Source organism: Lepidochelys kempii, chromosome 22 (genome assembly GCF_965140265.1).
Source record: "Lepidochelys kempii isolate rLepKem1 chromosome 22, rLepKem1.hap2, whole genome shotgun sequence".
NCBI classification, from domain to species: Eukaryota; Metazoa; Chordata; order Testudines; family Cheloniidae; genus Lepidochelys; species Lepidochelys kempii.
The window spans coordinates 3,273,884-3,334,831 of NC_133277.1; the positions used below are offsets into that span (position 1 = coordinate 3,273,884).

Genomic DNA, 60,948 nt, shown 5'->3' on the forward strand with positions numbered 1-60,948 from the left:
CAAGTTGCAGTCAAAGGTGCTGCACCTGCCCACACCAGGGCTGCGTTTGGCTCCCTGCATAGAAAGGAGACCTTAATGTACCATTAAATGACACAACCGCAGAACGTTCCCGCGTGACGGTGAAGGCGGGGCGTTAGCTGGCTGTCTCCGTAGTTGAATGGCACCTGTTACAAACCCAGTGGGTGTGACATGGTGGAGCTCAAAGAGGTGGAAAGAAACCTATGTCTCTGGCTGCAAAAAGCCCCATGCAATAATTTTTTAAAAGAACAAACCCTCTGGAAATTCCCCTTGGGCCTGGGGAGGATCTGGCTGGAGGGGCGTTGTTGGAGGCAGTGAAAAGGGCAGGAAATAAGGATCCAGGGCCCATGTGGCTGAGCTGCAGGAGGAATCGCACCTGGGCATGCACCACAGTGGCATTTCCAGCACCCTTTTAGCAGGTGTGGCTGGGAAGCGGGCCCAGCATAGAACCAGGACTCTTCTTTGTAGCTGCCTTGCTGGCCCCTGCATAAGGGATAGGCGCAGGTGGGGGAGGTGTTCCATGGGCTATTTCTTCCTCTCCCTTGTGTGCATGAATTAATGCACCAGAACTAGCGACAGCCAAAAGAAAGAGGCCCTAGGAATATGTATGGGGCAGTGGGTGGGATGCAAACGTGGTAGCAGAGCTATGGGGTCTGGGCCTTCTCTAGGACCTTGGATAAATCCCTTAAACCAAAGTGAATTTTGGGTGCCCAGTTGGAGACTCATTAGGTAGCTCAAGTCAGGCACCCTAAATCACTGGAAAGTGTTGGCCTGAACCCCACAGCGCTTTAGGCTCCCCTCTGTGACATGGGGCTCAGAGACTGACCTGAGCGAGTCCTTTGAGGTACACAAAGGACAATGCTGTATAAGCGCTCCGGGCGATTATCGTTACCCAGGCACCCCCAAAGACTGGAGTGTTTGGAACCCAAACCTGGATCCAGACCTTGCTGCACCTCCAGCCCGTTTCTAACCCTCATTCCTCCCCTGCGGGCGCGAAGCTGCCATTGCACGATGCGCTCAGGAGAGGGGAGCGTGTTATAAAACGAAATCGAATGCTGGAGGCTGTTAGCACTTCCCTGCGAGGGGGGAAAATTCAGCTTGTAAAGAACAACAAGGAATTGAAACGGAAAACAGATGTAATCCTCTGATCCTCAGCCCTGGCCAAATGGTGTTACAGGGGGTAAGCACCCTGCACCCCAAAGAACTCACAAAGGCTGCACGCGGACCTTGAAAACGACTCATGAAAGAGCCAAAGGAAAAAGTGACGACATTCGTTAAAATGCCACCAGACATGGAAAAGAACCCAGGAGGATTATAATTGGAGCCTGCTCCTTTAGTACCAATTAAGATTTTTTATTCACTGTATATTAAAAAACATCTGGGTTGTAACATTGTCCGTATTTCCTAGTCCCCGCATCTACCTTCCACAAACGCCTTCCTGGCTCTGGATTTCCAGCCAGTGCACCTCTGGGGCTCCAGTTTAGGGCCCCTTCCTGCAGCCCTCACTCATGTAAATTCCCCATTGCAATCAGTAGGGGTGACATGTGTATGAGGCTTGGGGCTTGTAGCCTAAATCTTCCAGCCCCATGAAACAGTCTGGGGCTCAATTATTTTGCCTTCCGTTCCCAGCTTGGACACAGACTCCGACAATGACCCCGAGCAAGTCCCTCAATCTGTCTGTAAAATAGGGATAATACCTCTGTGCTGCCCAGAAGTGTTCTGAGGCTAACCTGATTCGTGTTTGTGAGGCATGTACATTCTCAGCAATGGGGCTGGATAAGAACTTTCTTCCCTATCTTCTAAGGCTACTCTTCGGCCCCGTTTGTTCTGGTGCTCAGCACGTCAGGGACGCCTGGCTGACTTTAACCAAGTGACTTCCCATGTGCTCAGAACGTGATGGGGCAACACGTTCTGATGGCTCAGGTGCCTGTGATAATCTTTTGGTCCAGGAACTGGTGGGATCCCATCAAGCGTTTCCCACAAGCATCCATGCTACTCGCCGCAGGGATCCCCTTTGGCTGTGCTCACACAGGCATGTTCACACTGGATGGGGACTCAGGAGAGTGGAATTCAACTCCCAGCTCTGCCCCAGACCCACTGTATGACCCCCCAGGCATGTCACTTGATCTCTCTGGGACACTGCAGAAATGGAGACGACTACGATAACACTTCCTTCCTTTAGCCCGTTTGATGTCTGTTTGGATCGCAAGCTCTCCAAGGCAGGGGCTGTCTCTTGCTGTGTCTGTATAGCACCTTCTAGCACAATGGGAGTGTGATCGCTGCCGTGGGGGACTGGATGCTACTGGGGTACAAGTAATAATCATAAATAGTGGTGTACTTATCCAATGAGAGGACAGAAAGAATACCAGGTGAGGCCTGTGACCAATTGCAACAAACTGTCCCGTCTTGACTCATGACTCTTCCCGGGCACTCTGGGGAGTTACAATAACCCCAGGTAATTTGTCTCAACTCGTCTGAATAAGGAAGGAATGTCCTTGAACCTTAGTGAACCTGAGCTGGGAGCCTGTGGTTTCCAGTCTTGCCCTGAAGCGCCAAGGGCCTGGGTTCAGACAGTAAGGAGCAGGGGTGGGGAGACACACACAGGGGAAGAGAGGAAGGGGGTACAGGTGACAAAATACAACCAGGTAGGTGCTTTGGTTAGTGATACGCTCTAGAGAGTTTCCTGCAGTCACCTCCTGGAAGAAGTGTGTTTTCAGGAGAGGTTTGAGGTGGGGAGATTGGAAGGGGGGTAGGTGAGGCTCATGGGGCATGGAGCATCGGGGAATAGGATAGAGGGAGAGTTGGGGGAGGGGGATAGAGGGGGCAAGATGGGGAGTGAGAGGATCCGGAATGTGGTGTGTATTCCGTGGCCCCATAAGATTAACATCCTGACAAGAAATAAATGAGAAACATGGAGCTGGGGATCACAGTGAATCCAGACGCTGCGTATCCAGCTAAAAATACTCCTATCCCTGGACTCAAACAACCCTGAACTCGGGTGGGGTTGAAAGCAGAGCCGAATGTTACATCTCAGGCCCATCTCTAGTACAAATAGGCCATTAGGGAGACAAGCAAGAAAGGCAGAAGAAATACCTAGGAGAAGGGCGGATGCGTGGAATGTAACACATGGAGAGTTTCAGGGCTGGAGAACATTATTATTTCAATCTCGCCAAGTCAAATACATACAGCGAGATAAGGTCACAGGCAAGGCTCTGAGAAAATATTCCAGGAAATACAGGCTGGAGCGCTCCGGGCCATCCCTGTGTTTCCTCAACCAGTAATCAAGGAAGGCAATCAGAGTGGAGCATGCACATAGATCAGTCTTGCTGTCCAGCGAGATACATGGAACCACGGCTGACTTGTGTCTGAACTGTAAGCAAGGCATCCTTCCCCCTCACTGTAAGGTGCAGTCCTGCCAAGCAATACAAAGCCTCTGCAATAAAACCAGAGAGCAGCCTTGAATCCATCCAGGGCTTCAGCCTTGAATCCATCCAGGGCTCTTGACTCTCAGATTTGCTGGTCTGGGAGTCTGCTAGAACAATAGGCAGGAGAAAAGTAATACAAAGTCTGGTACTAGCCCATGGAGCAGGCTTGGCTGGTCTGACAGACTCATTGACTTTAAGGTCAGAAGGGACCTTCGTGAACATGCAGAGATATGTCCTAGCCACTGCCTGCCATGGCTTAGATCCTGCTCCCCAGCTGCATTTGTGCCCCGAGTCAACGACGCTCTAGAAATGACCCAGAGCTGGACAGAAGTTTTAACCAGGATGTGACAAAGTGGGACTGTTCTTAATGTTTCCTCTGAATAGTGTGGGGGTGCCTCAGTTTCCCCTAGGCAGTTCTTAAGTATCTAGGTGGTGGGGTAAGGGTGTATGATCATTGCAGAGCCCTAGAGGGCAGGTGTGTGCAGGAGTCTGGACACAGAGAATGGCCGACACCCTGTTTCCTGGCCACTGATGGCCTGGGCCCTTCCCCCCTGCAAGGTGAGAGCTGAAGGGTTGGAGAACAAAGGAATCAGGTGACCTCCTGGCCCGGGAAAGGAACAAAGCCCAGAGGAGGAGGGGCTGGAGGGAGTTTCAGTTGGGGGCTGGCTGGGACATGGAGTGAAGGGCAGACGTGGTTGTCTGGCTCACTGTCCCCCAAAATGGACCCAGCTGAGGGGTCCTGTTCTCTGCACCTGCAAGCTCTGTTTTAGACCATGTTCCTGTCGTCTAATAAACCTCTGTTTTACGGGCTGGCTGAGAGTCCCGTCTGACTGCGGAGTTGGGTGCAGGACCCTCTGGCTTCCCCAGGAGCCCCGCCTGGATGGACTCGCTGGGGGAAGTGCACGGAGGGGCAGAGGATGCTGACTGCTCCGAGGTCAGACCCAGGAAGGTGGAAGCTGTATGAGCTGTGTGTCCTGAAGACAGGCTGCTCACAGAAAGGCGACTGCCCCAGAGTCCTGACTGGCTTCATGGGGAGCAGTTCCAGAGCATCGCCCAGGGACTCCATGACACAGGCTGAATCACAATGACGTCAACAGGGGTTTTGTCTGAGGATGGAACTCAGGGTTTGGCTCAGTAACAATGAAACTTGACACTTGTAAATTATGGTCCTTGCATCTCCAAAGCATTCAGTGAGTATCAGTGCAATGAGTATCATTATCCCCATGGGGAAACAGAGTCCCAGAGGAGCTAAGCGACTAGCCCAGGGGCTGCTAGGACTCAGAGTCCATGCTGCTTTCTCGGATTTTCCTCCTAGGAGACTCCGGAACCCCTCTGCAAAACCCGCTAGTGACTCCGAGAGCAAACCCCTGGAAGCACACAAAGAGCATGTGGGGTTAAAGCCCTCTCCTGGCCCCGTGCTGGGCTGAGCTGCTCTGAGAGAGTCCATGGAAACATTACGAGCCAAGGAAAAAACAATCATAGCTTTGAAAGTGCTGCGGACCACAGCACCACTGATACAGGGCCTGAGCGCAGGGGTGCGGAGCACCCACACTTGGAGCCAAAGGGCTCTGGGAGCACACAGCACCTCTGGGAATCAGTCCTGGCTGGCTCAGTTTGGACACAACATCAGCCCCGATCCCGCCACGAGGCTGCATGTGGGCAGCCCCCTGCACTCATGTGAAGCTCTGCTGATGTCACCGGGGCTCTGTGCAGCTGCAGGGATCTGTCCACGCACGCTTACTGCAGGATCTGGGCCCCAGTGGCCACTTCTGAAACATAGGGCCTGGAGAGGAAGGGAAACCAAGCAAGCCACAGGTGCAGTGCGTGGGAAGGACGGTTGGGGAGGGCAGCTCTTTGCGGGATTGCCATTCCCAGGACACCTTTTAACGTACATCAGAAAAGCAAGTGCAACTTGCCAGCCAGCCTGCTGCAGGAGCAGGGAAGCAGAACTGCTGATGCTCAAGACAGGAGCTTGCTCGGAATAAATTACTGCTAGCTCCATGGAATAGAGAGCTGGAAAAGAGACCCACAGATTAGGTCATCTCCTCCCCAAGCTCATCGGGCCAGGGTAGAACATGCTCCAAGGCTTTGTCCAACCCAATTGTAAATGGCTCAAGCAACATGGTTTCCATTGATCCCTTGGGAGACTGTTTTACAGCCGCACAGATCTCAGCGTAGGGATCTTTTCCTGCTCTCCCTGGGATCCCAGGTCAGTCAGCAGGGCTGGGCCCTGATCCAGCAGGTGCTTTCATTTGTGGGAGCTGCGGAGGCAAGGAACTGACCTGGGGCTTCTTGCTCCCAGATATGGGGTGTCCAATCTAGCTGTATCACAGCTACTGTGCACTGGTGTAAATGGTGACACAGGGCAGGACAGGGGAGACGCTGGCCCATAGGGCCTGATCCTGTGAGCCTGCTACCTGCTGGAGCTCCCACCTGGTGGCCTGCATCCTGGGCCTGCCTCTGATGTTTGTACAGGGCTCTGAGCACAAAGAGTGCTCGGCATCCGCCCCGATGAGTGGAATGGGGTGGCAAGTTGGATGGAAGGTTTTCCCATTGCAAAATGCTGATTCAACAGAATAGGTACATTTTGCAGGAACATATCGATTTTTTGGCATTTTCAATGAAAAATTATCAAAGCATTCCTGTTGTTTTGTTTCACTAACGTCCAGGTGCTTTGCTTCTACTTTATCAGTTACTGTTTCGCTGTGCACTCCCCCCCCCCCCCCCAGAGCATCCCCTGCTGGCAGGATGCGATGCTGCAGAGCTTCTGTTGCTGTCGCACCCCCTTTTGCATCCTGGTTCCACAATGGTCTGCTGCCTCCAAGACCTCACCCACCAGCTCTCCGCCCAGTCCCCTCTGACTGGGTCCAGAACCAGGCCCTTCTAGGGTGAACAGAAAACAAATTGAATCTTAACTCAGAATAGCTACCTGGGTATTAAAGTCCATGATATAAAGACTGGTCCTTCACAGAAGCCAGTGTTGTCAAGGTTAGACCCTGACTGGGTCAGGTTACTCTGATTACAGCAAGGACAACCTGCCTCCCTGTCCTGTCTCCACCCAGAACTGGAAGTGGCCCCTAGTAAGCAGCCAGCCCTTTTTATGTGTCCTGCTGGGCTCTGATTGGCCTCTGCCTGCTCCCAGCCCTTCTAGGTGCTGGAGGACTAGCTCTTGCTGGTTCTGCCTGAAACTGTTAAGGGGATGCCTCTCTGGGCAACTCCTGGAGGTCTGAATTTGCTGGTCTTACCTTCCAGCAGGGTGGGAGAGCCAAGGCAGTGGGTCTCCGGTAGGGGCAGTGTAAGCATGGTCTGAATGAGTTCTTCCCTAGCTGGGAGTGGGAGAGACTTCAGGAGCAAACCGTATTTACAGGAACACACCTACTCTGCCTAGATATTCAGCAGATAGAGCGGTGTTGCTCAACATGATCAACTTTGGCTGGTGTTGGGTTACAAATCACTTTAGTACTGAATGCAGGGGTAATGATATGTTGTTATCAGTGTTGTTGTCTTTATTGTATGAGTAAAGGGGATCAGAACTGTGCTTAGCCTGTCCCAAATGAGGGGGTCACCTTCAGCTGAAAGGACCTCTTTAAGCCAGGGGCTCAAATGCCAGAGCTCTGTGAAAGTAAGAGGGGAGGGGATAGGGTGTCCTAGTTAGGAGGTGTGGACTCTCCCTAAGGATCTGGTTTAACCTGTTCCTTCCTACTGTTCAAAGATAGAGCTCCATGAGGTGTCTTTTTTATGTTAAGTGCTCACTAGAGCTGAAAACACTTGTGGTGGGACAGCATTTCTGCCCAGCCTGCATCACTAAGAGACCTGGGAAGGGACTGAGTCACCGCAGACTTCACTGGCAGATGACCCCAGAGGACCCATGGACTGCTGTACTGGGAGACCAGGTAGGAAGTAGCCCAGGGGAAATAGATACTAGTCCAGTTGTAGGACCAAGAGACTCATCAGCGTGTTTTGGTAGGATCCCTGTTGACCCAGTGGTGGGAACACTCCCACCGACACTGTTAGGGCCCTGGGCTGGGACCTAGTGGAGTGGGTGGGCCTGGGTCCCCCTACCACCTGCTGCCAACCCCACACTCAGGGTAGCAGCTACTCCCCCACCTTAGGCCTAGAGGCTTGCAGTTGTCTACCGTTCGCCTGAGTCAGAATGCTAGACTATTGAGACTCTGTGTTTGCAGCTCTGGCCTATCTGAGGGTCTTAGCAACCCAGAGTGTTGATTTGATGCTCGACCCTACTTGAAGTCCTGGGACGCTGGGTGGTAGCCCAGTCTACTCTGACTACTAGTTACACTGCCCTGAGAGTAAGGGTAGGCCAAAGGACTCTGACTGCTAGATCACACTCTCCCGTTTTGTGGGTTAGGCTGTCAGGGAGGCTCTAGCAATCGGGGCATAAGCTTCCCACTGACTGTATGGGACGGACACCCCTTGATGGGGTGTATCCACCCCACGACACACAGTCTAAGGTGAATGAAAGGCAAAAAGTAAGTGAATAGTTTACACAAGAAATGACACTGGGGGGGGGGGTGTAGGGTTCATTATCAAAGGTGTTATTGGAAACACATGTGATGAAACATTTCGAGCACAGTCGGGGTTGTAAGTCGATGGGAGCTCACTGGGAATGTTTGTATAGAAGCACTGCATTCCTCGGCTATAACTGTCAGACCTTCAGAAGGGTTTGGACATTGGCCAGTAATCATGGCCATTCATCTAGCCCATGAAGTTCTGCTCGAATGAGAACTGGTGCCAGAATCATGAATTTCCCATTCTCCTGTTTACAAAGTGTCACTCCTCCAGTCAGAGAACAGAAACAGAGCCATGCGGTGACCAGCCATGCCCCACAAATGGTTATTGATTTGCTGATGGAGCACCCACAATGTGCTGAGCACTAACTTGCTAATGGAAAGCTGCTCTTCAGTCCTAGGCCCTCAGAATCCCTCCAGAGCGGCAGAAACTTGGTGTCCTTCAGTGGGATCCACCCTTCTACAAAGCCCTAAGGCCTCAGGGCTGTTCTTGCTGGTCTTTGGGTCTCAGCAGCTGGAGCGTGGGGTGAGATGATGTCGCCCCACACTTGTGCTCTCTGTCCTGGTGAGCATGTCAGGTACACACAATGACGAAGCTCTGAGGTGGCAGCAGGCAGAGTGGAGCTGCTCGTTGGCCAAGCACCAGCTACTGCTTTCCACCTCCAAACATCCCATTTGTGTGGTTCTCCTTACCGCCTGTCCCACACTCCAGCTTCCCAGCTCTGCACAGCCGCCACAACTAACCTCTTATAGTGTCATAGAGTTTAAGGCCAGACGGGATCTGTGGCCTCTGGCCTCCTCCTGCACATCACAGGCCATCACCTTCCCTCCAAACACCTCTACACCAAGCCCAACACCTTCAGTTAAACCAAAGGATTTCCGTCCTTCGGACACTACACAGTTGTGTGCCCCAGGCCGAGAACAATGCCCTGAGCATGTGAACAAGACACGAGCCAGGCATCTGACAGGATTTTCTGTACCAGCTCAGAGCACTGGTCCATCCAAACAGTGTCCTTCTGTCTCTAGCTGGGGCAGAACTTTGATGTTCAAGGCAAACCCAGATTACAACTGGGCATGGGCGGAAAATGTCCTTCCTGACCTTGCAGGTGACTGACTGAAGCTCTGAAGCATGACAGTAGATTATAATCAGTATCAAACACAGAGTCCAAGGATCACCAAGACCATCTAGCCTAACCTCTGGACACACCGACGGCAGAGCTTGTCCACAAACTGGATTAAAGCTTGAACATGCCCAGCTAGGCCGTGGGCTGTCAGAATGCCTTGCACACCCTCCGTGAGGACTTAGGGCAATTAGAGACACTAGGTATCTAATCCACTCCTTAAATGCAGTCTCCCCTTCCCGAAATCCTGCTGGGTTTTCCCAAGTGTTTCCCCACTCTGTACATTAAAATAACTCCTACGGTCTTTCCACAGCCCCTGTCAAACCAACTGGTTAGCAATTTCCTCCCACATCCCCAGACATCGTTTTATACAGTAAAGGAGTTGAGTTCACTACTCCTCCATCCTCAGGGATTTCTCCATAATGAAGCCAGACCTTGGCAAACCTCTCCAGTTTCCACCCTATTCTTCTTGTGTGCAATCGAATATATGTTCCTGGCCCTGGTGCCATGTCAGTTTTAAGAGCCTCTGACCTTTGAATCACTGTTTCCTGTGTTATCTGCACATTTCCTAATTCCTCATCTGCTGTCTCCAGAAACCTGATCCCTGATTTGGACAAATGGCTGCCGGAAAGGCACATGCAAAAGTCATTCTCTGCACTCATCTGCAATCAAACACTCCCTCTACGAGCATTGTCCGCGGCCCACTTGCTGGCTGCTCAGTTCCCATCCAGAGGTGACCTGCCAAGGAAAAATAAAGGGGGTGGCTCCTTTTTTCGCCTCTATCTGACAGACAAAGAAGATCGGAAAAGACTGTTTATTTCAACTTTTCTCCTGAGGAATTCGGCTTTCACTTCCCTTCTATTTCCTGGGAGAGTCAGGGCAACTGGAGAACGAATGGTGCTAGAACGTCACTGGAGGGAAGGAAATGACCTGAGCTTTTGGTCCCTTGTTCAGACTCTCTACCCCAGATGCTTGGGCGTGGCAAGACCATTCCATGCTGTCGAACAGCTGCTCAGTCAGTGTAGGGCTCTCGTTGGCTAGAGCTGGGTTTGCTTCTCATTCCTTCTCTCGTTTCAGCCGCAAATGGCCATCACGAGCCATGCAGCCTGACACCCCCTCAGCTCCCTGCAGACTGGGGCAGCATGGGCAGCAGGGCAAGGCTTCCCCAGCCAACACACATTAGTCTTGACCTGGAGGACCCCACCTCTGGGGTGAGATTCTGCACGACCCCTTCCAATTTGGTGGGACCACTGCAAGGTGCCAGTTCATTGTGACCTGTGCTGGGTTCACACAGTCACTGCAGCAACATCAGACAGAGATGAGATGGGCCAGACTCCAGCCAGTGACTGGAAGTGTCCCGTTACGAACTCCCCTCTCTGTCTTGACCCCTACTCCATTTTCCTGGGAGCTCAGTTCTTCCTAGGCACAGCTCCCTTTTACTTAAAGGGGAATAGCATCCTGTAGGGCCTGATCCTGGAACAGCTGAGCACCCACAACTTCCTAGCCTGTGTCTCTTCTTCCATTTCCTTTGGAAAAGCCCTCTCCCACATCTGCTCCCCACCATGGCAGAGAAATGAGCTAGGGAGACACAGGACGGAACTCTGCTCTCACTCACACCTTGGCCAGGTCTTTGACTGTAAAGTTGCTGGGGGTCAGTATTGGGGTGGGTGGAAGGGTCCACTGAAAACTGTTTTTTAAGTTGTAGGCTGTCACTTAAAATTTCGGGAAGCAGGGGCATTTCCTAGCCCTGCTTGCTGGTTAGGGGGCTCTGTAAGGAAGTGTGCAGGAGTAAGCTGGCCTAGAGTAAGATGGGGTGACTTGTGCCTCGCTGCCTTAGGGAGCAGCCTGCTTTGTCTCTCTCTGTTTTTCGGTTCCTGGGTGTGATCATTCCGATTCTGACAAATAAAGCAGTTTTATGCTGCCACCTTCCAGCAAGAGTATTTGTGTCTTTATCTAACTTCTCTGTGTGAATGCTGAGAATGTAACATTGGACCTACGGTTTTTTACTTTCTGTAACTGTTCCTGCCCCTCACTGCTCCTTGTGGACTACAGAAACCTCCTGCTACATTTCTGCCCCCTAAATCAGCTGCTTTGTCTGTTGTTTCAATCCCTTTCTTCTGAGTCATTCCATTTGACGTAGCTTCTCTGGGGCGTTTAAGAGCGGGGAGATTACGTTGACCAGACCCAAGATGTTTGCCTCTTTTAAGACCACCTTCTTAAGATTGCAACATGTCCAATGAGGCCTCTGCCCTCACTAATTGCTTAGAAACCAGTGCAAGGGGCCCTGTCCTGTTCCCATGCTTCCCTGTCCCAGCTGCTAGTGATTCAGCAAAGCAAATTCTAAAGTAACATGAGACATGACAGAGAGAAACAGGCACCCAGCCTGTACATATTCATACTGATGGTGATGGCATTTGAGATAAACCCTGCAACCGATCTCACAAAATTGTACGTTGCCTGCATGGAGTCATATTGCAGGGCCAGCACATCGGTCAGGATGCAGTTTGTTGGGCTTTGAAGTATTGCTTTTATAACAAAGGAGCCACAGCCCAAAATCTTGATTTACTCCCTCCCCCTGCAGAACAATTTGCAAAGACCAGGTAACACTAAGGTGTGTGATTTCTCTCCCCCTCTCCCCCAGCCCTTCATTTCAATATATTAAGTGAATTAGGGGCTGGTGGCAGACACCAGATGGAAATGCTCTTGACCTCGCATAGGTGAGACCATGTGCAGTCAGTCCTCAGCTAGCTAGCTGGTATATTTCAGTCATTAGCAGCTGGGGCTGGATTTGAACCAGGAACCTAAGGTCAAGGGGAGAGGCTCTGGAGCATAGCACCAATCAGCAGAGCTAGTCTGTAATCAGTACCAGCAGCTCAGTGCTTGCAAGCAGGGCCGTAGAAAACCAGGGGCCCGGACGTTGCTCATGACCAACATAAATGTAATGGACACTGAAGAGCGGCCACCCTGGCGCACTCAGTGGGGCCGTAAGCCACTCCCAGGCCCACTTAGGGGGTTCCAGCAGCAATCGAGACGACCCAGAACATGAGGGACAAGAGCGCCCCTGAAGGTGGGAACCAGCTCTTCTGCTGGCTCCTCCTGTGGGACTTGGAGCATCCCTCGTAGCTGTGAGGGTCCTTTTCCTCTCTTAGCCCGGGAAGGCAGGCCAGGCCAATAGGACTTTTCCCCGGGGTCTTTCTCAAAGCCCTGACCGGGGGGGCTGTGGTGGAGGCAGCTGGTTTCGCTTTGTGCCCTGCCCGCAGAGGGAGCTGCTGGGCTGTGGGGCAGCATCGGCGCCACGTGTTGCAGACCCGACGCGTACGTCCCGTGCTCTCTCCCGGAGACTTCCCTTTTGCTCATTCTGGTTTTCCCCGGAAAGCGGCTGTGGACGGTTTGCTCCTTGCAGGGAGGGTTAGTAGCAAGCTCCAGGGCTGCCGTGGGTGTGGGGTGCTGGCACCGTGCCTAACAGCCTGGACTTGGGGTCCCACCCGCCCAGCGCGGGGCCGCTAGCCGGTCTCTCAGGAGGTGTCCTGGGTCGTCTTTCTGGGGGTGCTGGAAGAACTGGCTTTGGGTGAGCTGAAGGTGAGACTAAGGGACTTCTTACTAGCCTCTGCCACTGAAGGGCTCCTTTGGCTCCAGGCTTTGGTGGTTTTGGTGCTGACAGTCCAGGCTCCTAGTCCCAGGTCCCGCAGAGGACATGCTGGATATGCAGGGGCCTGCTTTCCTCCTGCGTCCCAGGGTGACTTATGGACACTGAGAGCTGTCTTCCTGGCCGTCACGAAGCCCTGATGTGGAGCAGTCGTGCAAGTAAAATATGACCCATCACACCCGTGTATTGAGGGGCAGCAGAGTGCCCGGGCATCTGGGGCAGCCATGCCAAGCAAGAGAAGCTGCATGCCAGAAGCAGACAGGGAAATTCTCAGCTCCAGCCGCTGGCTGCTCCCATTTCACTGTTCATTGTGCGCCCTGTTTATTCTGTCGGAGCGAGCCGCTTCCCCCCGCCCCCCACAGGGTGAGCTCTGTGCCCAACCCCCCACATGTCAGTGATACCCGGTGGCAACACTGAGGCTCATCCGGCCCCTCTAACTTTACAGCTGCCCTGGCTCCTGCGCAATAGCACTGCGGTTACCTTACCAACACCCGTGTATATTTAATGGCCCTGGGCTAAGGGGAGACTAAGGGATGAAATATCAAACCCAGCAGTGCACAAAGGCCCTCCTTGAATGCAAGCCAGCAGCCAGCAAGGTGGAGAATGAAAGAGCTGCAGCTTTCCGCACCCAGAGCTGCTGTGTGACCCCCCCCCCCGCCCCCCGGCCGGCAGTGGGAGCTGATGCTTTCAGCTGGGGGTTTCAAAGGAGCCCAAGGGAGTTGGGTGTCTGCATCCCACTGAAATCCCTGTCCAGGCCCAGACTTTGCCACTCACAAACTGATCAGTGTCATGTATTTTACATGGTGCCTCTCACCTGTTCTCAGCTTGGCTGTGTGGCTGCCAACTCCCCAAAGGCCTCTGGGGACTCAGCCAGGGGAGAGCAGCTCTTGGGCTCTGGGTGATGGCGCTCCAAGGGCCACCAAAACTCATGCTTCAGGGTGTAAGGGGACAGGAAGGAATTACAGCGCTAATCCCACCTGCCAAATACACTGTAGCGCAATGAGTGGCGTTCGGCATTGCAGGGAGCGCTTCCCAGCCGAGGGATTTAAAAGCACTTCATAGAATCATAGAATATCAGGGTTGGAAGAGACCTCGGGAGGTCATCTAGTCCAACCCCCTGCTCAACCCCAACTAAATCATCCCAGCCAGGGCTTTGTCAAGCCTGAACTTAAAAACTTCTAAGGAAGGAGATTCCACACCTCCCTAGGTAACCCATTCCAGTGCTTCACCACCCTCCTAGTGAAAAAGTTTTTCTTAATATCCAACCTAAACCTCCCCCCTTGCAACTTGAGACCATTGCTTCTTGTTCTGTCCTTGTTTCCTCTCCTCTAAGTGCTTCAGAACTGATTCCTTGAGGACCTGCTCCATGATTTTTCCAGGGACTGAAGTGAGGCTGACTGGCCTGTAGTCCCCCGGATTCTCCTCCTTCCCTTTTTTAAAGATGGGCATTACATTAGCCTTTTTCCAGTCGTCCGAGACCTCCCCCAATCACCATGAGTTTTCAAAGATAATGGCCAATGGCTCTGCAATCACATCCGCCAACTCCTTTAGCACTCTCGGATGCAACACATCCGGCCCCATGGACTTGTGCTCGTCCAGCTTTCCTAAATAGTCCCGAACCACTTCTTTCTCCACAGAGGGCTGGCCACCTCCTCCCCATGCTGTGCGGCCCAGGGCAGTAGTCTGGGAGCTGACCTTGTTTGTGAAGACAGAGGCAAAAAAAGCACTGAGTACATTAGCTTTTTCCACATCCTCTGTCACTAGGTTGCCTCCCGCATTCAGTAAAGGGCCCACACTTTCCTTGATTTTCCCGGACTGCACAGTCCAGTGTCACCCCCGCTGTCCTGCCATCACCTCCTTTGCTTCAACGGTGCTGTGACCTCACTTCCTTCCAGCAGGCCCTCCCGCGAACGACAGCTCCTCGCTCCTCCCGTGGAGGGCCACACGCATTCCCCAGATGCCCGAACTGTATCCCTCTGGCAGGTTCCCAACAGCCAACCTCACCAGCTCTGTGCCCCTCGTGCCCGGGGGCTGTGCACACAGCCCTTCACGGTCCAGTTTCCTCTCCAAATCCCCTTTTCACCCCAGTGCCGTCTCTTTTCATCTCCTTCTTCTCTGACCACCTTTGGGAGACCCCGGGCCCCCCGCCCCAGCTGGAGCTGCCCTCTCCTTGTCTGTCTCTCCCCCCAGGGGCAGCAGTCTGCTGCAGCAGGTACCAGTGCCGGGCCAGGGTCAATACACGTGCAGTTCCTCCCCGTTTAACAGCCTCTGCCACAGTCACGAACGTGCCCTCTCCTGACGCTGGTGATGAGCCCTGGCTGCGACGCCAAGCTCTGCTGAGCTGCCTCAGACACGTGCCTGGCTCTGCCCACGCCTAGACACCGATGTCCTCTGCTCGCAATCCCGGGTTTCAGCCTAGGCGCCATCCCAGCCATGGCATTACCTGTGCGCCAGAGTTTGGAGTGGAGCGCTTGTTTCTTAACATTGCCAAGTAAGTTGTGTCTGACCAGCAGGGGCGGGAGGCTGGACGGCCGCACAGAGAGAGCACTAACAGTTGCTGAGCTCAGGCCAGTGGGAGGTATGGCCCAAGGGGAAGAAAGACTAGAAGGGGCAGCCCAGGAACTAGGCTGGAGGAGCTGCCTAGGGCTGGATACCCTAGTCACCCCTCTGCTGGTCTGTCCCTGAGGGGCTGTGTTGGGACCTGCTGGGCTGAGGGAATTTGCCCCTTTGCATCCTGCCAGCCACAGTACAGGATCCTTTCATTTGTGCATTCACGGGGTGCTTGGGGCCGGTGTCCAAAGGTCCTGCAGCCCTGGCTTCTGCACTCGTATGTGAGACAGTCTGGAGTCCCACAGTGACCCCAGCAGGCGGGGATAACAACACCAGCTACTAACTAGGTCCCCTGGTGGCATGGGGACCTGCCACACCAGAGACCACGCCACCAGCAAAGCATCTGAGATCGTCACCGGGTGGCCAGGGCAGAGCTGCAGTGGGACAGGCGCTGACCTGCCCTGTAGGGCAGATGTGTAGGGCACGTTTATCGCCTGGAGTCCAGGAACTGAATTCACCACCGGGTGAGTGCAGTGACGTCACTCCTTGTTCTCCTGCCTCGTGTCGGCAGCCCCATTGACGTCTATCTACAAGGTGAGCAGGATGTGGCCCTTTACAATGAACTCCTTCTTGTCGCCAGCATAGGAGCTAACACTGGCTGGGTGAATCGTGGGTTTTTTTGCTTTGCTGGCCAGTCCGAAAAATTGGAACAAAAGTTGTTCCGGGTGGAATGAAATATTCCGTGTCGATGCCGAGCGGGGTTTTCATGTGGTTAATTCTTTCAAAATAAATCTGAAAAAAAGTGAAACAAAACGTCATTTTGATTCGAAAACTCAAACCAGTTTTGCTTTTTCTGGATTGTTTTTTTAACGAGAACAATTCAGCCAACCTGACGCCAGTGCCGGCAACGTTTTGGTGTCCCCAAATCTGCATTTTCTGCAGAAACAAATTTGGTTCAAAAATTTCATCCAGCTCCACTGGCAAGAACCTTCCACCCCTCCCAGCCCCGAGAAGAGGGAATCCTTACACAAACCGTTTGGATTGGATCAAATTCCAGTGACTTTCCCCTGCCTCAGATTTTGATCCTCGGGCTTGTCAGGTGAGGCTGAGTTTTGGCACTAGGGAAGGGGCTCTTGGGAAGGAGGGGGAGGCCGCTGGATGGTTCGGCGTCCAGGAGGCAGATTAGTTACAGTTGCAGAAGCCCCAAGCTCGAGAGAACCACATTGCTAGTGACTAGAATTTTACTACACGTGGTAATTCCCATTGTGCATCTTTGACCTCTCCAAACGCTGCTGTTTGCTCATCCAGTAACCGTGAAGCACAAAGGCAGAGAACGCTGCTTTCATCTCTGTGGATGAGCTGTAAAACCAAGGCCCTAATATTAATTATCCCACAGCAATTTTCATACAAGGAGCGTTCACCACAGCATCCTGGCTGGGAATTACATTTTGCCCTTAAATCCCTCTGCTTTTTCAACTGGCTGTAACATAACTCTTCCCCTTTTAACCGGTGGTGTAGGGTTGCTGTGAGCTGTTGAAGAGCTGCTGTGCTCCACCCTAGAAGTGGCTGCATGTCAGCAGGGGGCAGATATGGTCCTTGTGTACTGCCTATCAGCTAGAAGCACTGCTATATTTGGATGCCTGCATCTGCTATGATATTTACAAGCCTTTTATGGGTGGGAGGGAGGTAATTTCCCAGAGCTGATGACTCTGAGTGGATTTTTCGAACTAGAAAAACAAGGTGCCTTCCTCGGGTCAGCAGTGCCATTCTCATCAGACAGGTACCCCAGGGAAGAGAACAGACGTCTCAGTCACTGCTCTAGTTAATACAGCCTCGGCCCCCCTCTGACAGCTGGGGAAGTCATTGATGAAGCCTGGGTTCATTCCTTAGGTTGCCAGTTCCCATCCCTCGTGGCTGCACTTTGCCCTCGCTCCGCTCCCAGCAGGCTGCAAAGAGAGCGTTAATCTCACAGCACAGCCCCGCTGATCAAAGGAAGGATCTTCCCATCGGAATTAAATATCTTTCCTTATAAGCTGCGAACCGATTCAGAGCTGGCACGACTTGGCTTGGCCTTGCTCTCTTTTTGCAACTAGCTGTAGGGTAACAGAGCGTCTCCGAGTATGAAGAAAACCCAGGAGGCCCCATTGTATATCATTAGAGCCATGTCAGAGCTAGAGCAGGCTGGTATTCCCATTACACAGGGGGAGTTAAAGTCTCAGCTGCAGCCACATGTTGTCCTTACAAGCCAGCGGATAGGCTGGGCTTCGCACTTTCCCCCAGCTGTCCAAGGAACCACATCAAAGTGGGGAGGGGAGATGGGGCGGACACATCGAGGGGTGCTGGCTCCAGCCCCACTCTATCTCTATCACTTTCGGGGAAAGAGACGTCAAAGGCACTGGATGTCGGTTTCGAATGCAACCAGGCTGGTGGGATTAGAGGGGGCAGGCTAAAAAGGGTGACCACGTGGGCTGCACCTGACCAAACTTCCCCAAGGCATCAGGATCTGAGGTAGGGAGGGTTTCGGTAGGAATCTGGGATCACACATCCCCATTGCCAGAGCCCAAGTGTTTTCCCCCAGGCGGAAAACAAACCCCTTGCCTTTCCAAAGAGTTTGAAACTGAAAGCATCACTTCCCACCGGCGAGAAACCATTTTCTCACAGGGTGTCGATGCTTCAAACTGAATCTAGGCCCACATCGTTCAGGTGAATTTCATGGGAACAATCTGGATGTTTACAGGAGTCTGACTCTTTGCCTCGGGAGAGAATATCACCGTAACTGGGTTTGGTGGCAGAGTTATTCTGCTGACTCACCCGGACAAACAGAGTACGTGGGTCTCATTAGCTCCAACTCAGGAGCATGAAAGACTAAGGGCCAGGTATTCAGAAGAGCTCAGCTTCCTGGGTGTACTGCTGTGCTGAGCTGTTCTGAATATCTGGCCACGCAAGTCCCTAGGGCAAGACAGAGCTTTAGGGAAGGTCAAAAGGTCTTGCAAGGAGAAACCTCAGGAACAGCCAGCTGAGGCCACGTGTTACGTCTGTAAGGCAAGGGGGAAAGCTTAGACCTAACCCATTGTGTGGCTGTGTGTCCTGCATTCGGTGTGAATCATGTCAATTTGTACTGACGTATGAATGCATCAATTCTCACTTGTGTCCAATAGCTAGTTAAGCAGCAAGGCGCTGTCTGTACTAACATTTGTCTTAACATTTCCTACTGGGGCAGCCCCACATTGGGTAGCGCTCACAAAGAGGAGTCTTTGAACCAGGGTGCTGGCTATGCACCTCGAGAGCACGATGGGTAAAACTCCAGCAGTCTGCAGGGAACCAGGGAATGGGTTATACTGGCATGACCACCTGGGCAGTGGTAGGACAGGCGAAGAAACTTGCTAGTGTAGACAAGGTTGAGGACAGCATGTGGCAGAGCTGGAAGCCTACACTAATGCTGGCGAGTTTGGAGAATTAACAGGTTCTCTGATAAAAGGCAGGGATGTTTAAAATATTGTTAGCCCTACACTGGAGACCTGATTGGAGTGATACCGACACTTATCCCTAGCTAAAGCACTATGTGTCTGCTGCAGTTACTCCTTCGCAAACAAAACCTGCTAATAAATCAGGATGGCAAATGTCAAAAGCAGCCAGTGTGAGTCATTTCATAATAATCCAGCTCCTACAAAGAGGGTGGTCCGTGAGTGGGAGAGTGGTAAAGAGGGGCTGGGCCAACATGGTAGCAGAAAGCCACAATCCAAGTACAGCCTTAACGCTTGCTAAACCAACCTCCAGAAAGGCTCCAGTCTTGGGCTTGTCTTCATGTACAGGGCTGGATCGGCACAGCTGTGCTGCTGGAGTGTTTTAGTGAAGACGCTACCTCACTGACAGAAGAGCGTCTGAGAGTTAATCCGTCTCCCTGAGAGGCGGGAGCTGAGCTGGCGGGAGAAGCTCCGGGGGCTAGGTCAGTATAACTCATCGCTCAGGGGGTTGGATTTTTCACACGCCCGAGCGATGTAGTTATGCCAGTGCGGGTGTGTAGTGTAGACCGGGCCTTGATCTGAAGACATCAAGAGACAGAGAATGGATCCCTTCCCTGGGAGTTTGTTCCGGTGGTTAATCACGCACACTGTTAAAAACCTGGGCCTTATTTCTCACTGGAACTTGTCTGGCTGCAGCTTCCAGCCGCTGGTTCTTGTTCTCTGTGCCTCAGAGCTGGTGCTCTGTAGGAGAGCAGAGAAGAACCGAGAGCTGAGCCCGGGGGGGTGGAAGATCCGTTTGTTAACATTGCACATGGGACTTTTGTCTAAGTTTGGGCGGCTCTGATGGAGACTTGCCTGGGAGAGCTCCCAGAAGGACGGATAGTGCCACGGCAGGCCCCAATGGGGCTCTACTAAGCTCACCTTGCCACAACATGGTGGGGAAGGCAGGCGCACTGGGGACGCAGCTCTGTCCCGGCTGGGCGTAGGGATGTATTTCCTGCTGCATGCTGAGTCCTCTCAAAGACCAACGATTCTGCTCCCCGCCGGTGGGGCACCAGATGGTTTTCCCAGAAGAGCGCGGCCTTAAACTGCGCCTCGCTCGGCCCCCACTGAGGGAGCCGATCCTTGAGCTGATCCATGAGCTCACGCGCCATGTGGGCCCCGGCTGTCTGAGGTGGGAAGGGTGGACGTGCAGCTGCCAAGTGTGTGGAGAGCATGCAGGAAACGCTCTGCGTCTCTCCAAACGCACAGGGCTGGGCCAGAGCCTGCTGATGAGCCATCACACACGCAGCGCCTGTATAGTCCTCCCGGCTCTTGGCTGCTTTGGAACAAGCTGTTCCTTCCAGAAAGAATAAAACAGTGAAACATTTTCCCAGGTTGACATTTACATAATTACAGGGGGATTTTATTCCCACTAAAAATAGCGTATTTTAAACCAGGAAAAGGCTGCAGTGTTTTTCCCCCAACCAATAAATGGCAGCGTGAAATGAAGCGTGTGAAGACACCGTGCGGACAGCAATGCCTCTGAATGGGGGCAGGACAGCGAATCCTCTGGCAACACCACCGGCTTCCTGCTAAGCTTCAGCAGCGAGTTCATGTCCTTGGCGGGTTTTAAAGCAACAAACGGCTTTGCTCTGACCTGAGTAACAGACAACAGGCCAAAATCAGCGGCAGGAGGCTAAGGGCTGATCTACACCCTGCTTTGGAACGGCTTTAGCTATGTACGTTTGAGCCCCTTAAATCGGTTGTCACTGGGCTACCTAAATTCACTCTACTGGCACAAGGCTCGTTTGTGCGGGCAAAACAGCGTCCTCACTAGGGGTTGTTGAATTATTGTGGGGCAAACAAATCACCCCCATATCCCAAATAATGAAACTGGTACAAAGCTGTCCCTCGACCAGGCCCGAGTAGGTCCTAAGGGCGTCTAAGCTGAGGTCATTTAAACCTGCTTCCCCTGACCCCACCCACATGTAAATGTTAGGCCTTGTCTCCACTAGAAAGCTGCAGCTCTGTAACTGTGCCTGGGTGGTGACAGCACCCTGGGGTGGACACACTCCGGCTGGTACAATGGTGCTTTATGTGGGTCTCGCTGAACCGCCTGGGAAGGGGATAAGCTAGAGCGGTGTGAGGGCTTGGCTACTGGGGCAATATTTACCAGCTGTGCTCACCTATAGTCTTGCCAGTCCTTCCCTTCCCCTCACTTCCCGAGCCTGCTTCTCCCTCGGCTCCCGGAGCCTGAAGGGGGGTCAGTGAGCCTCGCCCTCTGCCCGAGCCTCTGGGAGGGGTGGGGCCCGGGGCCGCCCTCCACAGGGCACCCAGGGTCGCTGGGACTCGGAGGGGCGGGGGGGGTCCCTGCGCCAGGCAGCCGTACAGCAGGGCTCTGGCTCCAGGCGTCCCCCATTTGTTTGTAAGGGTCAGTTCCAAGCCCGCGAGGCGACGTCTCGTTAGAAACCAGCCCGTCTATTTACTCAGGGTTGGAAAAACGAAGAGTAACATCCAGTCAGCTGATGCCCTCCCTGCCCCAGCGTGCACACACGCACCCCCCCCGCACAGCCAGTACACAACCCCCCCACAGCCAGCCACGCACCCCACTGCGCACAACCAACACACAACCCCCCCAACACACACAGCCAACACACAACCCCCCCTCACAGCCAACACACAACCCCCCCACAGCCAGCCCCCAACCCCCCACACAGCCAGCCACGCACCCCACTGCGCACAACCAACACACAACCCCCCCAACACACACAGCCAACACACAACCCCCCCACAGCCAGCCCCCAACCCCCCACACAGCCAGCCACGCACCCCACTGCGCACAACCAACACACAACCCCCCCAACACACACAGCCAACACACAACCCCCCCACAGCCAGCCCCCAACCCCCCACACAGCCAGCCACGCACCCCACTGTGCACAACCAACACACAACCCCCCCAACACACACAGCCAACACACAACCCCCCCACAGCCAGCCACGCACCCCACTGTGCACAGCCAACACACAACCCCCCCAACACACACAGCCAACACACAACCCCCCCCCACAGCCAGCCCCCAACCCCCCACACAGCCAGCCACGCACCCCACTGCGCACAACCAACACACAACCCCCCCAACACACACAACCCCCCCAACACACACAGCCAACACACAACCCCCCCAACACACACAACCCCCCTTCCACTCACAGCCAGCCCACAGCCAGCCCCCCGGCACAGCCAGCCACGCACCCCACTGTGCCCAGCCACTGGAGGCCTTTGCCTCCGTTTCTAACAGGGCACAGGAGGGGATCTGCAGGCTCCACTCTCAGGGTAGCAGCTCCTCTGCTTGGCTGGGCCCCTGGCTGCTTTGAGCGTAGGAACACCACCCAGCCAGGCTGGCAACAGCACTGCAGTGAAGTCAGATGGAAATACAATCAGTCCACAGAGCCAGATTAATCAGGGGTCTCCGCTTTCGCCTGTCTATGCTGCCAAGCCGGCCCTCCGTGGACGCCCCCCAGCCCCGTGGACGGTCCTGTCTGCTGCTCGGAGACAGTGACAGGTAGTTCCACAGGACAGGGCAATCCCGGGGGAACATTTGAATGACCCACAGCCAGGGGGACACGCCGATGAGATTCCCGGATTGGGAGCTTTGGCTGGAGCTGGGGACGCAGGCAGTTTTAGCACGGCACTGGTCGCTTTCATTTCAATAAAGCAAACAAAGCCGTTTCAAATACTCCTGCTAGGCCCCAGCGCAGCCCTCCTTCCCCCGCGCCCCATCGCGCGCCCCGATCTGGGGATCCCGGGGGCGGAGGGAGGCTCTGCAGCAAGCTGCATGTGTAACTGGAGAAAGCCTGATGGTTCCACGTGTGTTATGCCGAAGGCGCTGTGTGTGGTCCGGACCCTGCGTGGTAACAGGATCAGTCCCTCAGGGACTGACGCGCAGCAGGCTGGATGGAACTGAGGCCTGGCCGAGTGGCTGGGATTTGATTGCTGCTGCTGGGACACAGGAATATGCACGTTGCCTGGAGGGGTGTTTTTGCCCTTCATTTTCTGTATGGTACATTTTCTTCCTCCCATTTGAGATGCGGGGGTGGTTTGGGGGGTTTCTATTTTTCGCTAAGTTCCACCCCGCTCAGAAAACCCGCACTTTGCAAACACGTCTATTTGCTGCATGAAGGGGCTGATTGGGAGGAAGCAACCCTGAGAGTAAATTGAGGTGTTTGCTAGGCTGCAAACCGCGGGGCAGAAATAGCCTGGAACACAGTGAGCTCTTCACTGCCGGAGGCTGAAGAACCTGCAGAGAGTAGTTACCTAGCTGGGCTGCAGAGTTCAGACCTGGGTCCAAACTTTCCCCAAGTCCAGAGGGGGCCAGGTTCCGGGGCTTTGTTCCAGGCTCATCGTGGACATCAGCGAGTTTGACAACACCGGGTGGAACTTCTCAGCCAGGAATGGCTAGATTTTCAGAGCCCGGCGCAGGAATACAGAACAAATACTGCAGGGTTTTTCCTCCAGGTATGGGACCCTGTTCCTACAAGGAAGCAAACGAAAGCCATAAGCAGTCCATAAAGAGGCAGGCCCCATCGCCGGGGGTTTAGCTCCATCAGCCCCACTTTCCAAGGCCTTCCTCTGCACTGGGCTATACGTTCACCCTTGCCCTGCGGCCCTTTATGCCAGCGAGGCTGCTGCAAAGGGGCTGCTGAGCAGGCATAAGGGCCCTCGGGAACACCCCCGGCACAGGCTCCTCCGGTCCTGCACCACTTCCACAAGAACCCGGGAGTCGGGAATGGTCTTGGACAGGCATGGGGCAGAGAGGGGGCATGGCCACACCAGTAGAGACAGGACATACCTGGGTGGACCTTCACCCTCTGTGTCCATGCAAAGCCCCCAGGGGCTATTGAAATGGGGGCACAGCTGGTATGTGCCGGGGTCTGAATCAGTGCCAACAGCCACTTAATAGGGGAAGTGCAAATTGTCTCTCCTCCATCCCAATAACCTGGCATTTTGCTCTCCCATACAGGCACTCCTCTGTCCTCTGTGCCAGGGCAGGGGATTTAAGTCTTGTTCGACAGAGCAGAGAGTGTCCCTTCCCCAGCAGGCAGCTGGCATGTGCAAAATCTGCAGCCAAAACCTGAGCCATGCCTGTGTGCACCCGAGCACCCTGGTACTTTAGAACCCAGCCCAGCCCATCCGTGGCATTGAGAAACAATATTTGCACCCCAGCTGTGGTTGGAAATGCACTCGCCCTCTCAAACAGCTCCTGTCCCCAGCTCCCTGCACTCACCTTCTCTTCTCACCTGGGCTCTTGCTCAAGGGCTAGTGATTGAAAATGCAGGCTTGTCAATCCCAGGATTTTAGAGAGACAAGGTGGGGGAGGTAACATCTCTTATTGGACCCGCTTCTGTTGGTGAGAGAAATAAGTTTTTGAGGGGACACAGATCTCTTCTTCAGGTCAAGCTTGGTGTAGCTCGAAAACTTGTCTCTCTCACCAACAGCAGTGGGTCCAATAAAAGATCTCACCTCCCCCCTTGCCTCTCAGCGCCTGACAGTGAAACGCACCTGGTCCTCGGCAGGGCAACTAGCTGGAAGCGCAGAGCCCAAGGCAGCCGTCTCCTTTGTAACACACTACAGCAACTCTGCCGAGAAAATGGCAAATGAACTCTGCAGAGTTCTTAGAAATGTCAAGGCGTAGAGAACAGAGAATAGTGGCTACATACACCACAGTCTCCATCTTGACCCTGATTGGCCCAAACAAACTTCCCTGAAACACTGGGACTACATCCAAAACTGGACTTTGCGGCATTGGCCCTTCCCTGCTGGATGACGCTTAGGTCCCTTGGCGGGGCAGGAGGCTGGCTGGGGCAGCCCAGCAAAGCGAGTCTGGGAAGGGAAGCGGATGAAAGCCTGGCATTTTTCGCCGGAGAGGGTGCCAGGTCGGATGGCTGGCTGGTGTTTGTGTTGTGGGAGCGGCTCGGGGCTGCCTGCTGCCCACAGATGTTGTCAGTTGGATGAACTCAGCGTCTGGGTGGGTATCTCAACGTGCGGGTGGCGCTGGGGTGACACAGATCACGCAGGGAAGAGCCTTTGCAGCCCCCTTGTGTAACGTGCTTCCAGGGGTTTTCAGCAACTTTCTGCAAACCCTGGGTTGCATTTCAGGGGCTGGGAGAAGCTGCTTAGTGGGGCAGCTAAGATTCCAATCTCATGCTCGCCCGCACGTCTCCCTGCTGCAGGGGAATAGCCCCCTAGCAGGGGCAACTCAGGGACAGGCCATCCCTGAGTCAGACCAGCATCTGTCATCAAACACGAGGGCATGAGCACACGCCTCTCCAGGGACCCAATCGGCACAGAAAATGCTGGCGGACCTGATGGCTCAGAGGGTTGCTCGTGGGAGACAGGGGCTTTCACCAGGCCCAGATCAGCTCAGGGCAGCCGTGACTGAAACACCTCTCACTTGGGGTCACCGCTGGCTGCTTGGGGTCCAAGGGAAATGAGTTCGGTGGCTCTCATGCTGGTTCCTAGCTGGGGACAAGAGACCCCGCTGTTTGCGGTCACTGCCGAAAGCTGAGAAATGATGGCGCTCCCCTCGCAGCTAGGGAGACGGGATCTCCAGGCGGAGGCTGGCTGGGGGGATCTTGCACTGCGGCTGCCCCTGCAGGGCCTGTCCGACAGAGCGCGAGCTCAGGCTCCAGGCTGGGCCCTTCCAACGAGCACACACCGCAGGGCACAGCACACAAGATGTAGCCAGCCCTGCGCTACGGGCGAGGTCAGGGCGCTACGTGGGGCCTCCAGACGACTGCCCCCCCCTTTGACGGCTGGTGCAAGGAGGGGCCTGCTCCAGGCACTCCCAGGCCAGGAGGAAGAACGCCAATCCCCTCCTGATCAATGGGGAGCCAAGAAGCCTACCCCAGGTCTGCAACCATGCCAGGCCCTACAGCATAGGTGCTGGAACTAGGGGTGTGGGGGGTTCTGCAGCACCCCCTGGCTTGAAGTGGTTTCCATTATGTCCAGGGTTTACAGTTTGGTTCAATGGCTCTCAGCCCCCCTGCTATACAAATTGTTCCAGCCCCCCGGCCCTCCCGAGAGACAACGCACAGGGCAGTCCAGCGGCAGCGGGCACGAACGGAGCCAGGTGCCCACCTGCCACTGGCCCCCCACCCCCTCGCCCCACCAGACCAGCCATCCCCACGTGCTGGCTACGGGTGGCAGGTGTGTCCCAGAGGAAGCCTGTGGGCGGGGATGACTCACGCTGCCTCTGGCATTTCTTTAGAGTCGGACTGTGTCTGCAGGCCCAGCCCGGAGCCTGGAGCGCCTGTGGGCTGCCTGCCCTGAGACACCCCTTGAGCCACAGTTCCTCTGCTTCTGCCGGCCGGTGCCCCCAGCCACTGCTGCCCCGGGCCAGCTCAGCGGCTGCTCCTGCACGTAGGGGCTGTCCATCCCCACCCCCGCAGGGAGCAACCAGGCACATCGACCCCCCTTCCCCGACACACCCCGCCCCATGGCTCCCCCCCAAGTCTGAATCACAGTCTAGCCCTTATGCTGCAAGCACGGTAATGGGCCCCTCCAGGACTCTGCAGCAGCCAAGCCGGGGTTTTGAGGATCTCAGTGATGCCTAACCAGTGGCATCAGATGCCTAAGTCCCTTTGTGGCTTTCCCTGGGCCTCGCTCCCCAGCTGTACAATGAGGAGAAGGGCACCCCACTGCCACCCAAGGGCTGGTGAGGGTGGACACAGTGAAGACTGCGAGGCGCTCGGTAACAGGGTAACAGGGGCTATGTAAAAAAAGGAGTATTTGTGGCACCTTAGAGACTAACCAATTTATTTGAGCATAAGCTTTCGTGAGCTACAGCTCACTTCATCAGATGCATTCAGTGGAAAATACAGTGGGGAGATTTATATACATAGAGAACATGAAACAATGGGTGTTACCATACACACTGTAAGGAGAGTGATCAGGTAAGGTGACCTATTACCAGCAGGAGAGTGTGTGTGTGTATGTGGGGGGGGGGAACCTTTTGTAGGGATAATCAAGGTGGGCCATTTCCAGCAGTTGACTAGAACGTGTGAGGAAGGGGGACTAAACATGGGGAAATAGTTTTACTTTGTGTAATGACCCATCCACTCCCAGTCTTTATTCAAGCCTAAGTTAATTGTATCCAGTTTGCAAATTAATTCCAATTGAGCAGTCTCTCGTCGGAGTCTGTTTTTGTTAGGTGCCATAAGTCCTCCTGTTCTTTTTGCGGATACAGACTAACATGGCTGCTCCTCTGAAACCTGACAGGGGCTATGTAAGCACCTAAGATAGCTAGAAACCCGCCTGAAGCAACCTGAGAAGTCAAGTCACCCAGAAGAAGCTGCCCAGCCTAGCTCAGCGGGGGGCCCAAAGGTGAGCCTGTGCCACCATGCCCAGCAGCACCCAGGAGCACTCCCTCGCTGGCGTTTATAGCCCTGCACGTGTGATGTGAGTAAACTGCAGTAATGAAAAGCAGCTCAGCATGGAGCGTGTGTGGGCTGGAGGGAAAACTGGCTCCCATGTGTGTACGGGGTCCCTGTAATGAGGCCCAGTCGGGGTATGAGCTCCAGGCGCACACTGCATCACCCCTGGGGTCGCTCCCTGGGGTGGCCCTTCTTCTGGCTAACGGCTCCCTCCAGTTACGCAGGGCAGAGAGTTGCACAAAAGCAGGGCGGGTGAGAGGACGTTTGGCTCTCTCTGACTGCAGAACGCGGCTGGAGTTGGCTGGAGAGTTCAGCCCCGCAGCCTTGCTATGCGTCACTGTCCACTTGGGTCACATCACGGGGGCGCCAGGTTGCTGGCTCGGGTGGGGCAGTTACTCGGACGGTCGGCCTGTTAGCGCAGGGTTGGCCTGTTTGTACAGGGCCCTGATCCTGACTGGAGCTCGGGGGAGCTACCAGAGTAATAAGAACTACTTTGTATGGCTGGCGATTGTCCCCAGGAGCTCGGTCTAGTGGGGACAGAAACCAGCAGGGTTGTACTTGCCCGGGGCAGTTCAGGAGCTTTCCTGTGGAGCTAAAGAGAAAGCTCCATTTTGATGCTTCACCCTCCTGTCTTTGCCCATGACCTCCTCGCCCCGGAGTGGCAGAGCACTGGCCTGCTCAGTTCACCTCAGGGCTTCGCACATGTCATGAAATGGTTTTGGTAGTGAGTTTAGTGCTGGTGAAAGGTGCTAGGCAGACCGCACAGGAACCGGTGCTGCGAGCTTCTCCATGCCAGCGTGCCAAGGACCGGGGTGGGGGGATGAGTCCATGACTCACTCCTGCCCCTCGCAGGGCACAGGCAGTAATGCGTCGCATCTCTATGGGTCATCCCCGGATCTCGAAACACTTTCCAAGCGTATCGGTCCCGCAACGTCATACATGGGTGAGCTGAGGCAGGGGGAGGTTAAATGACTTTACCATGGTTGGACAGGTGCAGATCCAGGCTTAGAACCCAGGTCTCCTGGCTCCTTGCCCCATCCGCGGCCTCCCTAATGAACAGTAACACTTTGCAGGTGTGGCTGAGCATCCTGAAACATCTAATGGTTTAAGGCTCTCGTCACCCCCGAGCTGTAGGGCCTGGGTCGCAGGGGAGCAGCCAGGGCTCTTTCTGTGCAGGGTTCTAGCCTAGAACCCAGGAGACTGTGCTTCGGGTCTCGGCCCCAGGCAAGTCACTTAGCCTCTGGGGGCTCTAGCTCCCTGGTTGCCCTCCCTCGTGGGGTAAATATGTTACAAAGCGCCAGGAGCTCAGCTCCTACACCAATGGGGGGGCACAAGCAGGGTTCAGTTTATACTGCACATGCCTCCAGGCCGCGTGCCTTCTCTTTTAGATTAAAGGAAAACAGCCGCAGAAGAAAGACCAAAAGGCCAATCCCCTGGGAGCAGTGCAGTGTGTGCATCTCCCCTGCCACACGCTGCTGCTGACCCACGGACAAGACGGCGGCTGCTTCTGTCCGACAGCAGAGCCTAGGGACGTCATGGTGCAGCGCGGAGACCCAGGCCCCAGGTGGTACACACACCACGTCCAGCTTGGTGACTCGCCTGGAGGGGGTTTCCCCAGCAGCACCGTGCCTTTGTCACCAGGCTGGGGCCCTTGTGCAAGGCTGATGCAGAGAGCGGATGGGCGCACAGCTCTCCGGGGGGGTCTCCCGCCCAAGCACAGGCCGTCCCCGGCATGCCTTTACCAGAAGCGCTATCAGAAGTCTGGCGTAAGGTGATAGGCCTGCTGGCACTTCATCTGAACGTGGGCTCTCCTTGGGCCTGGCTTCAAACCCTGCTGAGGACCAGGTGGGGGTGAAAAAAGCACGTTTGTAAAAGCTGACATAAAGAGCCTGGAGAGAATTGCTGGAAGGACTTTTGCCAATGGACATGGCAGATTCTCCATCACTGCAGTCTTTACATCAAGACTGGATGTTTTCCTAGAAATATAGCCAAGCTCGCCCACAGGATACAGGTGAGGAGGTTGGACTAGATGATCATAATGGTCCCTTCTGGCTTTACAATCTATGAAGCGATGAGGGGGGCTGAGATATCTGTCCTGCCATGGCAGCATCCCAGACCTCACCCACCCTCACGTGAAATGAGTTATATGCAGAGCTGGGACTGAACTCTACATTTGGTATAGTTCTGGAGTCTGGCCCATTCTAGAGAGAGGAGCCAGGCATACATTTCAGATTCAGATCTAAGTTCAGCTGGCTGCTTGGAACTGAGATTTTGGTTTGGTTTCATCTTTATTTATTTGTATCGTCGTTGTACCTCTGAACCCTCGTCATGGACCGAGACCCCTCTGTTCTAGGGGCTGTCCAAACACAGAACGAAAAGATGGTACCTGCCCCAAGGGAATGGATTTCTGTTGCTAGGGTCTCATCTGGTTGACTGTCCGCTATTTGGCAGCTGCTGTGTAGAAGACTATTTTCATAGTTGTGGGAATTGTAAGTGCATTGTTAGTTAAGGACGGAGGGTTCCTTTAAGCCCTGGAATTCTGCATCAGCCCCTGGAACTCATTGCCAGGGGATGTTGTGAAGGCCAAAAGTATAACTGGGTTCAAATAAGACTTAGATACGTTCATGGAGGATAGGTCCATCAATGGCTTTTAGCTCCGTATGTCCCTAAACCTCCAACTGCTAGAAGCTGGGATTGGATCACTTGAAATTGCCCTGTTCTGTCCATTCCCTCTGGCACTGGCCACTGTCAGAGACAGGATACTAGGCTAGATGGACCATAGGCCGTTCTTATAAAAGACAAGAATCACATGTAGCAGCTGACTCTTGATTGGGAGATTCAGGGAGGAGAGATCTCTGGGAAGAGGATCCTTGAGTCTCCCTGGCTGCAGCTAGAGCTCATATTGCTCTGAATAATTGTCTGGGAATGACACTCGGAGGCCTCTTGTCCTGCCATGGGCTTTAGTTTATTTTACTGTGTTTGCAAGGGTGGGAACTCGTGAAACGTTTCAATGATGTGTTCCCTGGACTTCCCCACCCCAGTAATGAACAGATGGGTCTTTGCCACCAGGGATCTGGCCTGCTGCCCTCCAGCTAAAGGATCACACCTTCACCAGCCCTGTAGAAAGCAAAGCAGACAGCATCTGCTTTTGACTCGATGTTTTTGCTGCTTGCCCCAGAACGGAAAAGTGAAAAACTGCCACTTTGCAGTGCAATCAGTGCCCTGCCCTGGTGAAAATGAGCACTTGCTCACAGGCTGCGGGCGCTTTGCTCTTCCACAGATCAAAATGGGGCAGTAACAACTTCCGCTCACCCTGCCCTGAATTCTCACAAGGGCATCTAGCTGAGAGCTATCAGAGCTGGTACTGCTCGCCTGCGATGTGTGATCGAAGGAGAGAGCGAGAGCAAGAACCCAGCGTCCCCTTTTGCAGGCAAGGAATGGAAACAAATACATGAAGGGAAGTGCAGCGGGACAGCGGAACGTAGGAGAAAAGGGCCAGTTTATGAAACACCAGGCGAATCCAAACAGGTGAAGTCACCCCAGCCTCAAGCCAGACGAGTGTAAATTAGCTCGGCGTGGCTGTGATTTCCAGGACGTCTCCAAGATAAACAGCCCTCACCCTCGCCCAGAAAAGCTCTTATGGAAACTTCTCGTCCAACACTCCTGCCTCTGTCTGCAGCAGCGAGTGGGCTGTGGCGATTGGCCTCTCCTTAGAGCTACAGCCTAAATCATCAGTTACAATGAGTTTTTCTACCAAACGGGCAATTGGGCAGCTCAAATGCTGGGGACGCTGGGGAGCTGATCTCCTGGGCGAGGCGCTGCCGGTCACTTCCCACGCACAGGACTATGGGGAGGTGCTGTCTGCCCCCTGTTGCACTGCTCAGCCATTCCACAGCAGAGTGGGTAGCTCAGAGGAATGGGCAATGGGATCCAGGGGCCTGATTCAGCGAGGATCAAAGCCCTGTACGCTATTAACTACACAGTGTAAAAGACAGTTCCCCACGCCCCTGCAAGGGAGCACAACTTACAGGCTTGATCCCATGCTTGTTGAAGTCAATGGCAAAGCACCTCAGCTTGCCACACACTAACTCCCTGTCTAGACAAGCCCTGACTCTCTTGCCTAGGTCCTACTGGCAGGAACTGACCCCAGATGTCCCCAGTGCCTTAATCACATGACCATCCTTCCTGGCTGATACTTAGCACTAAGCCTCACCTTGCCTGAGACCGAGAGTTACATGGGCCTCTTGCCCTCTCCCCATCTCTGACCCTAGACACAGGTTACCCAGATCCAGGGCGAGGGACAGACAGGTGTGGACAGGCAGATTTCACTCTCCAGAGATCTCAAGCTAGCACCGGTCAGGAGCACTAGGTTTGCTGTCCTGTGCACCAAACTCCATTGCAGTGTCCTTCGATACATCCCAGAATGGACAAGTCCAAGCCTCAGCAATCGTCCCCCTCTGGAGAATTATCACAGTCAATGAGCAGACTGTCCATCTGCAGCATTTTCTGGCCTAAGCAAAGTCTTGGTGAAAGCCAAAGGCAGTGAGCAGGGGTGGCCAGATTATTCATGCTGCAAGACTTCTCCTGCCAGTCAGGCGGTAGCAGAGCATCACTAAGGAAAATGTTTGGAGATTCCACTTATGTCCGGGGCTGCACATTCCTCAACCGAGTCCATCATCACCCAGTCCTGGTCCAAACTAGCCGACCCAGGGGGTGCATACAGCACACCTGGGATCCGGCTGCCATGTGCCAAAAGCTGTGGCAAGCCACAGAGAGTGATGACGTGGGCTACAGAAGAGTAGGCCTGCAAGGCTGAGTGGGGGGTGGCTGAGACCAGCTGAGGCTGACGGGACAGGGCTGAGTGGAGCGAAGGGATCATGTTTCCAAGCTGTGATGGTAATGAATCTGTCCCAGTGGGGTTTACACGGTGGGTAGGCCTGGAAAGCAGATGTTCCCCTAACTGCCAGTGTCTGAGGACCACACAGTCCTGTTGAGACCTGGCCCCCTGGGCAGTCCCAGTGGCTCCCTGAGCTTGATGGGTGCTGCTCAGCTGATGGGTTTGTTTTTAAAGCCTGGATGAAAGTTAAACCCACCGGCCACCCCAGTCATGAATAAATGACACGGCGGATACCTAACCTGGCTCCTCTGGGAGGCGGGCTGCAAATACTAAGCAGCAGCACCTGCTGAGACTCGGGGTGTCTGGAAACCGTCGTAACTGAGAGCGGTCTCCCCACCCAGACTCAGCTCTGAAAGCTCCCCCCAGCCCGTGGGAAGGTGCCAGGGAAATGGTTGGAAGAGGCCACAGGGTAGCTGGCTTTGTGAAGGGGCTGGGTAGGACCATTGCTAGTTTTACGCTCTGGGATAAGGGTGATTGGGTCTTGTGCTTTCACGTTTCAGCTGGCCCCTCCGCAAGGGTCAGGAAGGAAACGTGCCTCTTATGTTCAGCTCTGCACAAATAGCCAGGTGCATTATGGGTTGGAGGCACTGGTTTCCCAGGAAGCACTGGGGCAGGTTCAGATGGACCGATGGATTTTTCTGATATGGCAAATGCTGCCTTCCTCCCCTGAGTGTCTGCTTTGAATGGGGCCCACAATACAGGGTCATTTCTGCAAGGCCAGCTGGGCAGAGATGCCAAGGCTAGGATGGGAGCATCCTCGGATACAGCCAGACACAGCCCCAGTGCCCAGCTTACATTAGATAGCCTCTCTTGGGAAGGTCCCAGGCAGGTCTCAGTTCTGCATCCTCCTTAGCTCAGTGCATGAAATGACCACAGACGCTGGCTGGGCCTGTCTCGGGAGCCCATGTCTTCAAAGGGAGAAGATGATGCCTTCCCTCGTACTCTGCATCAAGACCAGGCCGGGGCTTGGCAGCCCCCTCGGGCGCACACACACAGTGAGAGAGACGGCAGCCCACATTCACTGGAGGGGCAGAGAGGCCCTAGCCTGAAACACAGGTGGGGATTTGTAGGCTGTCGCCTGGAGGTGCTGGGAGGAGAGGAAGGCTGCCCCCCCCCGGAAGCTACACCCAATAATGGGGCCCTGGGTCTGTTGGTGAGGCAGTTTTCTCTGGAGTCTGTGATAACCTGAAGCTCCAAGCACAGCTAAGGCTTTGGTGCCCTGCCCTGCAAGGCTCTGGGCAGCACCCCCAGTCCCTGACCATCAGATCCCAGATGTGCCATTGGGGATTCTTTAGTAGTTTCAATTCAGATATCCATGGACGTGAGACACCAGGCCAAGGGAATGCGACCGGTGACTCCGTAAAGAGGTGCCTGCATAATAGATCAAGGAAAAGTGATTAAGGAAGGGAAGGGATATGAATAATTGAGGACTAATCAGGGACTATCCAGAGTAACCGGAGACCGAACTGGGCTGCATTTAGGCGGATGGGAGATTGAAAGAGGAGACGGACACGTCCCACTCCCGCACCACAGAGATTATACAGGGCTTCGGGCTCATCAAGAGGTGGAAAAAGTGGCAGCAGGGCTGGGTGCAGAGTGAGAAGCGCCAGTGTGGAGGCAGCTAAAGGCGGATGGTCTCTCCCTCAGAGTGACATGGAGACATGGATTATGGAGCAGCAAGGAATGCACCATTTAGAAACCTGCTGAAAATATTTTGCCTTCTCCCAACAGTGGCTTATGGTGAGTAATGTGCTCTGGCTCAGCCAGACCCCTGGGCAATGGCTCCCGTGCAGAAATAATGGGCTAGGTACATTGCTATGGGCCCAGTTACCCAGCGCCCTGCACCTGTGCGGAGCTAACATGAATGGTCCCATGCTGAGCTGGCAGCCCTTTGCGCTGGGGTAGGCAATGAAACAAGGTGCAGGGCAGCGGTGAACCTGGTCCGACAAATCCATGGGAGGAAGCAAAGAGTTCATTCCAAATAACCAGCGCGCCCAGCCCCCAGTAGTTAGGGGTTGGGGCTTATGTGCAGAAGCAGAAGGGTTTATAACACTCCCCAAAGCGCTTGATAGTCGATATGATATTGATGGGTTAATAATATTTGCACTGATAACTCAGGACCGTCCTGTGACCAGTATGAACGCTTGGCCCTGTCTGGAACCCTATCAAGCGCTTGTGACCCAAGCCATGCTAATCCTGCCAGGTCCTTGAGCAGCTCCCACGCGTGGCTCTCTCCACATCTGTTCAGATTATCCAGCCCTGGGGCACTGTGCTGGAAAACTCCTCCTGGCTCAGCAGCGCCTCACCATTATCCGTTCTCCCAGGAGCAAAGGCATACACAGCACAGATTTCGGCAGGCTCCATTTCTCTGTTGCCGCCCACCCCTCCTCTCAGGGGACGCGTCGCTCTCGGTTAAATTGATTCCTCTCTGTCCTTAGCTGGAGGGGCTGCCAACTTCCTGGAACAGATTCCCTGTGAAAGGCTGAGCTCTGGGGAGTTCCTAGGGGACAGGACCCCACATCACAGAACCACCCCCATGCTTGGCCGTCTCACCGTGTAGCCTGAGCTCCCCTCTCACCCTGGCAGGATGCAGCTTGTGGGTGGGGGTGCAGCTGCCCCTGTGCTGTGCATCCACAGAGCACTTCAGACTGCAGGGCCAGCCCCGAATGCCCCCCCCCCCAAGTGTAAACATGGAAGGGCTGGGCCTGGAGCACCGGCTGCTGCTCTGTGACTGCACCGGGTCAAATAGGCCTATTTCTGGGATGCCAGCGGCCCCAATTCCCTTTGTGGATCTGGCCCTTGGTCCTTCCTTTTCCCTCGCTGTGTGTTTCCTTGGTCCTTCCTTTTCTCTCGCCTGCTAGGAGAACACAGCATGAGTGTTAAGGGCAAAGTTTTAAATTCTGTCCCTTGGGAAACCCTGCTGACACTGGGGGCGACTCCCTTGAGCTCCGGGGGGCACTGTTCTCTTATGCTGACTTCAGTGCCTCTTACCAGCACCTCCCAACCGTCCCCGTATCCATCCTCACAACCCTCTGCGAGGCGGACAGTGCTGTATCCCCACTGGGCAGAGGGGAAGTGATGCACCAAGAGGCTGAGTTGACTGGCCCAAGGGAAAGGCTCACGCAGGGAGCCTGTGCCGGAGTAGAGAACTGATCCCTGGTCTCCTGAGTCGCAGGCTGCCGCCCTAACCACTGGCCCGTCCTTCCTCTCTCGTTCACGCCAGCTCAGCTACTCCACCCGGGCGATGCGAAGTACGAGGAGCAGGCAATGCGGGGGGTGCGGCACCGCTCCGTGCAGCTGGCGTGTGGCGACGTGGTCTCGCCCATGGTGGTTTTCTGGAGCTTCACCAAGCTGGGCTCGCTGGTGCCCAGGGCCGTTGCCATCAGCAACGGGATAGAGTCCAAGGTGGAGAAGGCTTCTGCGGCCCTGGGGCAGGTGAGCCTGAGGAACGGCACCCTGGAGGTGAGCGACCTGCAGACGGCTGCCCAAGGGCACTTCATGTGTCAGGCGATGTACGAGGAGGATGGAGAGATCAAAGTGGGCTACTTCTACATAGAGCTGGTCGTGCTGGGTAGGTAGCCTGGAGGCGGCGTCACCTCTGGGACTGTCTGAACAAGTATACGGAGGCACCAGTCAGGGTCCCCAAACCCTAAACCGCAGTCATAGAATCATAGGGTTGGAAGGGACCTCAGGAGGTCATCTAGTCCAACCCCCTGCTCAAAGCAGGACCAATCCCCAATTTTTGCCCCGATCTCTAAATGGCCCCCTCAAGGATTGAACTCAAAACCCCGGGTTTAGCAGGCCAATGCTCAAACCACTGAGCTATCCCTCCCCCCTCCTACTGTGCTCCCTTCTAGAGCGCCCTGTTACAACCCTCGCAGACCCACCCCACTGAAGTGGGGCGCAACCGCAGCAGGCAAACTGAGGCAGGGGGAGGGGAAGTGGGTTGCACCCAAGGTTGCAGGGTGGGACTAGAATCCAGTAGGCCCGATGCCCAACCCATCTCCTCCAATCACTGCCCGCGCACCCCCACTCGTCTGTCCCGCGTATCCCTGCCAGTGAAGCTGCCCCTGAAATGGTGCTGCATGCAAAGATGATGGGAGACGGAAGAGACCCATTTGGTCTCAGCTATTCCACCCTCCCCAGATGTCCCCAGCAATATGTTCTCCATTGCCTAACCCAGCCTGTCCTTATATTGCGGAAATGCCTAGGACCAGACACTGCTGTGTTAGGTGCGGTACAAACATCGAACAAACAGGCAGTCCTTGCCCCAAAGAGCTGAGTGCTCAATGCCTCCAAAAACAGGACTTCCCCTGCTTCCTTCTGGAGGCTCCTCTCCTGGGGACCCTGTGCTACAAGGCCTTGTGTAGCATGGCCAACATTCCCCTCGGTCAAGAGCAGCCTGAAGAGAGCCCTTTGGCATGGGGTTGTGTGATGGGCATGAGTGAGACAGCAGCGCTGTCTGCCCAGCCTTACTGACCTTACCCACAACAGCACACATCTCTGGGCACATTGGCATTCTCATCTCTGGGCGCTGGCGTTCTGTGTGCCCTCTGTGCCTGGATCTCACCTGGCTAGAGACTGCCAGGGAGAGAGGGATACCCCCAGGCATCCTGCTGAGCAGAATGGTGTCCTACACGGCCACTCCGCAGTCACAGTCTGCATCTTCACACCAGCTAGTGCAAAGCAAAGCAGATGTTCTGCTCAGCAATGTAAGCGGGCGCACGTAGTCCTCTTGAAATCTAGCTGGAGCTGCGGGTCGAGCTGCAGAATTGTGGCCGAATCCCAGTATTCCTGCCAGGGGGGTTACTGTCAGGGATTTTCTGCCGGACCCGTGAGGGGTGTTTTTATCCCACATTTCCTGGGACACCCAGCCGTTCTCAGCTCCTCCCCGTGCAGTGTGTCTGTTCACATGCACTCTGCTGGGTGGGGTTGGGTACACTCCACTGGCAAATACTTCTTGGTTGCTGGGAGATTATCTTCCTAAAGAATGTCGCTCACTGCCGGGCAGCCACTTCCACTGCTGATGGAAGAGCTCAGTCATCTGTCCAGGGCTCAAAGCCCCTTGGCTTTCTCTTCAGTATTAGCAGCTAACTGGGACTCTTAGAAAGGCAGAACATTTCATAGATTCATTCAGAGAGTTTGAGGCCAGAAGGGACTCATTAGATCCTCTAGTTGGACCTCCTGTATATCAAAGGCTGAAGAATTTCAGTCCCATCAGGTGTCTATTCCAGCTCACATGAAAGCCATGTGAGCCAGGTGCTGTTAACGTCCTTACCACGATCACTGGAGATATAAAAAGGGAGAGATTTGGGGCTTCCGAGTCTGTAATTCCAGAGAGAAAACAAACATGGGGACAAGGCAGAGCTGGGAAAATGACTCGCTAATAATTCATTGACTGATGGGTGGGACAAATTGGTGAACAATTCATTGTCTGCTTGGTAGAGCCGGTCAGATAAAGAAAACAAGCGTTGGGGGATTATTTACTCATCAGGGGCTGGGAAAATGCTCTGAATAAACTTCCTGAGAATAGCAACCTGCTCTAGGAATTCTAACACCTGGCGTTTGTCTGATGCCTGCCCTGGGAGTACCCCCTAGAGCACTTTAGGTGTCAGTAAACTGACCTTGCCCTGGTAAGGAGGGCAAGGATAAATATTCTCATTTACAGATAGGGAAACTGAGGCAGGGGGGCGGTTAGAGCCAACATGTTCAATATTAGCCTCTGATTTGGGGTGCTTCCCTTATATATTGCTGTGGTGACACCAAGGAGCCCCGCTCATGACCCAGAGCCCCATGGTGCGAGGCGCTGTACAAACACAGAACAGAAAGACAGTCCCCACCCCAAAGAGCTTACCATCTAAGTCTAAGACGAGAGACAGGTGGCTACAGACAGATGGATGGGGAGAAAAAGGAGGCAATATCGGCTAGCACGACCGGCCGTGGTCTCAGCTGGTTGTCAAGCTCTTACAGGCGTTACAGCAGAGAGGAGCCCCTGCAGCTCCTACCAGCTCCATTTGGGATTGCGTGTGCTGAGCAGCTCTGAGAATCAGGCCATGGGAGTGTCGAGTTGGGCACCCAAAATCAGAAGCCACACCCGGCTCTGTTGGTTCACATTTTAATGGTGGGGGCGGGGTGCTCCCTCCTCCCGGGGCCCCTCTGATCCGAACCGTGCAGAGGTTTTCAATCTGCCCTGGGCACAGAATCAATCAAGTGCAGCATCAAAGCGAGCCTCCAGCAGCCAAGAACAGTGACACATGTACAGCTGCCTCTGAGGCAGCCGGGCCAAGTGACAGAGGCTGGCTCCAGCAAGACAGCTCAAATGGTCCCCAGCCGGCAGCACTGACGGCTCTGGAGTGGACACTGCTCCTCTGTGAAACCAAGGGGCTGAGAGTCCACTGGCCAGGCCCAAACTAGCCTTGGCATCACCAACCCCAAGAGGTCAAAAATCTTGAGTCAGGTGCCCCCCCAAATTCACAAGAGTGGCTTTAAAATCCTGAGATATATAAAAAAGAGGACGTTTTGGGGCTTGGGGGGGGGGACTTTTTGGTTGCCTTGGGTCATGTTTATGCACTTTTCTCCGCAGCCACTTGCTTTTTTTCATGCCAGCTGGGAAGCTTGTGTCATCACCTGACTCCAGGAGCTGGGGCTTTAAGAAAAACACCAAATATCATCAGGCTCATAATAAAAGCATGAGAGATGGCAGCATAGCAGCCAGCCACTGGATTCCTGTGGTGCCTGGCAGGGCGACCAGAGTTAGTCACCAAAGGACCCACCTAGGGCAGGCGTGCCCTCAGCTCAGATACATGTGTGCACGGTGGGGACAGGCTGCTGCCCCTGGGCTGAGTGAAGAATTCTGATCAGGGAGCCTTTTGTATCCACTTCACTCTTGCTGGGCACCACTGTAAATGGCCCCACCAAGTGCAAAGCAGCTGAGAATCCGAGGCCTGGAGGGGCCTAGACTAATTCCCGGATCCAGACATCCCTAGGGAGGTTGAAACCAGGATCTGGATGGTTGCTAGGGCGCTGCCCTATTGACAGGAGAGTTACTGCTGGGTCTGGGGCACTGGATGTTTGTTAGAAGGAGAACTCAGGGCATTTATCCCCAAACCCAGCTCTCTGCTCCCCCGACCCAGAACTCTTATTGACGTCAGTGGGCATCGGCTCTCCCCCATGGCGCACCAGCAGCCGGGTCACGGGGCTTGGCCGGACCCTGTACAGTTCTCCCCCTGGGGCGAGCGGTCAGAGCGAGATCCCACGAGAGCACCGGGGGTGGTACAGCACTCCGGGGCCCAGCACGCATCTCGCCAGGGCAGGGTGAGAGGGGATTGCTCTCCCCCATTCCCGGAGGGGGTGCCGGGGAGAGCTGCCCTCCCACCCCTGCTGTCCCCTCCGGCCAGGGAAGGAAGATGTGGTCTGATCCAGGAAATGCCTTCTTCATGTACTTCTCCCTCCCCAGCATGCCTGCTCAGGTCCCAGTGCCCGGCTAGCGCCATCTCTGTGGAGGGCAGCCAGCTGACTCGGGCTGGGAACTGGCCTGCCCCTCTCCTGGCTCTGTGACGAACCATCTGGGTAGCTCCCGCACTGGGCTCCAGCAGGCTTCGGAGGGTGAATGCTGCCACTGGCCCCCGTGCCCCAGCTCATCAGCACCAGGGCCTGGAGACTCGCGGCCCTCCTGTTCAATCCTTCAGAACCAGCGGGCTGCTGGGAAGCCTTAATCTTCTTCCCTTGCCCCACCACCTGGCCAACCTCCCACTGCCCCCTTCCCCAGCCACTCATGGCTCCCCGGCCCCTCTGACCTCCTCCCCGCCCTGTCCCCCCTCAGCTGTCTCTGCAGGACTGTCCAGCCCCCTCCTGCTGCCCCACCTCCCTCTGAGCGGCCATCTGTGCTGAATGATCATCCCGGACAATGCTGCACTGGGAGCAGCTTCCATCGTGGGGGGCTGACTGACCCCTCCTCTTCACGTCTCCCTCGAACCTTCCCTCTGTCACTAGCAATGCGTTAGCATGGGTCTGAAGGGCACAGCATCAAAATCACACGCCTGGGAGCGCAACGGACGAGATTCTAATCGCAAGGGCTGGCTTGGAAAAGAACGGAGCAGGTCATAATGGCAGGGATTAGTATGAAAGGAATGGCTTGGGTGAGACAGCTGGATGGAGAGCCTGGGGGACGTGGGGCGAGGGCTGGAACGGGGCGGTTCAGAATGGATTGGATGGGGAATGGGGCAGAGTGCACCGCGAGAGGCTGCAGTGGGTGAGATCACATCTGAGCTGTGTGCTTGGTCTCCCCTAGTTCCCGTTGCGAAGCCCTTCCTGCAGATGACCGACCCCACGCCGGTGGAAGGCACGGTGGTGACGATGACGTGTGCGGTGAAGGAGGGGACGCCCCCCGTCGGGTACTCCTGGCACCGTGACACCAACCGGGAGGGTGCGGTGGCTGTCGCGGAAGCGGCCAGCGGGCTGCTGATCCTGACGGCGGCTAACCGGACTCACATGGGCTGGTACGCCTGCACCGCCCACAACGAGGTCAACAGCCAGACCAGCGACGGGATGTATCTTGACGTGATTTGTAAGTGACCTGCAGGCAGGAGCAAACATGTCCTGCCCCTCGGGCGTGCCGTCACACGCCCTGCTCAGGGCCCCGATCCTGCCAGCTGCTGAGTGCCCGTAACCCCTACCAAGGCCGGTGGAACTGGGGTGCTCAGCACCTCCCAGCACTGGGCCCAAAAGAGCGACTCCAGAGAACATAACCAGGGCTTCCAAACTCTTTTCCGCCCAGCCCAGAATCCTTTGTGCTGGCTTCCCAGGCACCTCTGGGCATGTGGGACAAGCACCATCCCTGCTGCCCCAGTGTCTGACAAGGACCGAAGATTTGGAATGGGAATAAGATTATGATCCCCACAAAAAACAACCGCTGGCAACCACTTTGGGGTCATAACCCCATCCCTGCCCCCAGCATTGGGGGTCAGAGCAGACCCCCGCTGCCATTCCTGGGCTACAGAGCCCCACGTCCTATTCCTGGACCAAAAAGATTCAGATAAACAATCCAGCTGCCAGACGGTCATCTGAACCGGACAGTCACCCTCCCCTTCCTGCCATCAGCCTGGTGCTAACCACCTCCTACTTCATTCTGCAGATGGCCCTGATGAACCCGTGATCAACATTGAGCCATTTGCTATTAACCAGAACGGCTTCTCAGCTAATGAGCAGGAGGAGGTGATCCTGACCTGCCTGGCCCCTTCCAACCCGCCCAGCCACTACATCTGGTTTTACAACAGCTCCCAGATTTACTCCGGCCAGAAGTACGTGATAGCCAAGATCTCCCGGACTCAGACGGGCACCTACACCTGCCTGGCCCAAAACACACACCTCAATACGCGCTCTCAGACCACCATCCTCCTCACCGTCTACTGTAAGTGCGTCCTTCCCAATGGCTGGGCACGCGGCCATGTGGGTATGCTCTCTCTCTGGCATGTGCAGCTGCGTCCCCCTGCTGGTCCCATCTCCTCTGTCCTCTGCATTTCGGCCCCTTACTTCCCTTCTTTGATTCTCATGGTCACCCGTTAGCTAAAGAGGTACCAGGAAGCTAGGGAAGAGCTCTCCAAGTTTGAGAGTGGGTAGTTTAAGTCTTGTAAGAACGGAGAGGTTTCTACCTCCGTTGGTCCCGAATGATCCAGACCAAGCAGGGACCCATCCTTTGTGAGAGCAGAAGAGCCCCTTCCACAGTGCTTAGCTCCTCGGGACAGAAGGGGGGCAGCGTTGTGAGACTGATGGTGTGTGTGGCCTAAGGCAGCCGTTGTGTTCTTTCCAGTCGGGCTCCTCCAGCTGGGCTGGCAGGACTGTGGGGGAGCAGAGAGGGGGCTTGTGCGAGATCCAGAGGTAGGTCGTCGAGCAGATGCTCATGAAGAGGGACTGTTTGCTGACAGCTGTGGCGAGTAAACACCTGTGTGGATGGTTCCACTTGGTTTGGATCTCCAGCTTTGGTCTGCTACGCTGTGGTGCATGAGGGCCCGGAGAGTGTGCCGCTGGGAGAGGCACTGGGCCTAGTGATGACGGCGACTGGGGAGCGGAACTGCATAAGAGAACTGAATTCCCTGCTAAATCCTGAGGCCCCTGAGCCGGTAGCTTTGATCCTGGGAACATCCGCCTACTCCCCCTTCATTTAGTCCAGGTGTCAAGCCCTCCAAACCCTTTCAAAGCAGAGCCAGCCATTCGAGGGGCCAGATTTCTGGGAGAGGCCACTGGACATGTTCCAAGATATTGATCGGGGGGGATGCTGGCAGCCAGGGAGGCTGGGATGGAGGAACTGTCATGGGGGGCTGGAGGGGATCTTGGCAGGTGGGTTGGGGGCTTGTCACAAGGAGAGCAGGGGGATTTGGGCAGATCAGCGAGCTGGAAGGGCTGGTCATGGGGGCAGGCTGGATTCCGGCAGCTGGAAAGCATCACTCGAGGGAGAGGCTTGCCATGAGGGTGCTGGAGGGTTGTGGCAGCCTGGGGAGGGGTTGACTCTAGGCAACGACTGGCATTGAAACTGTGACACTCGCAAAGCTGGCACCTGCCTGAAGAATCGGTGTCAGGTCACGCTGTGTCCAAATGTCTCTGGCTCCGCACAGTCGGGGAGACATCTTGCGAACTGACCCCGGCGCGCCAGAGAGTCTCCGAGGCGCTGGGTCGCCGTCCCGTCCCCGGCTTGCTGCTTTTTGCCCTCTTGTTCCGCATGTTACCACCTTAGCACTGACAGCGGCCAGGGCCTGCCCAGCACATCTCGGGCTTTGTGATCCAAACCCACGTCGCAGGCCGCCGAGCACCCTGTGCTCTCCCAGTTCCCCTCCATTGCTCCTATAGTGCTTCACCAGGGAGCTGGTCCCATTGGGAAGAGCCCACAGAGCTGCCACATGGTCCCCGGCTCCCTGGCCCCAATGCAGCTCCTGCACATGGCAGCCCCGGGCAGCAGGCCTTGTCTTCTTCCCGGTGTTGCTAACGCCTCTTGCTGTTGATACAATCTTTGCCCCACGCACAGATCTGCCCGAGGGGAAGCCCAGCTGCACACCAGTCCCGGCTGCCAATTTCCGGGACATTGCTCTGCAGTGTTCGTGGCCTGGTGGGTTCCCCCCAGCGCGGCTGCGGTGGGTGAGATCCGGCCGGGAAGCCGACGCTGTGGCATCCTACTCCAATGCCACCAGAATCCAGCGAGGGGCGGACATCCGGAACGGCAGCTCGTACACCTGCCTGGCCTCCCACCCAGCGCTCCGAGAGGATGCTGTCTGCACCACCACTGTATGTAAGTACCCTCGCCCTGCCCCCTCAGTGCCGCCCAGGAATGGAAACACCACTGCCCCTTCCATAAGGCAGCCGGGTCCTGTGCTCTGCCCCCTGAGAGCCCACGCCAGCTTGTGGAGATGGAGTCTCCAGCTGGTGGGTAGAAACAAGGCTGACGCTGTGGAAAGCAGCTCTCCAAACACGGGTGCAGTTCCTCCCTGCTTACTGGAAGGCCTCAAGTGGACATTCAGGGCTCCAGGGGCCCTGGGTAGATGGCACCATTCGTCTGGCAACAGGGAGCTACGTGGGTACTGCATGGCCGCAGCGGTGTGACATGGCTAGTGAAGGTGACTTGTGTAGGAGCTGGCCTTGCTCGGGCTCTCATTCCCAGAACTGAAATAGGAATAAGGTGCTGATGCCCCCAGTGCAAACACTGGTCCTACAGGCGAGATGGCTGCGGTGTCAGGAATCTGTGCAGCCAAGAGACTAACTCCCCAGGCTCGCCTGTATTCCAGAACCACTTCGCTCTGGAGGGGTTTTGTCTGTGAAGTGCCTGGAGGCCATGAAATCACTTCCAGGGCCTGCGAAACCCCATCGCGATGCCAGGTCACATCGTGTCCTGCTGACGGCTTTCCCCAATGGGATGATGTCACTCATCCCATCCCATCGCGATGAACCAACCCAGCGTCATGACATAAATGTCCCAGGGTTGCTTGTGCCTGACAAAGATGACGGGCTCGGCGGGCCGTGCCGGTCCCGTGGAAGCAGACGCAGGTGGTGCAAACCCCAGAGGGTGCTGTGGTCAGCAAGCTAGCCCAGCACCCGGGGGACTCAGGACTCCCAAGGGAGGCACAGGGAGATCTCCAGGGATGTGGAGGAACGTTAGGGATGGTCCCTTCATGGCCTGGTCTGGTCCGTCAGTAGAGATAACTCTAACGGGCTGGAGAGCCTATGGGACTGTACCTTAGCTTCCCCGCTTGGGCATGGGTTTTTAAGACTCCTTTCCCACGTACGTGTGGCTGAGACTTTGGTGTCTTGGCAACTGTCCCAGCTTTAGGCCTGATTCTCCTCTCGCTCACACTGATGAAACTCCATGGAGCTCCCCCGCCAGGGCCAGCGAGCGCTGATTCTCTGGGGTGTTTCCTGCATGAGGCCCAGTGTTTGTATGTCAGAGGTTCTGGGGCAGAAAGTGCCCTTTGGGGTCTTTGGGAACACCCAATTCCTCCCAGTTTATGTGGGGAGAGCAGAGACCGGGGGACCCACATGATGGGATGTGTGGCGTCTCCACCAGGTTGGATGTGGGCAGGGATGCTTGTCTCTAAGCTGCTGCTGTCTCTGCCCCCCAGGGGTCCCTGTGGGGAGCCCCACCTGTTCTGCCGTGGCTACGAAGCAGAACGAGTTCCTCATGTTGTCCTGCGATTGGGCAGGAGGCCTGCCCCGCGTCACACTCTGGTGGCGAGACTGCTGGAACCGCGTGCTGGGCGGCTTGAAACCATCCAGCAACATCTACGTCATGCAAGCCAACAGCACCCTCGGGGGCAAGGAGTTCGCGTGCATCGCAGCCCACCCTCTGCAGGCCAGAGCCACAGAGTGCCTTGTCCGGCTGGGTAAGCAGGCCGGCTGCCATCCGGCGGGGCCGCAGCGGGTCGTGGGCCAGCGAAACTGCTGGCAAAGCAAGTGCGGGGAGCGCGGGTGGGACCTGGCACCAGTTCTGCGGTTCCTGGAACCTGACCGAGAGGCAGATTCCACAGCTTCACGGCAAAGCGGCTGTTGCTTTGAGCCACCCTTGGGGCTGTGGGGATGAGTGGAGTCTCGCCCTTTTCGCCACTGACCCCTGTGCGGGCCAGAAACAGGGAAAATCCACGCTGGGTCCGGCTCATGAACGCTCTTGAGGAGAGCTGGCTGAAGAGTGTCCCTAGGAGTGTGTCAGAGCCCCAGGCGGGGACCGGGCGCCACGCCTGCCCTTCACTGCCTCCCTCGTTCCTCCCCCTCACCCGCAGCCGCAACTCTGCTCCTCCTGCAGCTCCAAGGGCTCTTTACCCCCCTCCCCAGGCCTGGAGGAGGCTGCAGCGAGTCCCCGGTGCCCCCTCCCAGCCCAGATGCTGAAGGGGAAGAAGGCAGGGGCAGAGGAGTTGTCCTATTGCTCACGGGGAGGGAAGGGGGATGAAGGGACAGAGCTGCCCTGAGCTGCCGGGCCCCCTCTGCTCCCCCTCACCCCTCTTGGGAGAATGGGGTCCGCTCCTGAGCTCTTGCTTCCCCCTACCGCTGCTCCACCCCAAGAGGCAGGGCAGGGGGCTGAGGCGGGTTCAGGGACAAGGCTTCATGAGCTGGCAGATGGGGGAACTGTGCCCCGATGACAGGCACACTCAGTGCGAATGCTAGGGGAGGCGGCCGTGGCCGGTGGTCTGTGTTCGGCCTCGTGGGCTCCCACGGCAGTCGTCTTGGGGATTCCTGACTCAGAGCACTCGGTTTGCAGCCCAAAGCGTTCCTCACACGTCAGTGCCCAGAGCAAGGGGCCAGTAGGCCTCACTCTGCCTTCAGTGACACCTGTGCTGTCTAAGGTTGCCAGGTGTCCGGTTTTCAACGGGACTCTGGTGGCTCCTGTCAGCACAGCTGACCGGGCCGTTAAAAGTCTGGTCCGTGGTGCAGCAGGGCTAAGACTGGTTCCCTGCCTGCCCTGGCTCTGCGCGGCTCCCGGAAGCGGCTAGCATTTCTCTCCGGCTCCTAGACAGAGACGTGGCCATGGGGGAGTCCACACGCTGCCCCCACCCTGAGTGCTGGTTCTGCAGATCTCATTGGCCAGGAACCATGGCCAACGGGAGCTGCGGGGGCAGGACCTGCAGGTGAGGGCAGTGCAGAGAGCCGTCTAGCCACATCTCCACCAAGGGGCCATAGGGATATGCAGACAGCTTCCCAGGAGTGGCCTGAGGTAAGCGCTGCCCAGAGCCTGCACCCCGAACCCCCTCCCGCACCCCACCAGCCTGCCCCAGCCCTGAGCCCCCTTCTGCACCCATACTCCCTCCTGGAGCTCACACCCTACACCCCCTCCCACATTCTGAACCCCTCAGCCCCACCCCCAGCCTGGAGCCCCCTTCTGCACCCCAAACCCTTCATCCCCAGCCTGGAGCCTGTACCCCCAGCCAGAGCCATCACCCCCCTGCATCCCAACCCCCTGCTCCAGTCCAGAGCCCCCTCCCACACTCTGAATCCCTCACTTCTGGCCCTACCCCAGAGCTCACACCGCCAGCCAGAGCCCTCACCCTCTCCTGCACCCCAACCCCCTGCCCCAGCCCGAAGCCCCCAGCCCCTCACACTCTGAACCCCTTGCCCCTATCCCCCCAGCCCAGAGCCCCCTCCTACATCCCATACCCCTCCAAGGCCCCTGACCCAGCCCAGTGAAAATGAGCAAGTGAACAAGGGTGGGGGAGAGTGAGGGGGAATGGAGTGAGTGGGGGCGGGGCCTTGGGGAAGGGGCGGGGCCTCAGGGCAGGGGCGGGGCAAGGATGTTTGGTTTTCTGAAATCAGAAATTTGGCAACCGTAGTACAGTCCCGTCCCCACCGACCGCCTCATCACCAGGGGTGCCCGGGGTTGTGGAGGGAAGAATTTGGCCCTGCACTGGAACTGCAAATTAGTTACCAATCCTGGTGATCATGCATGAGCTGGAATAGACCCTGGCTCCCCACCCTGGGCTGGGCCGCCCTGCAGGGCTCATGGTGACAGACCCTGGCTCCCCTTCCTGGGCTCCCTGCAGGGCTCACGGGGCAGACCCCGGCTCCCCTCCCCGGGCTTCCTGCAGGGCTCACGGGGCAGACCCCGGCTCCCCTCCCCAGGCTCCCTGCAGGGCTCACGGGGCAGACCCTGGCGCCCCTTCCTGGGCTCCCTGCAGGGCTCACGGGGCAGACCCCGGCTCCCCTCCCCGGGCTCCCTGCAGGGCTCACAGGGCAGACCCCGGCTCCCCTCCCCAGGCTCCCTGCAGGGCTCATGGGGCAGACCCCGGCTCCCCTCCCCGGGCTCCCTGCAGGGCTCACGGGGCAGACTCCTGCTCTGTTGAGAGTGAGGTGCCCTGCCCCGGGCGCTGCTCTCGCTGCAGTGTCCCCCGTCTCTCTCTCCGGACAGACGTTCCCAAGCTGGCGGCCGAGCGCACGGAGGTGTCGCTGTTCGAGGGCGGCGAGGTCCGGCTGGCCTGCGCGCTGCAGGGCCCCCACCTGGGCTCCGAAGTGTTCTGGTTCAACGACAAGCACCAGGTGATCCGGCCGGATGCTGCGAGGTACAGGCTGCAGCAGGGCGACGCCTGGTTCAACCTGACCATCCGGGACACCGAGTGGATGAGGGACAGCGGCACCTACTACTGCGTGGCCGTGAACGCCGTGGGCAACGCCACCGTCCCCATCAGGCTCCGTGTGAAGAGTATGGCGGGGCAGGGCGGGTGCTCATGGGATCCATACAGGGACGGGGGCGCAAACGGGGGGCTTGGCAGAGTTTAGAAGGAAGCAGATCGGCGTGTGCTGGGAAGGAGAAGTGGATGGGAGGGTCTGGGGGGCCATGGGGTAGGGAGGCAGAAGGAGAAGTGGATGGGGAGGTCTGGGGCCCCCATAGCAAGGGCTAGGGGAGGGGAAATGGATGGAGGGGTCTGATGGGGTCCACCGGGAGGGTGGGGAGGAGGGGAAATGGGTAGGGAGTTTGGTGGGGCCCACATGGTGTGCGGAGGGAAGGGAAATGGTGGAAGGGTCTGGGTCAGGGGTGGAGAAGAGGGTAGGGATCTGCTGGGGAGTGTGTGAACAGGAGGTTCTGTTCCAGCTGGGTTTAGTCATGGGCATGTTTTGAATGCTGATTGGTAGAAGCATAGCAACGGCGGGATGGGAGGGAGATCATCCAGACCAGCCCTTGCACTGAGGCAGGACTACGTATTATCTAGTCCATGCCTGACAGGAGTTTTTCCAACCTGTTCTTAGAAGCCTCCAATGATGGAGATTCCACCATCGCCCTGGGCGATTTATTCCGGCACTTAGCTACCCTGACAGGAAATTTTTCCTAATGTCCAACTTAAACTGCCCTTGCTGCAATTTAAGCCCATTGCTTCTTGTCTTCTCCTCAGAGGTTAAGGAGGACAAGTTTTCTCCCTCCTCCTTGTAACAAGCTTTTATGTACTTGAAAACTATTATCATGTCCCCTCTCAGTCTTCTCTGCTCCAGACTAAACAAACCCACTTCTTTCAATCTTTCCTCATATGTCATGTTTTCTAGACCTTTCATCATTTTTGTTGCTCTTTGCTGGACTCTCTCCAAAGTGTCCACATCTTTCCCGAAATGTGGCCCCCAGAACTGGACGCAATACTCGAGCTGAGACCTAATCAGCCCAGAGTAGAGCGGAAGAATTACTTCTTGTGTCTTGCTTACAACACTCCTGCTGACACATCCCAGAATGATGTTTGCTTTTTTTGCAACCGCGTTACACTGTTGACTCATACTGTATTAAGCTTGTGGTCCACAATGACCCCCAGATCCCTTTCCGCCGTACTCCTTCCTTGGCCGTCATTTCCCATTTTGTACGTGCGCGACCGATTGTTCCTTCTTAAATGGCACACTTTGCATTTGTCCTTATAGAATTTCATCCTATTTACCTCAGAAGGTTGGACTAACACGTTATGCGGCCCTGGGCTCCCCAGAGACCGTGAGGTGAACTCCCAGGGGTTCCTGTTTCATTCCCCCCCCCCTTGGTTTCTACGGCACTGAGTGAGGTCATGTGGGACTCTGGGAAACCCCAGGGTCCAGGGACTGGGCTGGGGCAGGTTTCGCTCCAGGTGGGGGAGGCACGTGCAGCCTTTGATTACCTGACTGGCCAGTTATACCCTGAATGGAACGAGAGAGGAAGGGAAGGAGCCTGTGCGTGAGAAGGTGTGTGAAAGCTGAGGTGTCTTTGTGCACGTGTGTGACGTGCAGGTGTCTGTGTGGGGTGTACAGGGGATGGGGGTGTGCCGGGGGGGGGGCGTGTGTGAGAGCAGCACGGAGTCGGGGGGGGGTGAGGTTGTCTCTCTGGATGCACCGCTGACACGCTCCCTACCCCCTGCAGGGTACCCGACGCCCCCCAACGTGACGATCAGCAAGCTGATGTACACCCGGCAGCGCACCGAGGTGCAGCTGGAGTGGGTGACGCAGGGCTCGGGGAACCTGACCGGCTTCGTCGTCCAAAGGCAAGAAGCAAAGAAATCCTCGCTGGGCCCGTCCCGGTCGGCAGCCTGGGCCTGGGAGACGGTGGCCAGTGACATAGAACCTGACGTGCGGGACCACAGGGTGGGCGGCCTGGCCCCGGCAGTAGTGTACGCCTTCCGCATCCTGGCTGTCAACCACCGCACCACCGGGCACCCCTCCGAGGGGAAGACCCCAGGTGAAGTGACTGGGCCCCAGACTCCGGCTGGGCTCCACTCTGGGGGCTGGAGTGAAGTAACCCCTACTGCAGCGGCTGTCCACTGCCCACATGTCCAGAACATGTGAACATGTGGGGGGGTCTGTTGGGGTGTGGATGAAGTGGGGGGAGGATGCCGGGCTGTAGAGAATGGTGGGTGCATCTCTGTTCTGTTCCAGCTAGACAGGTAGGACCGGGCAGGATTAGCTTCCAAGCTCCATTTATTCAACCAGCCCCTTTAGGATTTTTGTTACATTGGGATGAAGGACCTGGAAAGCAGACGGCTCCCAGGGCCATGTCCCTCCCTGGGTGTGAACCACAGCAAGCAGGACAGGGCTGTGTGGAGCTGGCGAGGCTGGACAGCTCCCCACAAGCAAGGCTGGGCCAGGGGTGAGGAAGTAGGTCCTTAGCACAGCTGGACTGTGAGGATATAGATTGGTGTGATTGCATTGGGGTGTAGGGGTGTTGTCATTGTGTTGGGGTGTAGGTGACTGTGTTGAGGTGTAGGTGACTGTTTTGTATTGGGGTGTAGGGGATGTTGTCATTGTGTTGGGGTGTAGGTGACTGTGTTGAGGTGTAGGTGACTGTTTTGTATTGGGGTGTAGGGGATGTTGTCATTGTGTTGGGGTGTAGGTGACTGTGTTGAGGTGTAGGTGACTGTTTTGTATTGGGGTGTAGGGGATGTTGTCATTGTGTTGGGGTGTAGGTGACTGTGTTGAGGTGTAGGTGACTGTTTTGTATTGGGGTGTAGGGGATGTTGTCATTGTGTTGGGGTGTAGGTGACTGTTTTGTATTGGGGTGTAGGGGATGGTGTGATTGCATTGGGGTGTAGTGGATGTTATAATTGTATCGGGGTGTAGGGGATGTTGTCATTGTGTTGGGGTGTAGGTGACTGTGTTGAGGTGTAGGTGACTGTTTTGTATTGGGGTGTTGGGGATGTTGTCATTGTGTTGGGGTGTAGGTGACTGTGTTGAGGTGTAGGTGACTGTTTTGTATTGGGGTGTAGGGGATGGTGTGATTGCATTGGGGTGTAGTGGATGTTATAATTGTATCGGGGTGTAGGGGATGTTGTCATTGTGTTGGGGTGTAGGTGACTGTTTTGTATTGGGGTGTAGGGGATGATGTATTATGATGTAGGGAATGGTGTAATTGTACTGGGGTTTGGGGGATAGCATTGTATCGGGGTGCAGGGGATGGTGTCATTGTATCGGGGTGCAGGGGATGGTGTCATTGTATCAGGGTGCAGGGGATGGTGTGCTGGAAGACCAACCAGCATTGTCGCACCGTGCAGGGAATGTTTCAAGTGTTTGTAGTGGAGCTGAACAAAACTGCTCACAGAACTTGAACACTGCACCCTGCTAGTGCAGTGGAAGACGGCTGGGACAAGGGCCCAGGACTGGGGTGGCAGCGGGTGTTGGGAGTTGGGAGTGCAGGGTACCGGCAGTGTAGTGCGGAGGATTCCAGGAGTAGAAGAGCAGCGGGTGCTGTTGTTCAGGATTGAGGAACATTGGCAGTCACTTTGTCTGTTTATTCATGACCGGGGTCAGCTGTGGGCTTGGGGAGAAGTGCGGCATTGTACTCAGATTTCACGCAGATTCATAATCCCAGAATCGCTGAGAAGCTGAGTGCGTTTTCATAAACCGATGAGCCGTGACCTGTAAGCATTAGGTTTCAGAGTTAACACACTGAGGCAAACAGAGCAGGTCACATCTCCTTTACAGCTACTGGGCCTGATTCTGTTCTCACTCATGGTCGATCAGAAGTATTCCACCTAACTTCCTGGAGTTACACCAGTGTCACACTGGTGTATGTGAGATCAGAGTGGGACCCGAGGGATCTCGCCCCTGGTGCTTCTTGTGGAGCAGGGAGTCAGCTCTGTATACCCCAATGGCTCATCTCCTGTGACTGCAGGTGGAGTGCTTGCACTGGGCCCTGGGCCATTCCCACCCTTACTTCTTGTGCGTTAGTGGGGAGCTCTGGCCTTGGCAGTTTCAATCAAGTCTGAATCCGCCCTGGCCCTCTCTGTTAGAACGTGGCTGCGAGTTAGAGGAGAACACCCTCCTCTGTGCTCACGAGCCAAAGAGCTGAGCAGCTTCCAGCCAAAATGAGCTCTGCCTGGCTCCTGCTGGAATTGCTGCCTACGGAGCGAGAGGGGCCCGGTTCAGGTCGCCCCTTATGGAAAAGTCATATGGAATTTAATGGAAAATGCCGCCCTGTCTATAGGCTTATTGAGCCTTCCTGTGGGGCTTGAGGAAGACTATCACTGCTCTAGGCTTCACCTTCTCTTGCATTCTGTAGGGAATTTCTAAGGGATGATGGAGTTTTCCTCCCTATTATGTCCACAGGAATTATCCACTGAGCCCCCTTGGAAACATATGGGGTGCAGATACCACAAGTCCAGCCACCAGAGAGGGACTCCGATAACTGCTGTCATCTGGCTGGTTCATGAGCAGAGGCCCATGAACACCCCACGGGTCTGTTGGTTCCATTTGGCGCATGGGGCATTTCTGTGCCAGCAAAAGATTTCCCTGGAGTGGCAGGTGGGACCAGTGGGACATTATCAGCCCATCCCCCCTTAGTGTTAGCTGCCACATTTTGCTGCAATCCAGTCCCCGTCCCTCCCTGACACCCCGTTTCCTCAGAACTGCATTAAGAGGGATTGGAAGCACGGACATCCCTGGTTGGTCCTGGATTGAGACTGAGGGGGTTTCTCTTGAGCATGGCTCTGCTGAGCTGGCTTGGCCTGAGTGCCCTGCCGGGCAGAAGTAACAGCTGCTGGGAGTCGCCGAACTGCCCTGCAGCTTGCATGGGTGTAGTGAGAGAGGGCTCTCCGGGGCCTGACAGTGATCTCCATGAGAAGGTTAACACGGCAAGGAGCTGCTCTAGCAACAGGACCCGCCCTGCGCGTGTGATCAGCCAGTGAGAGTTAGGCCTGATGATGCAATGCTGCTAGCGTGGGATTTCATTGCACAAGTGCTGATGACCTGCCGGAGTGATGGTGCAGGGAAATCTCAGAATTTTCTCTCCGACTCCTGAAGTTTGGTTCAGCTCTTGTGAAACTCAGTACCTGTCTGCCTGTCTCCTTTCTAGGATAACAAGAGGCCCAGGGAAAGAGGGTGCTAGGTCTGAAATGGTGTCAGCATGACCAGAACGAACCCCTGCTGCTCCTTCTTCTCCCCGTGCCTCTTCCGGGGTCCCTCGGTGCCTCCTTTTGCTGTCCCTGCCTGTCTGTTTGCCTCCTGCATGGCCCAGCTGCTGAATCCCCCCAGCTGACCCTGCTGCATGAGTCGCCAGGAGTGGGTGTAGATTCCTTGTGGTGCTGTGCAGTGTGGTCTGGAGGGGACCCCTTCTCTGATGACTTCAGTGTGATTGTCACTTCTGTTCCCCATCATCTCGTTATCCTAATTGCATGGTTTCCTGCAGACGATTATCCTTCCCTGGGAAGCACACCCCACCCTCTCGCTCCAGATGTCACTGCACAGCCCCAAGAAGTCACTCTGCTCACTTGTTTACTTGTCACTGTTAGCAGCCCGGGCCCTGGCCGCAATTCGGGTTGGTTTCACTCACCTGTGCTCTCTCTGCAACACACCTGACTCCACGCTGCATTCATTCTGATAGGGGATACAACGGGAGGATGCTCTGAGTCACATTTGCACAGAGGAAGCTACTCCAATTTGGCTTCATTATTTATACGCCGGGCTTAAAATACCCTCGAAATTCCTGGAAAATGACTTCTCTTTGAAGTGCGATTCTCCCCTGAAAAATGACTAAAATGGTCCCTTCTATTTGCTGTCTGGGAAAAGATTCGTTTTCCCCTGCAAAATTTTTCAACAAAAACAAAGTGTTTGTATTCATTGAACTTTTCCTTAACATTTGGTGGTGGTTGTTTATTTTGGGGGGGGGGGGTCATCAAAAAACCAAAAACGTCTCAGTGTTTGGTATTGATATTTTCAGTTAGAGCCCTACAATTTCTGATGAAAACGGGGATTTTCACCAAAAGATTTCCATCTTCACTGAGAAGCCATTTTTCGTCAATTAAAAAGTTTCAGCAAAAACTTTTCAACCAGATCTGCCCCCTGTTTGCACAATAGTTGGATCTGCTGACTTTAGGGACCAAAATAAGACCCAAACAGCTGATTATTTATTCTGCCATAGCACCTAGGAGCCCCAGTCATGGACCGCGCCCCGTTGTCCTAGATGATGTACCAGCCATAGAGCAAAAAGACAGTCCCTGTCTCTCTGAGCACAGCTGTGCTGAATTGGCTTGGCCTGAACGCCCTGCCATGCAGAACCAGCCCAGCACCGGGAGAGGCAACTGTTTCGTCCTGGGCAGCATGCACCTGCATTATGTCCCGACTGGTTGAGATGTGCAGCCAGTCAGGGTGCCGGGGCCTTGCTGAGGTCAGAATGTGGCCTGCAGAACCTCCAAAACAGAGGCTGACGCATGAGAAGGGGCGAACTCAGATCCCCGGCTGAGTCTGCAGGGATGTCAGCAAACCCCGTTTTTCCCTGGGCACTGAGCACCTTTAGGGAATAGACATGGAGCCCCGCCATGCCCTGTTTCAAGAGCGTTTCTCTGAACGGCTCCCCAAGTGGTGTCGCTAGTGGACACTAGCTGAGCACTGGTCTTCACCGATGTCGCTAGAGGCAGCTGGTGTGAGCAGGGGCGAGACAGAAGCCATGGACATGGAAAAACCAGGGTGTTTGGGCCTTCTCTGCTGCCTTTCGTGGGAGGGACTCAAAACACTTTCTGAACATTAAACCGCACAACACCCCTGCCAGGCAGGTAAGTGTCATTATTCAGATGGGGAAACTGAGGCACAGACTGGCAAAGGGACTAGAAGTCTGGGTCACACCTCTATTCAGTAGCAGAGCTGGGAATAAAACCCAGGGGTCCTGACCAGTTCAGTGCTGGGCACGCTGGCTATCCCTGGGGGATCGCTGCACAACCATGGCCCAGCTTAGATGGTGTTGATAAAGTGCAGAATGAAAAAAGAAATTTGCCCCAAGTTAACCAGGGGGCATCTGACTTGAGAATTGAACTCAGGTCCCATGAGGCTCCAGACCATGCCTTCTTCCTTCCCAGCGCTAGACTTGACCCTTCTACAAAAAACGAGGAAGAAATTGGTGGATTTTCTTGCCCATCTGTATGTGTCCAGATTTGATCCAGTGGATCAGTTAAATGGGGGCCAATCTCTCTGCTCAGACGGGATTGTACAAACTGTGAAAAGTTTTCTGTTGCGGTTGTTTAATGCTCAGCTCTGGCCCAGCCATGCAGAGAGAGATCGTCCCAGCTCAGAGGACATGGGTGGCAGGTATCATAGGCCAGGGGAGGCTAAGCCTCCCCAACCCAGGCCATGGCCCTGCCCCCACTACCCCCCGAGGCTCCGCCCTCGTTCTCCCTCTCCCCCAAAGCCGGGGGGGGCTCAGTTTTGGCCGGTGGCCCGGGGCTCAGGGCGGTTTGGCTGGGACTCCTCCAGCTACGGGGGGATAGATGGGGGACTCGGGGCTCAGGTGGACGAAGGGGGCGGATGCGGTGGGGTAGCAGCGGGGCTTCTAGCAGAAGGGGTGGGCCCCGGGGGGCTAGCCCCCCCCGAAGGGGGATTCACGCAACACCCATGCTGGCAGAGCTTACGAACTGCAAAATCTAAATCTTCCTCCTGTGGCAGGTGCCAGGGCCAATGGCGGCACCCCTGCGTTTTCTGCTGATGGTTCCCTTTGCTGGGCTCGCGTCCCCCCACGGCTGTGCTGAGCACCTTGCCACCTGGCTCCCACCGGGCCACTGGCCGAGGCCTTTCCGTGGCTGGGGTCACAAGCCAGAGCAGCCCCTTACTCAGCATGTGGATTCTGAGTCCTACCCACAGCTGGTGGGCCTGGTTCACCCCAGGAGCCTGCCACTGACCTGACCTTGCGCCAGGTGGAATCTGGCCCACGGAGAGACCCATCTTCTGCATGGCAGCCCTTCTCCGCCCCTTCCCTCCCTGCTTCATGGTGCAGCCTCCCAGCCAGGGCTGAGCTCATCAGCCAGCTAGAAGAGAGGTGGCCAGCTGGGCTGGGCTTGTGGCCACTTAGCCACATCAACTCTGTCCCTGGGCCTGCCCTGGGTCTGAGCTGTTCTCGGTGGTGTTTTAAACCTGGGGTAAGCGAATTGTTGCCGAAACTGGGCAGCAGCTTGCTGTGCCCCCAGCCCCCACTGTCGGAGCCAAACGCCGCGAGTGAGGCAGGGCTGGGCCCTTACAGATCAGAGCTCCAGCAGGAGGAAATATTTGGGTTTAAATGCCCCAACTTGGAGTGGGAATGATCTGACTCCAGGCGAGAACGTGCATCAGTGGTTACAGCACAGGCCTGGGGTCCAGGACACCTGGGTTCTATTCCCTGCTCTGCCGCTGACTCGCTACATGGCCTTGGGCAGCTCCCTTTGCCGCTGTGTGTTTAGTCTCCCCCCCGTCCAATGCGGGTAACATCATCTCCTGCACACAGTGCGATTGATGGGAGCAGTACATCACCTCCCTTGGGCCCTGGTGGGAGGTGCAAGGGGAGCTCAGTGACATGTGTGTCTGTCTTAACAAACCCTTGTGAGTTGCTCCGAGATACACGAGGGGTGAGAGCTGGGAGGCCAGGGGGTGTGCACAGGGGGCTGTGTGGCCCTCACCTGGAGAACAGGTCCCTGTTTCCAGCAGGCTCCTCGTGCAGGGATCCCCAGCCCAGGCCACGTGGTGCTGAACCCGGCCTGCTCTCTCTCTCTTCCAGCCGAGCCCCCTTTCAACGCCTACCCCGCTGTGGTGGGCGCTGCAGGAGCTGGGATGGTCGTGGCGGCAGTTGCCTCTCTGCTGGCATTTCAGTACATCGTCCGGAACCGGGACAACAACCCACGTGAGTGCGGGGAAGGCTGGGGCCCCTTCTCGCTACCGCTGGGGCTGGTCGGGAAGCGGGTGCAGCGGAGAGCGCAGGGCTAGAACATGGGGAATGCCCGCGAGGCACAGCTAGACCGGGACCGGCCGATGGTGCCCGGTGCTGCAGGGACAATACACCCTGAATGCTTTCGACTGGGAGGCAGAGGTGGAGTAGGACGGACACCGTGCCAGGCGGAGGTGGGTTGGGACGGACAGCGTGCCAGGCAGAGGTGGAGTAGGACGGACAGCGTGCCCGGCGGAGGTGGGTTGGGCCGGACAGCGTGCCAGGCAGAGGTGGAGTGGGCTGGACAGCGTGCCAGGCAGTGGTGGGTTGGGACGGACAGCGTGCCAGGTGGAGGTGGGTTGGGACGGACACCATGTCAGTGGAGAGCTGCTCAGAAGGGCAGAGAGCCGGCGGTCCTGAGCCAATGGCTCAACACTCTCTGCAGTTTGGGGTGTCGGGTGCAGGAGCCGATGTCAATGGGTGTGAAAGTGAATTAACCTCCTCGTCCTGTGGCCGGCGTGCCCAGCGCAAAGGTTTCCCTGCTGCTGGCGTGGACGGCTGGGCTGCTGGCACAGGGCTTTGCGTGAACATTTCCTCTGGGGCTGCTCAGCATGAAGGGCCTGCCACTGCCCCGGGCCTGGCTCGGGTTAAGCACGCTCCTTATGCCGGCATGTTTGAGCCCCAGGTGGCTCTGACAACGTTGTCTCCTTGTGTTGTTCCCCAGGGCTGCACGACCTGCTCTTCGGAACGTAAGTGTCCTGGGGAGCCCTGCGACCAGACCCCCGACCCCCGCAGCCGCCCTCCCCCGGCCACCCTCCCGGGTCCACCCCGCCGACCACCCCTCTTATCCCCGCGCTCGGGGCCCGGCGCTGTACCCCCCAGGGGCCCGAGACGCGGCGCTCCAGGCCAGATCCTCAGAGGTGCTTAGGCTCCGAACTTGTATTGAAATCAGCGGACCTGCCCCCAAGAGCCAAAAGCCAGGCCAGACAAACAGCTATGGACAAACAGCGCGCCAGGAGGGCAGCCCCCGCTCCCTTGGCATCACCAGCCCTCCCCCACCTCCTTCCCCACGATTCAATTTGACTCTCCTCCCCCCCCACCCCCTCTGCCAGCCAGACGCTCCCTTCACGCACGTCTGGGGGCTTGTTTCCATGGCTCTCTAGCTCGCTGTCACGGCTCCGCCCCAGCCCCCGGCTCCGTGCGCCGTTCCCCCCAGGACCCCTGGCGCCTGCTGGGCTGTCTGTGAGGAACGGTTTTAGGCACGTTTCCCCCCCTTGTCCCCAGGGCTGGCCCAGAGGCTCACGAGCAGATCAGCTCTCCGGAAGATGCTGAGACGGCCGCAGGTGTGGCAGAGGCTGAGACAGGCGGGGAGCTTGGGGGCATATCCCCCACATCCCCCCCGGCTGGGGAGGCATCAGCAGGTAACTGGGGCGCAAGTGCAGCCCAGCTAAGCGCGTAAGCTAGCCTGTGTTTGAGGGTAAGCCTGCCTAAGGTGCAGCCTGTCATGTAAATCGTCGGCCGTCGCAGCTGGTGCCTGGCTTTGGCTGGCCGCGATCAGAGGCTGCAGAATGTGCCAGCTAAGTAATAATCTGTCCTGACCTTTCTTCCTGACCCTGCAAATGATTGACTGGCTTGTGCCCTGGAGCATGAGGGTTTATCGCCCTTGGTTATGGCAGTCGTGCGCAGGCCTATTGTGTGGGAGGTGGGGGCAGTTAGGGTGGGCTCGGGGTGTTCCTGGAGGACCCTGGTGTGCTTACGGTGCTCACCTGGGGCCGTTAGCTGTCTGGAGCTCCCAGCTCTCAGTGATTTGCTGTGTGTCTCTCCCTTTTGCAGAGTGTCACCCAGAGCCCCCTGCATCCACCCAGGAGGCTCCCCCAGCTCCAGATCTCGCCGCTGATGATCCTCCGGTCAATGTCACAATCACAGTGACTGCGACATCGTGAATCCCAGTCAGCCCCCGTCAGACCCAGTCAGCACCCCTGACCTGCAGTCGGGGGAGGGGGAAGGGGATCTGGCATTTACAGGGCCCCCGTGCAGGGATTGGCATTGCCAGACTGTTAGGGTGTGGCTGAGAACAAAATGGTCCCTTGGTATGATGCCCCAGAGGGCAGGAGCCAACGTACCAACGCACGGCCTGGAAGGAGGGTTTGCCGTGGGGCTTGGAATCCGCTGGGATTTTGGCCCTTTCTCCCCCTCCCCACAGCGATTAGCAGGGTGGCGCTTTCCTGTGTGGCTTAACTCGCTCCTCTGTGCCCAGCTCCTCTCTGGAGGGCACCAGTGCCGGTAACAGTCGACGGCCCTGCTGCGGCTATGGGTGCATGCACCCAGCCCTGGCGACACAAGGGAGCTGGTTCGGCTGGGGTGCAGGAGTGAACAGGAGATGGCTGGAGATGGCCACACGCCGGCCTCCCAGCCTTGTTCGGAGCCAGGATACCGAGCACATCAGCAGATGCACCCTAGCCCCACCTCATGGCTCTGCTGCCTGGGTGAGGGGCTGCGGGGGCCCTGGCTGGATTCGGGTTAGAGGGCTCCATGGGGAGCCAGGGTAGCTGAGGAAAAGCCCAGGACCTTTGTGTGAGCCAGGCAGGGTTTGGAGCCCCCTCCGCCCCCTTTGGCCCTGACAGGCGCTTGGCAGGCCTGGTGGAAGCCAAGGGGCACAGGGTCCTGGCAGAGCCCTGCCCTGTGTTCCTGGGACTGGGACCCAGGCCCTCTGGGGAACTGCCCAGCAGCCATTGCAGCTCAGCGAGGCAGGCTGCAGCTGAGCTCTGGGAGGACCAAACCCTCTGCATGTGGCACCTAGAGCAAGGCTATTACTGATGGGACGCGCATGCTGCAAACAAAGGGCTGTGGGGTCCCTGCCGCAAGACACAGTCCCCAGCGAGCAACTCCTCCACGGCTCGGCCCACAGCTTGGGCTGGATGGGCAGCAGGGAGGGTGCTGAGCCGCTCCCCAAATCTGCCCACTTACTTAGGTGTCTAAGCTGAGCTCTGGTGCAAATCTGGAGTCTGGGCTATACCCCGGCCGGAGGTCTTGCTGCCTTAAAGGCATAGTACTAAATTTCCTTGCCAAGGCCTTACATCACCAACCCCCCATGTTCATCTGTACCGTCACTGAACCGGCCAGTTTCCCCTTTGACGTGGGCGGCAGGGTTATGAGGGGCTCCCCGTGTCCAAGGGACTGTGTCCAGGGCACTTGTTTTATTGCCTTGCCTGGAGTGGGGCAGGAGAGCATGCACGGGGGGGTGGGGGGCTGGAGGCAGGGGGAGATACCTGGGCTGCCCAAACCATCCTCTGTCTTTGGGGAGCGGGCTCAGACTATTGCTGGGGCACAGGGAACGCAGCTGGAGCCATTTCAGTGCAGCGGCTGAGCGCCAGCCCCGGCTCCCCCTTGGCTTTCCCCTTGTGCCCTTGTTGAACTTGTCCGTGTTGAACCTCATCAACCTGTTAGCCTGAAATCCCTTGCTCTGCTAACAGGTGCTGACCCTGCTGGCAAAGGGATAAGTGAGTTCTGCCTCACCCCCGTCAGTGACTAGTTACCTACCCTGGGTATCAGGGAGGTGGGAGTGGTTTGCTGGGGGGAGAGGATCTGGGGTGTGGGCTGAGCAGGCCAGTGGGAGGAGCCCGATGAGCAGCCCAGCCTAGGGAGAAGGGTTGAGCTGAGCTTTGGGATTGTATTGTTAATTTGTTTGTGTTAATAAAGTCAAACCCCCGGAGGGGTGAGTCTGGATTCCGCCGTGTGAGGCCAGTGTCTGAGAGCAGATTGGGTGGGCCTGACACCGGCTCCCATGTGGTGCGTGCAGTGGGATTTAACCCTCTCTGCCAAAGAGGCACAAAGTTGGGCGGGGTGGGGGTGAGGAAGCTGGGCTGGAATGGAGGATGGCGCAGGCCCTGGCTGCAGCCCGAGGCCCAGCAGCAGCCGCTCCAGACGCTTATCAACCCATAGACCAGCCGGGCGGCCTCCCCAGGCACCTTCATGCTGGTGCCATTGGATCTGTCCATTGGCCCTGAGGGATGCTCTGGCGGGTAAAGCCCTGCCCTTTCACCAGCTGGAGGCCAGGAGGCCAGCATGTCACACACAGGGCTGACGCTGCATCCGAGCCAGGACAGCAACTTCCAGTCAATTGTGCGAATAGTCTGAGACACTGAATCTTACATGTTATACAATGAGCATTTGTGCCGGAGATGCTTGTGTGCGCCTCCAATCAGGCACTAGCCTCCGTGACCAATTCAGCGTGAATATCCAATACACACCAAGGTCAAAGCAGAGAGGTTTTTAAAAACATGCAAAAAGGTCCAGTGCTTTAACCTAGCAAATCCCAAGGTGTAAC

The 60,948-nt window shown here is 56.1% G+C and overlaps 1 protein-coding gene across 1 annotated transcript; it reads left to right on the forward strand.

Annotated features, from left to right (window-relative positions):
- The first annotated feature begins 33,726 nt into the window (after positions 1 to 33,726).
- Positions 33,727 to 58,564, forward strand: VSIG10L2 (V-set and immunoglobulin domain containing 10 like 2). Its single transcript, XM_073320598.1, has 12 exons — positions 33,727 to 33,805; positions 35,289 to 35,636; positions 40,356 to 40,631; positions 41,199 to 41,474; positions 43,083 to 43,343; positions 44,668 to 44,928; positions 47,439 to 47,729; positions 49,392 to 49,706; positions 56,475 to 56,597; positions 57,346 to 57,370; positions 57,906 to 57,964; positions 58,455 to 58,564. Exons 1-12 carry the CDS (start codon positions 33,727 to 33,729, stop codon positions 58,562 to 58,564), a joined length of 2,424 nt encoding a protein of 807 aa, XP_073176699.1.
- Positions 58,565 to 60,948: the final 2,384 nt, after the last annotated feature.

Coding starts and splice junctions, on each gene's coding strand:
- VSIG10L2 (XM_073320598.1), top strand. CDS start 33,727: ATGGATTATGGAGCAGCAAGGAATGCACCATTTAGAAACCTGCTGAAA. Junction 47,730..49,391: donor CATCAGGCTCCGTGTGAAGA/GTATGGCGGGGC, acceptor TACCCCCTGCAG/GGTACCCGACGCCCCCCAAC. Junction 56,598..57,345: donor GAACCGGGACAACAACCCAC/GTGAGTGCGGGG, acceptor GTTGTTCCCCAG/GGCTGCACGACCTGCTCTTC.